Source organism: Panulirus ornatus, chromosome 41 (genome assembly GCF_036320965.1).
Source record: "Panulirus ornatus isolate Po-2019 chromosome 41, ASM3632096v1, whole genome shotgun sequence".
NCBI lineage: Eukaryota > Metazoa > Arthropoda > Malacostraca > Decapoda > Palinuridae > Panulirus > Panulirus ornatus.
The window spans coordinates 15,359,018-15,431,106 of NC_092264.1; the positions used below are offsets into that span (position 1 = coordinate 15,359,018).

A 72,089-nucleotide genomic window follows, 5' to 3' on the forward strand; every position below is an offset into this window, starting at 1 on the left:
TTTAGTGGCCGACCAAGCCCCTACGGGAGGCTGGTGTAAGGGACCCCGAGTCTAAAAAAAAAAAAATGGGATCACATACAAGGGACTTGATTGTATGCACCTGATCCGCCCAACGGTACTGGGAACCGGGATCATTATGATTAACAGTTAGACAGATGACGTAAGAGCAAGATTAATCTTCCTTGATAAAGATGGGAAGTATTTTGATTGTGATGATGTTTATATAGGTTAGTGATAATACACATTAGCCGTTCGGGGACGTATTGAAATTTAGATAGATGGCATAAGAGCAAGATTAATCCTCCTTGATAAAGATGGAAAGTATTTTGATTGTGGTGATGTTTATATAGGTAATATAGGGTTGTATCGTAGTGTTGGTTATGAGGGTAAAATTGTTGGTCTGGGTTGTATCATAGTGTTGGTTATGAGGGTAAAATTGGTCTGGGTTGTATCATAGTGTTGGTTATGAGGGTAGAATTGGTCTGGGTTGTATCATAGTGTTGGTTATGAGGGTAGAATTGTTGTTCGTCCATAGCACTACGGTCATAATGAGGGTCATGATGTCTGTGATTATCATCATTACTGTCATTAACAGCGTTATGATGACTGATCACAGTAATGTAGTTGTTATATGAGAACAGTAACAACACAACAGTGAAGCAGTCCGTTATTCTTCAGATCAACATTTCGTGAAGTTCACCGTCGTGGATTGCAACGTACGAACGCATCCTTGTCTTCGTGAGCTGGTGGTGAGAGCTCAGACTCTGGTATTAGAAGGTGGCTTAGATTTAGCCTCATAAAGATGTGTATGAGGCTGGAGGGCAGATGGTGAGCTGGGGAGGAGCATGTATCACTTTGGGGATTGAGGCTGGAGGGCAGATGGTGAGCTGGGGAGGAGCATGTATCACTTTGGGGATTGGAGAGGCACTGGCCCGAGGTGTGTAGGTACAGATGCTTCATACCCTACCACTACATGTGTCGCGGTTGTGGAACTCCCCCGCCACATGAATTGCTCTCTTCTGGTGCAGATACCTGGAAAATCGGCCCGGTAGTTTGCCAACAAGATGCCAAAATGTGAATGGATTATATGTTTATTTAGTAGAAGAAAAAGACATAGTTTCTTGACTGAATTTCGGATATAATGACCTTGTGTTTATGCTTTTAGAAGTCTTTTAACTGGGGTAGAACTTGCCCCAGATTTCAGTCACTGCGTCAGCCAGATTGGTCGAAGATATGCTGGTGGTGTTGGGTGCATGGCAACACACGACGCAGATAACCGTATTGACTGAGATGGTTTCGTGAGGGAGATGGTTGTCGTTCCCTCAGTGGCCTATGTATGTATAGCCGATGGAGGTCAGTGTAGGGGTATCTGCCGTCATCTTCCGTTCACTCCCAGAGACCTGACGAAGCGGAGATGCTGACGAGTTTGTCGGTGTTAGGTCCAGGTCTTCCACCTGGCTGTTGAGGGTGTGGTGTGTGGGAGGTGTTGAGTCGTGGCTCGAAGTGAAGCAGACGTCTCTCATCTTTCCTTCTCCTCAGGAGATGGTGGATCCAGTCGAAGGCGCTAATGCGCCTCTCTGCCGGGGAAGTCCTCCCCCTTGGCGCAGGTTACGGGAGATCATCAGGAGAGTTTCTGTAAATTTTTTTTCCTGGATGATGTGTCTCGTCCTAGCCTCATCTGTGTCTCCAGATCTTCCTGGAGGAGAAAGTGTCGCGTCCCAGCCTCATCTGTGTCTCCAGATCTTCCTGGAGGAGAAAGTGTCGCGTCCCAGCCTCATCTGTGTCTCCAGATCTTCCTGGAGGAGAAAGTGTCGCGCGCGAAGAGTGTGATCAGACATCCTGCCAGACTTCTTAAAGACGCGGTACAAGTGTAGCAACACCAGGGAATACTCCCATACACCCTCGCGTGGAAACGTGCGTTATTCGCAATCGCTCGTGTAGATTGATCTGCCGCATTGTGTACTGGTTATCGTAATGTGTTGATAACATCTAGTTTTCGAGATAGAATCCACAGGGGCCGTGGAAGCGACCTCAGACTGGAGGGGGGGGGGGGGGGGGGGGTACTCCCGTGAAGTGACACCGGTGGATAAACCGCTAACCTTTCCTCCACTCCTGTCTCGCTGGCATACACCATTTAGGACACAATAATCACCCATCCTCATCCGGACGGAGGTAACCGCACTCTTAGGAGACCTGGCAGGCTCTAAGTAGCCTCATAGCTTAAACAAGGATTGGAATGATCATAAGATCACTAGTCAGAGGGTAGGAAATATTACTTGTAAAACAGAGGAACATTCCTGCTGCATACGAGAGGTCCGTCCACCGTACACACAGTCAGCTATCACGAGCTGTACTTCTCCCATGTCATGTTGATGGTACTATTAATATGGCCAAATCAAAAGCCTATGACACAACGATTGGAACAAGCAATTAAGATTTGATTGATTAATTCAAGTAATTCTTGATGACACTTGGATCTTTCCCTCAGCACGGGTTCCGCACGCGAAAACCTTCGTGGAAATCCTTCTTATTCTTTTCTAATGTTAGTGACAACGTGTGAATGACCTGCTACTCCCCATCTGTTCGTCTGAATGTCAGAGACGAGCGACAGGGGGGGCCATGATGGTATCCGATCAGCCGACGAGGGAGGTATGAGCCGTAGCGAAGGATAAGGTGATACGGCACACTGCAATACTCACCTCTTCCTCACGATGGCACAGTCCCTTGAGGGAGTCGATACTGACCTTTGGCATGGGCCCTCACCCCTACAACACCCGCCTTGATCGCCAGCTCGCGGTATACCATCCTTGGCCAGCAACGTACCATCATGCACCATCCCCGCTCAGTTAAGTCTTGGTGAGACGTATGTGGCTGACCTTTCGAAGGTGGTGTCGTGACGTGCAGGAGGTCGGATGAAGGACACATGACATGGAATGGTGCAAGGAGAGGCTCTGGGACCCGCGCGCGAACCTCGCTCTGATTACTGGCTACCACTTGACCAGCGAGTGAACTTCGCTCTGATCACTGGCTACCACTTGACCAGCGAGTGAACCTCGCACTGATTACTGGCTACCACTTGACCAGCGAGTGAACCTCGCACTGGTCACTGGCTACTATATGACCAGCGAGTTAACCTCACTCTGATTGCTGGCTACCACTTGACCAGCGAGTGAACCTCGCTCTGATTGCTGGCTACCACTTGACCAGCGAGTGAACCTTGCTCTGGTCATTGGCTACTACATGACCAGCGAGCGAACCTCGCTCTGATTGCTGCTACCACTTGACCAGCGAGCGAACCTCGCTCTGATCGCTGGCTGCCACATGAACAGCGAGCGAACCTTGCACTGGTCACTGACTACTTCTAGACCCGCGCGAACCTCTGACTGGTCGCTGGTTCCTTCAAGACCTGTGCGAACCTCACACTGGATGTTGGCGCCTCTCAGAACCGCGCGAACCCCAAGTCGCTAACTGTCCTTTTGAATGTTAAGAATCCTGTTAAACCCCACCGGACCCACGTCCTCACTAGTTTGTATTTCCAACATCATCGTGACAACTGCCAACCTCACCATCAAACTTCGCCCGTCAACCTACTCTGCCAACATCACTTGTCAGCCTCATATGTCTTCCTCATCTCACAACCTCACCTGTCGACCTCACCAGGTGACTAATGTAATAATTATGTTCGTTAATCTTTTATTGCCAACATCACCCGGCTCGTCAATCTTTATACTGCCAACGTAGGTTTGACAGCCTCTCTCTCTCTCTCTCTCTCTCTCTCTCTCTCTCTCTCTCTCTCTCTCTCTCTCTCTCAGGTATTCCGGACCTTAACCCTCATGTTCTTATCATTAACATTTTGTCAGCAGACTTCTGTAGGTTGTGATATCTTTATAGTCAACCCAGCTAACACTGTGCAGGTTGTGATATCTTTATGGTTAACACCAGCTAACATTGTGCAGGTTGTGATATCTTTATGGTTACCACAGGCTAACATTGTTATCATGGCCCACTAACTACTTCTGATACTATTGATGTTTACTGCCAACCTCCTGCCAACGCAGGTGGTAACCCGTGACAACAGAGGTAACGTAGATGATGATATCTTCAGCCAACATTTATATCCCGGTCGATAACCTCTCCAGCTGCCGTTCATACACTGACTGAACGCTGGAATACCTCCCTCCCTGTCACTAGCCAACAGTTGTCACGTCCCTCTCCTGCTTCCATGAACACCATGTTCATCACAGAACTACCGAAATTGCCTTGGTTGTACCAGGCGCCTAATTGGTTGCAATGGCTACTTAGGTAGCACCATTGTAAACAAGGCAACCAGTAGGTACAATCTAATACCTGCTGGTTGCCTTGCTGGCACCGGCTGCTTTGGTTGTACCTGCTGGCTATTTTGGTTGTACCCCCTCCATTGGCTGCATCGGTCTATTGGTGAATGGTCTCAAGTGTCTAACTCCTTTCTGGTGATGGATTGAGAAACAGGAGTCGGGACGTGCAAGAAACATGACCTGGAATGATGTTAGGAGAGCTTCTGGGAACCCATACGGACCATGGATGTAGCTCGAGGTACAGCAAGTGGTGCAGGAGTAGATAAGCAGGAGCAGGTGAACCGTAGTGAGGAGAGATGGTGTGAGCTCTGTTCCCGTGGTGTTGGTGCAGGTGAAGGAGGGAGGTGTCCCAAAGTGCTGGCGCTGGAGAGGCTGTCTTGAGCCACAGGGGAAGATGTGTGGTGTTCCATGGGAGGGTTACCTGGATGCTGAGTCTCAAGGAGTCATTGCACAGAGGAGGAGGCGCTGCCGAAGTTGTTGGAGTTCTGCAGATGAGACTGCTGTAGGAGACGGGTCCTGGCGATGTCCCATTGGGACTCTGCTGGAGGAAGAAGCCACGGGAAATGAGGCACCACAGAGCCCCTGCTACTGAATGATGAGCCAGGAGTAAATGGTGGACGTGTCCGGAGAACTGGTGCCTCTAGTCACAGACTGAGTGATTGAGTAATGCGAAAATATTGATGAGCCGATAAGGTCATCCACGCTGATAGTGTTAATTGTATGAGTATGACTACCAGGTTAATTGACGCTAATCCCACTGGGGATTATGGAGAGGTCATATAAGATCAGGACCTGGGAGTATGATATCATTACGACCACATGGAATGAACTGGTTATGAGAAAACAGTTTTGTAAGTAAAGAAATTGGAGATGATAACGAGATTTGTAATATCGCTTGAGAAGGGATGATTCAGTTGTGGCAGCTGTTTTGGTTGTAACTGCTGTCTTAGTTGTACTTGTAGTCTTTGTTGTACCTGTTGCCTTGGTTGTACTTGTAGTCTTGGTTGTACCAGCTGTCATGGTTGTACTTGTTGCCAAGGTTGTACCAACTACTTTGTTGCTCTGGCTGCTAAGGTTGTATTCATGGCCTTAGCTGTATCCACTGGCTGCCATGGTTGTACCCGGTGCCTGTACAATAACCATTTGGTTGTACCCGTTTCCTTGGCTGTAATATCTAGTGTGGTTGGTACAGCTACCTGTAGGGACAAGGGAGAAGGACTATTACCCACGTACATACCTCCTGCCTGCGTGTAGCAGAAGGCGTTTAAGAGGAACGGATCTAAGGGGCTGGAAGTCCTCCCCTCCTAACTGAGTGGTCGTGGCTTTGCGAGCAGCAGCCCCTCGACGGCTCATCGCCACCACACTGGCTCATTCGCCCGTCCCGCCTCATTACTCACACCTCCGTACGAGGTAATGCAAGCACCCAGACCCATCCCTGGTACTCGCCAGTGAACAGAGGTGACGAGAGAGACTTGGGATGGGGAGTGTTGGGGCTGGCTCTAGGTAGCCCTCTGGTGAGGGACATCAGCAGTCTTGTGAAACCGATTCGCGAGAGAGTTTTCTTGACGTTCTTTGCATCCTGCAGTAGAAGCAGTTGATTCAGAGATAACTCTTATCCATATATCACATTACGTATGTTACTTTCTCGGCTATATTAAGGTTGGGCTTCGGTGTTCCTAATTTTGCCGACTGGATGTAGTTTCTTGGTTGGATAATTCAGTCACTGTGGTCCAGTTCAAAGACTTGGTGAGGTACATTCTGTATCCTCTTCCGCGCTACTACTACAACTAATACTACTACTACTACTGCTACTACTATTACTACTACGACTATTACTACTACTACTACTACTACTACTGATGATAATAACAGCAGTAATTATAATGATATTGATAACCTTTCCCGCCTGGGGAAAAGGAAGGTGGCGTCAGGAACAAATGAACAATGGCCTCACACACACACCCACACTCTTTAGCTGTCGTATAACGAAAACCAAAACCCACCATCCACAGCTCAAACTAATAATGATAGAATGATAATGATAATGATAATGATAATGATAATAATTATAATAATGACGATGATAACAGTTCCAGATCATGGACAGCTGAACTTTTGGGCTGGACTGTTATGATGAGCCACAGAAAACAGTAACAAGCGCCTTCTTCTTGTTGGTAGGAAGAGAGTGTGGTCGGGTTCAGCGCCAAGTGTTACTGTGGATGACACTTGGCCACGGTAGCAAGGTGGAGGAGGAGGAGGAGGAACAGGAGTCTCATAAACCAGTTTTTGAGTTAAACATTATTGGAGGAGGAACAGAAACAGGAGACTCATAAACCAGTTTTTGAGTTAAACTTTATTGGAGGAGGAGGGAGAACAGAAACAGGAGACTCATAAACCAGTTTTTGAGTTAAACATTATTGGAGGAGGAGGAGGAACAGAAACAGGAGACTCATAAACCAGTTTTTGAGTTAAACTTTATTGGAGGAGGAGGAGGAGGAACAGAAACAGGAGACTCATAAACCAGGTTTTGAGTTAACCTTTATTAAATTCTCACGAGACGTAACACAGTCAACTGGGAACGCCATGACGTTGGAGTATTTACAGAACACAGTCAGACAGGTGTACAGCAGGCAGGACAGGACCTAGAATACAGTACAGAAGCCAGTGCTCGACTGACTGTATCTTATAAAGCTGAGTCATAAGAGCAGAAGCACAAGCTTATTGAAGCAGCTGACACACACCCAACACTCACAACCGTGAGCCGGGGCTGTCCATCTACACTCCCTCTCACATCTTCACTACAGGACTGTACTAGAAAAGGAATTACACAGACACACACACACACACACACTCTCTTTCTCTCTCTCGTAAGGTACAGACAGATTATTACATACACAAAATTGATGGAGTACCTTATAAGAGGCGACCTTACTCCCTGCACTGTACATATAGGTAATTACAGATGGGTAATTGAACACACACACACACACACACACACACACACACACACACACACACACACACACACACACACACACACACATCATGACTCTTAACATATTAAAAATTCACTCCACACTAAAATAATAACCCACTTCATTTTATACATTTAAAAACACGTCATCACTCTGGAGACAGTCCATGATATATATGTATATATATATATATATATATATATATATATATATATATATATATATATATATATATATGGGAAAGGATCACAGTTTTGCGCGTGATCAAGATATTCCTACGAGTCCACGGGGAAATGAAACACGATAAGTCCCCAAGTGCACTTTCGTGTAATAATCACATCATCAGGGGAGACACAAGAGAGAAATATAAGTCAGTTAATATACATCGAAGAGACGAAGCTAGGACGCCATTTACCAAAAGGGCGTCCTAGCTTCGTCTCTTTGTTGTATATCAACTGACTGTTATATTTCTCTCTTGTGTCTCCCCTGATGATGTGATTATTACACGAAAGTGCACTTGGGGACTTATCGTGTTTCATTTCCCCGTGGACTCGTAGGAATATATATATATATATATATATATATATATATATATATATATATATATATAATTGACGGAGCAGCAACCTTGGTGTTTTTCTTCTTGGGTTTTGTCTACTTGACGTCAGTTCTGAGGTGCAGCGCTGCCAGCGGCCAACGTGTGCTTTAAGAGAGAGAGATGATGTCCTGACGTCACACGTAAGGCGCGGAGGAGTGGATTGTGACGCGTGTGTACGTTGGCAAGTAGCCGTGGTTGGAGCGCGAAAAGGGGGAGGGAAGGTGGCCTTTATGGCAGTGATCATCCACGAATCATGCGAACAGTCATGCATGATACTTCCGGAGTTCCCGTCTTACTATAATGCATGATACTTCATGCTTATGTCTCACTATAATGCTGTTCCTCATGCTTATGTCTCACTATAATGCATGATACTTCATGCTTATGTCTCACTATAATGCTGTTCCTCATGCTTATGTCTCACTATAATGCTGTTCATCATGCTTATGTCTCACTATAATGCTGTTCTTCATGCTTATGTCTCACTATAATGCTGTTCCTCATGCTTATGTCTCACTATAATGCTGTTCTTCATGCTTATGTCTCACTATAATGCTGTTCATCATGCTTATGTCTCACTATAATGCTGTTCTTCATGCTTATGTCTCACTATAATGCTGTTCTTCATGCTTATGTCTCACTATAATGCTGTTCATCATGCTTATGTCTCACTATAATGCTGTTCATCATGCTTATGTCTCACTATAATGCTGTTCTTCATGCTTATGTCTCACTATAATGCTGTTCTTCATGCTTATGTCTCACTATAATGCTGTTCTTCATGCTTATGTCTCACTATAATGCTGTTCTTCATGCTTATGTCTCACTATAATGCTGTTCATCATGCTTATGTCTCACTATAATGCTGTTCATCATGCTTATGTCTCACTATAATGCTGTTCATCATGCTTATGTCTCACTATAATGCTGTTCATCATGCTTATGTCTCACTATAATGCTGTTCATCATGCTTATGTCTCACTATAATGCTGTTCATCATGCTTATGTCTCACTATAATGCTGTTCATCATGTTTATGTCTCACTATAATGCTGTTCATCATGCTTATGTCTCACTATAATGCTGTTCCTCATGCTTATGTCTTACTATAATGCTGTTCATCATGTTTATGTTCACTATAATGCTGTTCATCATGTTTATGTCTCACTATAATGCTGTTCTTCATGCTTATGTCTCAATATAATGCTGTTCTTCATGCTTATGTCTCACTATAATGCTGTTCATCATGCTTATGTCTTACTATAATGCTGTTCATCATGCTTATGTCTCACTATAATGCTGTTCATCATGCTTATGTCTCACTATAATGCTGTTCATCATGCTTATGTCTCACTATAATGCTGTTCATCATGCTTATGTCTTACTATAATGCTGTTCATCATGTTCATACCATCACTAGTCTCACGTCCCGCATTATAGATCCCATTCTTCGTGTAATTCCTGTGGCCTCAGCCGTCAGCTCTCCACGCCAGCGTCACTGTCACCCATCCACGCCCGCGTCAGTGTCAAGGTGTCACTTTCCACAACCCATTTCAAAAGATGGTCACAATCTTTCTGCCTTTGAATTTATGGCCTTTGTGTCCAGCCTGACGCTTCTGCGTCGGTAGGGGATGCTGGCTGCTGGTGGCGTCGGCCTCCTTCTGCGTCTGTGTCTCCGTCGTATTATCTTCGTCTTCGGTTTTCATGTCTGAGTAGCCACTGTCCTTCCCAGCCTCCGCGGCGCTGGCCACCGTCTCCTGACGGAGGTCGTGTTTATTCCTGATGGTTTGGGAGGGTGATGATGGGTGGTGATGGTGATGGTGGGTCTTCTCTCTGTCCTCCTCCTCTCTTCTGATTCGTCTCCTTCGTCAATAGGAGCGATCGGATGGTCGCTATCCAGGTTGTCGGAATGATTACCCTCACTTCCTATGGCGCTGTCTTTTGCTTGAGAACCGTCCAAATCCTCTTCGTCGTCCTTCAGGGCTGGATCCTGGAGACTCGCTGGGACTGCCAGTGGGGGAGATGGCGTTGGCTCGGACGACTGCTGCAGGGCTGAAGGGCTTAGCGGCAGGCTGCTGCTGCTGCTGCCGCCGCACGTCAGATTTTGAGCCCGTCGGCGAAGACTCTCCGAGCGCATGGACCGAGTTCGACGACTCTTCTTTCCTTTCACCAGACGAAGTAAAAACTGCAGGAGACGAGGGATTAGTGGGACGAGAAGTGATGATAACGTTTCAGAATCACGGAATCGACAAATAATAGGAAGAGAACAAATTGATTACTTCAGGAAATCGTAGAATCAATAGATAACAGGAGGAGAATAGACTGATTATATCAGGAAATCGTAGAATCAATAGATAACAGGAGGAGAATAGACTGATTACATCAGGAAATCATAGAATCAATAGATAACAGGAGGAGAATAGACTGATTATATCAGGAAATCGTAGAATCAATAGATAACAGAGAAGACTGGACTACATTAGAAAATTACCAGATAATTCAAGCATTTGGTCAAATACAGTCAAGGACGTAGGAGGAGTTGTGTGGTATGTGTTGAGGTGATGATTGTGTCCTACACTATGTGTCCTACATAATGACACAAGTGTCCTATATTCCAATACAAGTGTCCTACATAATGACACAAGTGTCCTATATTCCAATCCAAGTGTCCAGCATAATGACACAAGTGTCCTATATTCCAATACAAGTGTCCAGCATAATGACACAAGTGTCCTATATTCCAATACAAGTGTCCTACATAATGACACAAGTGTCCTATATTCCAATACAAGTGTCCTACATAATGACACAAGTGTCCTATATTCCAATCCAAGTGTCCAGCATAATGACACAAGTGTCCTATATTCCAATACAAGTGTCCTACATAATGACACAAGTGTCCTATATTCCAATACAAGTGTCCTACATAATGACACAAGTGTCCTATATTCCAATCCAAGTGTCCAGCATAATGACACAAGTGTCCTATATTCCAATACAAGTGTCCTACATAATGACACAAGTGTCCTATATTCCAATACAAGTGTCCTGCACTCTGACCCAGGTGTCCTACACTCTGATACATCATGACCAAATGATGACCCGTGAGGATACATAACTCCACTGTACTTCATGATTCCATACACTGGAAATTCTTATTCCCAGAGTAACCAGTGCCAAGTCTGGGCAGAGTCCAGTGTCTCACGCTACCCCCTGACCGCCATAGCGAAGAGACGCGCGCTCCATCTGCTGACCTGGGAGTACACTGGAGTACATGGAGAGGACAGATAACTGGTGACCTGGGAGTACACTGGAGTACATAGAGAGGACAGATAACTGGTGACCTGGGGGTACACTGGAGTACATAGAGAGGACAGATAACTGGTGACCTGGGAGTACACTGGAGTACATGGAGAGGACAGATAACTGGTGACCTGGGAGTACACTGGAGTACATGGAGAGGACAGATAACTGGTGACCTGGGAGTACACTGGAGTACATAGAGAGGACAGATAACTGGTGACCTGGGGGTACACTGGAGTACATGGAGAGGACAGATAACTGGTGACCTGGGAGTACACTGGAGTACATGGAGAGGACAGATAACTGGTGACCTGGGAGTACACTGGAGTACATGGAGAGGACAGATAACTGGTGACCTGACGGTCCATGTCGAGGTTCTCTGCTTAATTGGCTTAGATTGTGGTAAAAATGGGATAGTAAAGCAGGAGTTACCAGGACGAAAGTTTAGATTTGCCCAGAACGAAGGGAGAAATGTGCCTAGAAGTAAAGTAGAATTCTGCCTAAAATGACGGTAGAAATCTACCTAGAGTGAAGGTAGAAATCTACCTAGAGTGAAGGTAGAAATCCATCTAGAGTGAAGGTAGAAATTTACCTACAGTGAAGGTTGAAATCTACCTAGAGTGAAGGTAGAAATCTACCTAGAGTGAAGGTAGAAATCCATCTAGAGTGAAGGTAGAAATTTACCTACAGTGAAGGTAGAAATTTACCTAGAGTGAAGGTAGAAATTTACCTAGAGTGAAGGTAGAAATCTACCTAGAGTGAAGGTAGAAATCTACCTAGAGTGAAGGTAGAAATCCATCTAGAGTGAAGGTAGAAATTTACCTACAGTGAAGGTAGAAATTTACCTAGAGTGAAGGTAGAAATTTACCTAGAGTGAAGGTAGAAATCTACCTAGAGTGAAGGTAGAAATCTACCCAGAGTGAGGTTAGAAATCTACCTAGAATGAAGGTAGAAATCTACCTAGAGTGAAGGTAGAAATCTTCCTAGAGCGAAGATAGAATTTTCCTAGAACGAAACGAAGGTTTGTAAAACTGGTTAGAGGCAAAAAACTGGTGGAGGTGGGTGGGGGTGGTATGAAATATGCAACACTGTGTGTATAGAAAACTGGAAACTAAGTGCAGGACGTCGGAGGCCGGAGGAGGAGGACGAGGAGGAGGTATGTAATGTGGTGGTGGGCAGACGAGACCACCTGGAGGAGGCGAGGGTGGTGTGTGGTGGGGATGTATGTGGTGAAGGAGGCCAGAGCAAACCACCTGTGGTAGGGCAGGTCGACGGGAAGTGGAGGCCAATGATCATGTACAAGTGGTTGACGGAGGTGGTCAAAACATGCGTCGTGGTTCATCAAAGACATTCACAAACAATGTTTATATTGTCACTCCGGTGGAGTACTTAGATCGCTCTGGGTAAGACGTAAGAAATGGATGATGTACGGGTTTACGTGGCCTTCGCTTCGGCAGGGGAACACGAAGATATTGGGAAATATAATTAAGTAATGTTATGGGTAATCAATTACTTCTCAATTATATTGCAGATTATTTCTCCAAATATCTATGTTGTTTTTCGTAGTGAAGAATATTTTTATATTTTTTTGAGGGGGGAAATTGAGCCAAGTTCTGTGGCCGTCCTTCGAGGCATCTGTTACAGTGGCTATGTTCAGCCAAGACGTCACATGACAGCGGCAGATGGTCAGGGAGTAACTGGTTCTTCCACATATCAACTCCTCTCCTCCACCCGTCCATTTCTCTCTCTGTCAGTCCCTCGTCCGTCTTTGTCCCTTCCTCTATTCGTCTCTCTGTCCGTCCGTCTCTCCGTCTGTCTCTTCGTCCGTCTCTCTGTCTGTCCTACCGCCCTTCGCCCCCTCCACCTCCACCCATTTACAATCTATCCACCGCAGGGACACTGTATATCTCAGTACCCGATTCTATCGCCATCTATCATGAAAATGATTTAAAAGCAAACGTTACTGATATTTTTGGGTCAAAAGCTAAATGTTAAGGTCACGTCATTTTGCAGATAATTTCGTCTCCACGAAATGAAATATGGACTTCTCTAGTGTAGCGGATAGCGTTCCTGACCATGACGCATTCACGGGCCGCCCAGGGTCGAGTGTATAGGTTCGAATCCTGGGTGCGGTAGTCGGTTCACAGTCGATCCAGCTGTTCATCCTCCGCTATGGATTAGTCGATAAATTGGGTACCTGGCAAAGACTAGGGTATATACTACTCACGTATCTCCTGCGTGTCGTAAAAGGTGACTTAGAGGGGCGGGAGCTGGGGGCTGGAAATCCTCCAAATGAGGACCTTTTTTCTTCCAAGGCTGTCATTTGTTCTGAACGCTACCTCGCTACCGCGGAAAGTTATACACATGTATGAAAGAAGGGATATATATATATTTTTTTTTTTTTTTTTTTTTTTGCTTTGTCGCTGTCTCCCGCGTTTGCGAGGTAGCGCAAGGAAACAGACGAAAGAAATGGCCCAACCCACCCCCCATACACAATGTATATACATACACGTCCACACACGCAAATATACATACCTATACATCTCAATGTACACATATATATACATACACACAGACACATACATATATACCATGCACACAATTCACACTGTCTGCCTTTATTCATTCCCATCGCCACCTCGCCACACATGGAATACCATCCCCCTCCCCCCTCATGTGTGCGAGGTAGCATTAGGAAAAGACAACAAAGGATCACAATTTTGCGCGTGATCAAGCATATTCCTGAGTCCATAGGGAAAATGAAACACGATAAGTTCCCAAGTGCACTTTCGTGTAATGATCACATCATCAGGGGAGATACAAGAAATATAACAGTCAGTTGATATACCAGTTGGCGTCCTAGCTACGTCTCTTTGTTGTATATCAACTGACTGTTATATTTCCTTCTTGTATCTCCCCTGATGATGTGATTATTACACGAAAGTGCACTTGGGAACTTATCGTGTTTCATTTTTCCCGTGGACTCACAGAAATATATATATATATATATATATATATATATATATATATATATATATATATATATATATATATATATACATATATATATATATATATATATATATATATATATATATATATATATATATATATATATATATATATATAAAGTAATTGCCCTGATTAGGGGGTTCAGTTGCCCGTACCGTCTCAAAATAATAATAATAATAATAATAATAATAATAATAATAATAATAAATTGTCAGCACTTATAACGATTGATTTCGCTTAGGACAAAAAAAGTAACTTATCGTTTTCTGAGGTCAAAAGGTCAAGGTCATTATCGCAATTGTAAATGTTTTTTCGTTTGTTTACACAAACACAAAAAAGAGAACAAAAAAAGGTCGATTATATGGAATAAATTTCACTAAGTCTTGACGCGTGTGTATGTTGCCCCTTTAGACAAGGAAGGATCTTAAAGGAAAATTATCATTAGTTATAAAGGGCAAAGGTCAAGGTCACTTCGCAGTTTGAAATAAGAAAATAGAAAATATGCAATAAACATGGCTTTTAATAGTGGCGGAATGATGGCTCCATCACTGAAAATTCTTAATTTCTCGAGACGGGAATTCTGTCTTCTTCTATCTTTCTCATCTTCGTACGTCACTGTTTACTACTGTCTACTTCGGTAAGGGTAAACAAAAATTGAGAATGTAGCCGAAAAGATAGAAAACGTATGGGAGAGAAGATAGAAAACGTAGGTAAGTGATGATAGGGGAGAGGGGGGGACGTTGGTAATTTGAAGGGAGGGTGATGGACGTGGCTGGTTCACCAAGTCAAGTAAGGGAGGTGATGGAGGCGCTAAGTGGGATGGACCCACACACTAAGTGACCAGGACAGAGGCGCGGGTCTACCAGAGGGAGGTGGTCGGAAGTCCCACCTGGAGGAGGATGTGCAACTATTCTATCCAGAATAACTCAACCTTCACTCTGCAACACGTAGTTTGTAAACTGAAATCCTTACCTTCACCCAGGGATTCCTTAGCTCACAGAGAGACACCGTCTTAGTGAAGGATTGAAGTCACGAATGAAAGAAAAGAGGTTTTACGGAAATTAGGATCGAGCCTAGAGGCAGTAGGGAGTCTAGCAAAAGGCAAGAGATAGACTAAACATATAGAACTAAGCGAAGGAGTATTTGATGGAGGATCAGGCTAAGGGTAGATACTGATTTTTGCCCCAAGAGCTGCTATTCTATCGTACGCATCCCGACCCATCCTGGGGTGCGGAGGCGTAAAAAAGGATGCTGAGTATACAGCAGGTCTAAGGACTGGAGCTTCAACGGTTGCAAAACATTATTCACTGAGGTCTACCAGTCCCTGAGCCTTTTGTGCTGCGCTCTGTAGCCTCGTTTGCACCGTCGACCCAGCGGGTGACATAAGGAACCAATAGAGGAAGACCAAACACACGTAGACCAAACACTGAACAGCCCAGAACAGCATCACTCAAGACAGGACACGGTAGAGACATCCAGCACAAAAGAGGATCCGATCCAAAATCTCAGTTAAGGATGATTCGGTCTGCAAGGAACCAACTTTGTAGCATCTATTGTGACCCCCTAGGGAGTGACTAAAGATATTTGGACCATTATGATCCTTTTGGGCTACTTCCTACAAGATGGGCATGGCCGCCACAATAGATAAGCTGGGAGATAGGCTATCTAACGAAAATATTCGGTGTGGAAAAGAACTCGAGAGAGATACCTTATTGAGGAACCCAAGACTGTGTGTCCTCAGTGTAGGAGAGGCAGAGTAACAGAAGACTGAACGAAGGACGTGACACCAAGAAAGTCAGCACGGAAGACCTCGATGTCATATCCACCAGAAGAAAGACCCAGTACAGAAGACCCCGTGTATACTGTCTTACAGAAAAAGTGTAGACCCTCAAGTAAAGACCTCATATAAGAAGACCTAGGTGAAGGGGGCACCTTGGTACTAAAGACTTATGCAGACCCTAACACAGGAGACCAGTAGAGGTGCCCTGAGGAGGGAGTATACTAACAGCGAGGTAAACGACGAAGAGAGCCCGAACGAGAGCTATAGCCTTCGCGAGGAAGCGTCTCTCGCTGTTCCACACCTCCTGAAGTGGCGTCATCCAGTCCGGAATTTCGTGCTCCTGAAACAGCACCAAAAAACCTGAAATTACACACACACACACACACACAAGACCTGATGCCTCATACGTCTCATGTACGGGCTGCAGACACTTCCTACTATTTGATAATGATAAACAAAAACTCTCGTATGACTTAGAATGAAGAGAAATCGTCCACGGTAAATAAGTCACTGCAGACGATTCAATATACCAAGTTTGCCTACGACAGAGTCTCATTAACTTAGGCAAATGTATGATATGGTCATGGACGGGTTAGTAACTTAGTAAACCTATGATATTATCATGGACGGGGATGAAGGAGTGTCTTACCCTTGCCCATTTTTGATAGTAAACCAGGAATGATTCTGCGTAGGGGCGCATGTACGGCTCCACCATTTGCCTGCCGTAGTTCACCTGACGAGAGGGAGAGCAAGTGGTAAGTCCATGATCAGCCAGTGGCTCACTACAACCACATCCACAACCACTAACCACACGTCTGGTTCATCACAACAACCAGGAGTACTGCAACAACCACATCCACAACCACTAACTACACTTCTGGTTCATTACAACCACCACAGGTACTGCAACAACCACATCCATAACCACTAACTACACTTCTAGTTCACTATAACAACCAGTTGGACTACTACAACTCACATCCACAACCACCACCTACACTTCTAGTTCACTATAACAACCAGTTGTAATACTACAACTCACATCCACAACCACCACCTACACTTCTAGTTCACTATAACAACCAGTTGGACTCCTACAACCACATCCACAACCACTACCTACACGTCTGGTTCTCTACAACAACCAGATGGACTGCTGTAACTACATATACAACCATTAGATATACATGTAGGTCGCTACGACAGGTGTACAACCACATTTACAATACGTAACACCTTTTATTGACTAGACCAATCAGAAGTGTCTCTGCAACAACACACACCACTGTCATAAATACATTAATACACAATACAGTTAATCATGATGAAAGAATACAATACATCGATACATAATACAAGCAGTGACTATGAAAGAATACATTACTACATCATACAATTAATCATGATGAAAGAATACATTACTACATCATACAATTAATCATGATGAAAGAATACAATACATTAATACATAATACAAGAAATCACAATGAAAGAATACATTAATACATCATACAAGTAATCACCATGAGAGAATACATGATACAAGAACTTATGATGACACAATACATTAATACATCATACAAGTAATCACGGTGAAGCAATACAATACATTCATACATGATACAAATAACCTGGTAAATTGAAGAGGATGAACAAGACACGAGAGTGGTCAGTTGGGAGGTTAGCCACGTTATTAAAGGTGAAGGGGTAACATAGTGAAGTGACTCTGGTCAACACAGGTGCCACAGACCAGTCAGGTCATGCAACCACACTGCGCCGCCCGTCTGAATAATGTGTCATATTAGCTCTCTCTCTCTCTCTCTCTCTCTCTCTCTCTCTCTCTCTCTCTCTCTCTCTCTCTCTCTCTCTCTCTCTCTCTCTCTCTGGAATGCTAAGATCGGCAGCTTTACCCCCAGAAGGTCGTGTTCTTCAACCTCTGTGTAAGACGGTACGACCCTTGAGCGCGTGACGGTACGACCCTTGAGCGCGTGACGGTACGACCCTTGAGCGCGTGACGGCACGACCCTTGTTGAGCGGAGCCATTAAGACTGTGGTCAAAAGCCGCCACGCCTTGGTACCCAACTCCTGCACCTTCGTACTCACGGGTCGTGCCATCGTGCTCAAGTATGGCACCGTCGTACTCAAGGTTCGTACTGTCGTACTGTCGTACTAAAATCACGTGCCTCAGGTGTTCATAACGACCACTCTAACAGGATAATAATTCATTCACATCCAGGCACTCCAAGAAGGAGGAGGGAGAGAGGATATCCATCCGCCAACGGAGGGTCGAGTTCGACAAGACCTCCAGCAGGTGGGTCCTGCAGGGCGGGGGAACTCACTATGCCGCAGGAGATCCTGATGGAGTTCTTCCTCATGATCTGTAGTTCCCTCTTCACCCGGTGGTACATGGCCTCCCGTAGCCTTCCCTCAGCTGTGCCCGTCGTGCGCAAGCGGTTGTAGGAGAGGCCTGGTGAAGGGTGATGGAATGCTGCAGAAGCATTAACATGCACAGGTAAGGCTTGCCTGGTGAGGGGGTAATGGCGTGTTGTAGAACCATTAGCAGGCATAGGGAAGGGTTGTATGGTGAGCGTAATGGAGTGCTGTACAGCCATTGGGTAATGGTTACCATGTGAGGGTAATGGACTAATGCAGAGGCATTATCATGCGCAGGTAAGGGTTGCGTGGTGAGGATAATGGCGTATTGTAGAGGCAGTAGTATGCGCAGGTAAGGGTCATCCAATATGGAGTGTTACAGAGGCATTAGCGTGCACATACAATAGTTGCTTGATAAGGGGAATGGAGTATTGTAAGGGCATTAAAATGTTGCACAGGTGAGGGGTACGTGGTGAGGGGAATGGAGTGTTGCGGAGGCATTAGCAACAGAAGGGTGCACTTAAGGAGTACTGGGGTGGGGGGGGGCCTCCAAGGGTTCAGACATATGATCATGATGTGAGTAAACCATGGGAGTAGGAGGGGCTGGTGATGATGTGAGAGCCATGGCAAGGCCCTCATGCAGGCGCTGCAGGAGGAAGATGTCAGGTGATTCGCCAAGTGGGGACAACAGGTGTTGTGAGGTGTTCACATTCCCATTCTGTCTTACAATCTTAAGTTCAACACAAAATATGATTTGAGCACTGTTCATCATATGTGTTCACGTATCGGTAAGATGTAAGAGACCTGGTCTACATATATCTAAAGGTTAAAAACCCTTGGTTTAATCAAAAAGAGAAAATACCTCAAGGCAAACTGTTGACCCAAATTGGAAGTAAGAATAAGAAAGGAAAGTATGATGTTTTGAAACACCTACTTCAAAGAAACATTTGAAGGCCGAATCCCATTCTTCGAGTACAGAGCGATGCTGTAACATATTTTGTGGAATCTATAACCATGGCGAAGAAAGGGATGCACCAACTGCATAGCGAAAAGCGGATGGAACAGAGAAACAAATGAAGGAATGATTTAGCAAGAGACACAGGACACCGTGAAAGAGATTTAAGGGACACAGAGTCCAGCTGCAGGTGAGAGATTAAAAGGAACCAGAAATAACATCAGAATGGAGGGAGGTACAAGCGGGCTGCAACCTTCGATATCCTAGCATTGCACACCCAGCCAACCTCCACACTCACAACCCGCCACCTCCAGCAGCCGACCTCGCCACACATCACCTTATGCCTACCAGCACTACACACACACACACACACACACACACGGACGGCCTGCTGCACGCTGCACGACCTGTCCTCTCACACGAAGCAGATGATAACTCAGAAAAACACGCAGAACCTTTTCACAAATGGAAAACGGACAAATTAACAATAGCGAAATGAAATACTAGATTACGGAGACTTCAAAAGGGATAGGTACTGATACATGTATCGACATACGAGAAAACCTCACTGCGTCTCCATTCCAAGACACTGGAGTATTACTATCGCCGAGATACGAGGGAAAAATAAATTAAAATGTATCAGAATAAATCTCTAGGATGTGAGGTGGCCAATTTAGGTTAAACCCTCACAAAGCCTGTGGTCCAAACGGCACCTCATCATTTGTACTTAGTGCGCAGAGTCCCTTATTAAACCATTAATGAAGGAAGTGTTTAAATATTATCTATATTTTCTTTCATACTTATTCGCTGTTTTCGCGATAGCGAGGTAGCGCCAGGAACGGACGAAAATAAGGCCTCAATCCACGCTCAGGCCCCCACAGACCTCTCCGTGGTTTCCCCCCGGCTGCCTCATATACCCTGGTTCAGTCCAATGGCAGGACGTCGCCCCTTGTATATCATATCACTCCAAATTCACTCTGTAGCGTGCACGCCTTATACCTTCCTGCTTATTGAGGCTCCAAGCACTCAAACTTTTATTCACTCAATCCTTTCCTCTCCAAATTGGTCTTCCCCTTCTTGTTAATTTCCATCTCTGACACATACTATATCCTTTTTGTCAACCTCAACTTACTCGATCAAACCACCACACACCACATATTGCCCATAAACATTATAATTCCAACACATTTAACCTCTAACCTGCCATGTATCTATACAGTATCGTTGGGATTGCTATACCTTCAAACATACCCATTTTCGTCGTAGTCGTAAGTGACTTCTTTTCACACATTCCTTAGTGCTCCAAGAACATTCGCCCCCCCTCACCCACCCTATGATTCGTCTTCGCTTTCATGGTTCCATGTCCATCCACTTCCAGGTATCTAAAACACTTTACTTCCTCCAAGTTCTCTCCATTCAACTTACACCACAAACCTGATATACTTGCTTTTATTCATATTCGCTCTCAACTTTCTCTTTTCACACACTTTCCCAAATTCATACATCAGCTTACGCTTATGCAACATCTCTGTCGAATCTGCCACCAATGTCAGGTCATCAGCAAACAACAACTGATTCACTTCCCAGGCCCCCCCTCACCGCTGCAGATTCTATACCTATCTCCAAGACCCTTACATTTACTTCCCTCACCACCCTATCAATAAACAAATTAAGCAACCATGATGAAGTCAAACACCTCTGCCGCAGACCCACCTTCAACTGGAACCACTCACCCTCCTCTCTACCTACTCGCAGACACGTAAATTTACGATTTATATCGTAAACATTAAGATGATTTTGTCTTTTTGCGGTATCGGGCAGGTAATAATATTTCCCCTCCAAACTCAAGAGTTGCACTCCCAAGAGAACCTGGACACCTTTGCATATCAAGACAAAAATTTTCTTTAGCTCCTAACTCAGCAACTGTTATCAAACACCTGTTATGACCTGGGCCTCAAAGCAGAAGGCAGGGTTTTTAGCAACTTTCAGTGACATGCGGATGAATCTGTGTCACAAAATGCAAAGAAAAACAAGTTGAATTGAGAGGGTGTGTGCGTGTGTGAACCGGTCCTGTGAAACAGTTCGGTATCATATACTATCCGACTTACCTTGTGAGTCGTTCTTCAGGAGCCGCTTCGAGTCGGTAGAGGATTCGGAGAGGTAGTCCTCGCCTCCGTCCTCGGTGTCCTCGTCCTCATAGACGTCACCCTCCAATGTCGCTCCCCTCCGCAGGCTGTCATCCTTACCCTCACCTCGAGGACGACTTGTGGCACGCTCCTGCTGATCAAGGAAGACTGCTATACTCCAACTCTGGTAGTCGTTCCTCGGACACATTCACATCCTACCATCATTTGCTCACATACTTTCCCAAGATAAAACTGTAACAATCCTTCATAGACTTACTCCCTTCCCATCACCGTCAATTTTACTATTTCTTCATTTCACTCATCCCTTACCCCATCACATGCCTCCCTTTCCTTTCCTCCTGAAGCATACTAGCTTAGATAATCCTCATATATATATATCATTCTTAATGGTACTTCGAGCACTCGGTAAGCTGCTGCGTCATATGATGACTATGTGGCCGTTGGCAACTCAAGGGTAGGCCGCTTTGATAAATGTTTCCATCCCTACGTCTCTAAGATTCGGAACTCTACCTTCTCATGTCTTTCCTAATAACTATGACGTGGCACATTTTAAGGGAAAGATATTCCACTTACTCCAAGGTTATTAAATGCTTTCCCCTCGTCTCTTCTCTTTCCCTTTCAGTAAAATCTTTATATTTCAGTTAAGGTCCGGCCTTGATACGGACTTTATCCGTGCCCGGAGCCTTCAACATAAGAAAAAGGTACAGTAGCTGCTGGTTTACATGTGGATTAGTTAAACCAACATGTACAGCACTGTAAGTCTGTTGAGCCTTTCTGCTATGACTTTACAGTGGGACTAGGCTGTGTCACTCCTGGTGTTGCCTGTGTGTTGACTAGGCTGTGTCACTCCTGGTGTTGCCTGATCTTGACTAGGCTGTGTCACTCCTGGTGTTGCCTGAGTCTTGACTAGGCTGTGTCACTCCTGGTGTTGCCTGTTGTTGACTAGGCTGTGTCACTCCTGGTGATTGTCTAATCACATGTTTACCAAATGGCGTCCTAGCTTCGTCTCTTCGATGTATATCAACTAACTTTTATTTCTCTCTTGTGTCTCCCCTGATGATGTGATTATTACACGAAAGTGCACTTGGGAATTTATCGTGTTTCATTTTCCCCGTGGACTCATAGGAATACGAATATATATATATATATATATATATATATATATATATATATATATATATATATATATATATATATTATACTTCGTCGCTGTCTCCTGCGTTAGCGAGGTAGCGCAAGGAAACAGACGAAAGAAGGCCCAACCCAACCACATACACATGTATATACATACACGACCACATACGCACATATACATACCTATACATCTCAACGTATACATATATATACACACAGAGACATATACATATATACACATGTACATAATTCATACTGTCTGCCCTTATTCATTCTCGTCGCCACCCCGCCATGCATGAAATGACAACCCCCTCCCCCCCGCATGTGCGCGATGTAGCGCTAAGAAAAGAACAAAGGCCACATTCGTTCACATTCAGTCCCTAGCTGTCATGTATAATGCATCAAAACCACAGCTCCCTTTCCACATCAGGCCCCACAAAACTTTCCATGGTTTACCCTAGACGCTTCACATGTCCTGGTTCAATCCACTGACAGCACGTCGACCCCAGTATACCACATCGTTCTAATTCACTCTATTCCTTGCACGCCTTTCACCCTCCTGCATGTTCAGGCCCCGATCACTCAAAATCTTTTTCACTTTATCTTTCCACCTCCAATTTGGTCTCCCACTTCTCGTTCCCTCCACCTCTGACACATATATTCTCCTTGTCAATCTTTCCTCACTCATTCTCTCCAAGTGACCAAACCATTTCAAAACACCCTCTGCTCTCTCAACCACACTCTTTTTATTACCACACATCTCTCTTGCCCTTTCATTACTTACTCGATCAAACCACCTCACACCACATATTGTCCTCAAACATCTCATTTCCAGCACATCCACCCTCCTCCGCACAACTCTATCTATAGCCCACACCTCGCAACCATATAACATTGTTGGAACCACTATTCCTTTAAACATACCCATTTTTGCTTTCCAAGATAACGTTCTCGATTTCCACACATTTTTCAACGCTCCCAGAACTTTCGCCCCCCTTCACTACCCTATGATTCACTTCCGCTTCCATGGTTCCATCCACTGCCAAATCCTCTCCCAGATATCTAAAACACTTCACTTCCTCCAGTTTTTCTCCATTCAAACTTACCTCCCAATTGACTTGTCCCTCAACCCTACTGTACCTAATAACCTTGCTCTTATTCACATTTACTCTCAGCTTTCTTCTTTCGCACACTTTACCAAACTCAGTCACCAGCTTCTGCAGTTTCTCACCCGAATTAGACACCAGCCATTTCCCGCGTTAGCGAGGTAGCGTTAAGAACAGAGGACTGAACCTTAAGAGGAAATATCCTCACTTGGTCCCATTCATGTTCTTTCTTTCGAAAAATTAAAAATGGGAGGGGAGGATTTCCAGCCCCTCGCTCCCTCCCCTTTAAGTCGACTTGTACGACACGCAGGGAATACGTGGGAAGTACTCTTTCTCCCCTATCCTCAGGGATATTAATCATGCTTAAGAAAACTGTTAAAAAATGAATACTGTATTAGTCGATCTTTCGCTCAATATTCGTCTTATGTGGTCCTCAAATGTTGAGATAATTTTCTAAGCAACACGTATTTGTAACCCGTATTCATGTAAGACTTTAGTGAAAGTTCAACTTTGCACCATTATCAGCCTTGAACTTAGACTGATTTTGTCTGCTGTGGTGAAGTAGTGTTCAGGAAAAGGAGTGAGAGTGGAGAAGCGTGATTTGGAGCAATACATTTTGTTCCATAATATTCAGTTAGGCGTTTCTGATTATCATTACGAAGATAAGAGAAAATATATGGTTTAGAAATGATAGATTTACATGGGATGCTTGTTTAAAATCAGCAAAACAGATAATAAACTTACATAATTTTGCCTAACAGCTGAAATTTATGAGATTGTAGCAAATTGAGTTTAGTACGTTGCAGGGGCTAGGCGGAGGGGCGAACAAAAGCTTGGTCTGTCATCTGTTTGCTTACACATTAGCGGGCAGTTGGTGCCCTGTGTTTGGTACCTTTTGATGAGAATACAGAAAAATTCCGATAGACATCGGCTGATAGGTCAAAGTGAGAAATTTCAAAGGTTTGGTTGTTTTCCTACAAGTGTTTCACTTACTTATACCTTGATTATACCCATATTTTCCGGAATTTTCACAACATTCATCGTTTCCGTCATATCAAAAACTGTGGGTTTCTACGGCGTATTGATTAGCATGACACGCAAGGGTATACTAGGGTCCTTTTTCTAGGCGCGTCCGTCGGCCCTCAGCCTAGCCACTTGTTCAACCTCCCTTGGGGCTTCGATATATATATATATATATATATATATATATATATATATATATATATATATATATATATATATATATATATATATATATATATATATATTCCTCGCGTGTCGTAGAAAGCGACTAGAGGGGACGGGAGCGGGGGGCCAGAAATCCTCCCCTCCCTGTATTAACTTTCTAAAATGGGAAACAGAAGAAGGAGTCTCGCGGGGAGTGCTCATCCTCCTCGAAGGCTCAGAGTGGGGTGCCTAAATGTGTGTGGATGTAACCAAGATGTGAAAAAAGGAGAGATAGGTAGTATGTTTGAGGAAAGGAACCTGGATGTTTTGGCTCTGAGTGAAACGAAGCTCAAGGGTAAAGGGGAAGAGTGGTTTGGGAATGTCTGGGGAGTAAAGTCAGGGGTTAGTGAGAGGACAAGAGCAAGGGAAGGAGTAGCAATACTCCTGAAACAGGAGTTGTGGGAGTATGTGATAGAGTGTAAGAAAGTAAATTCTCGATTGATATGGGTAAAACTGAAAGTTGATGGAGAGAGGTGGGTGATTATTGGTGCATATGCACCTGGGCATGAGAAGAAAGATCAAGAGAGGCAAGTGTTTTGGGAGCAGCTGAATGAGTGTGTTAGTGGTTTTGATGCACGAGACCGGGTTATAGTGATGGGTGATTTGAATGCAAAGGTGAGTAATGTGGCAGTTGAGGGAATAATTGGTATACATGGGGTGTTCAGTGTTGTAAATGGAAATGGTGAAGAGCTTGTAGATTTATGTGCTGAAAAAGGACTGATGATTGGGAATACTTGGTTTAAAAAGCGAGATATACATAAGTATACTTATGTAAGTAGGAGAGATGGCCAGAGAGCGTTATTGGATTACGTGTTAATTGACAGGCGTGCGAAAGAGAGACTTTTGGATGTTAATGTGCTGAGAGGTGTAACTGGAGGGATGTCTGATCATTATCTTGTGGAGGCTAAGGTGAAGATTTGTATGGGTTTTCAGAAAAGAGTGAATGTTGGGGTGAAGAGGGTGGTGAGAGTAAGTGAGCTTGAGAAGGAGACCTGTGTGAGGAAGTACCAGGAGAGACTGAGTACAGAATGGAAAAAGGTGAGAACAATGGAAGTAAGGGAGTGGGGGAGGAATGGGATGTATTTAGGGAATCAGTGATGGATTGCGCAAAAGATGCTTGTGGCATGAGAAGAGTGGGAGGTGGGTTGATTAGAAAGGGTAGTGAGTGGTGGGATGAAGAAGTAAGAGTATTAGTGAAAGAGAAGAGAGAGGCATTTGGACGATTTTTGCAGGGAAAAAATGCAATTGAGTGGGGAGATGTATAAAAGAAAGAGACAGGAGGTCAAGAGAAAGGTGCAAGAGGTGAAAAAAAGGGCAAATGAGAGTTGGGGTGAGAGAGTATCATTAAATTTTAGGGAGAATAAAAAGATGTTCTGGAAGGAGGTAAATAAAGTGCGTAAGACAAGGGAGCAAATGGGAACTTCAGTGAAGGGCGCAAATGGGGAGGTGATAACAAGTAGTGGTGATGTGAGAAGGAGATGGAGTAAGTATTTTGAAGGTTTGTTGAATGTGTTTGATGATAGAGTGGCAGATATAGGGTGTTTTGGTCGAGGTGGTGTGCAAAGTGAGAGGGTTAGGGAAAATGATTTGGTAAACAGAGAAGAGGTAGTGAAAGCTTTACGGAAGATGAAAGCCGGCAAGGCAGCAGGTTTGGATGGTATTGCAGTGGAATTTATTAAAAAAGGGGGTGACTGTATTGTTGACTGGTTGGTAAGGTTATTTAATGTATGTATGACTCATGGTGAGGTGCCTGAGGATTGGCGGAATGCGTGCATAGTGCCATTGTACAAAGGTAAAGGGGATAAGAGTGAGTGCTCAAATTACAGAGGTATAAGTTTGTTGAGTATTCCTGGTAAATTATATGGGAGGGTATTGATTGAGAGGGTGAAGGCATGTACAGAGCATCAGATCGGGGAAGAGCAGTGTGGTTTCAGAAGTGGTAGAGGATGTGTGGATCAGGTGTTTGCTTTGAAGAATGTATGTGAGAAATACTTAGAAAAGCAAATGGATTTGTATGTTAGCATTTATGGATCTGGAGAAGGCATATGATAGAGTTGATAGAGATGCTCTGTGGTAGGTATTAAGAATATATGGTGTGGGAGGAAAGTTGTTAGAAGCAGTGAAAAGTTTTTATCGAGGATGTAAGGCATGTGTACGTGTAGGAAGAGAGGAAAGTGATTGGTTCTCAGTGAATGTAGGTTTGCGGCAGGGGTGTGTGATGTCTCCATGGTTGTTTAATTTGTTTATGGATGGGGTTGTTAGGGAGGTAATTGCAAGAGTTTTGGAAAGAGGGGCAAGTATGAAGTCTGTTGGGGATGAGAGAGCTTGGGAAGTGAGTCAGTTGTTGTTCGCTGATGATACAGCGCTGGTGGCTGATTCATGTGAGAAACTGCAGAAGCTGGTGACTGAGTTTGGTAAAGTGTGTGGAAGAAGAAAGTTAAGAGTAAATGTGAATAAGAGCAAGGTTATTAGGTACAGTAGGGTTGAGGGTCAAGTCAATTGGGAGGTAAGTTTGAATGGAGAAAAACTGGTGGAAGTGAAGTGTTTTAGATATCTGGGAGTGGATCTGGCAGCGGATGGAACCATGGAAGCGGAAGTGGATCATAGGGTGGGGGAGGGGGCGAAAATTCTGGGGGCCTTGAAGAATGTGTGGAAGTCGAGAACATTATCTCGGAAAGCAAAAATGGGTATGTTTGAAGGAATAGTGGTTCCAACAATGTTGTATGGTTGCGAGGTGTGGGCTATGGATAGAGTTGTGCGCAGGAGGATGGATGTGCTGGAAATGAGATGTTTGAGGACAATGTGTGGTGTGAGGTGGTTTGATCGAGTGAGTAACGTAAGGGTAAGAGAGATGTGTGGAAATAAAAAGAGCGTGGTTGAGAGAGCAGAAGAGGGTGTTTTGAAGTGGTTTGGGCACATGGAGAGGATGAGTGAGGAAAGATTGACCAAGAGGATATATGTGTCGGAGGTGGAGGGAACAAGGAGAAGAGGGAGACCAAATTGGAGGTGGAAAGATGGAGTGAAAAAGATTTTGTGTGATCGGGGCCTGAACATGCAGGAGGGTGAAAGGAGGGCAAGGAATAGAGTGAATTGGAGCGATGTGGTATACCGGGGTTGACGTGCTGTCAGTGGATTGAATCAAGGCATGTGAAGCGTCTGGGGTAAGCCATGGAATGCTGTGTAGGTATGTATATTTGCGTGTGTGGACGTATGTATATACATGTGTATGGGGGGGGGTTGGGCCATTTCTTTCGTCTGTTTCCTTGCGCTACCTCGCAAACGCGGGAGACAGCGACAAAGTATAAAAATATATATATATATATATATATATATATATATATATATATATATATATATATATATTTTTTTTTTTTTTTTTTTTATACTTTGTCGCTGTCTCCCGCGTTTGCGAGGTAGCGCAAGGAAACAGACGAAAGAAATGGCCCAACCCCCCCCATACACATGTACATACACACGTCCACACACGCAAATATACATACCTACACAGCTTTCCATGGTTTACCCCAGACGCTTCACATGCCTTGATTCAATCCACTGACAGCACGTCAACCCCTGTATACCACATCGCTCCAATTCACTCTATTCCTTGCCCTCCTTTCACCCTCCTGCATGTTCAGGCCCCGATCACACAAAATCCTTTTCACTCCATCTTTCCACCTCCAATTTGGTCTCCCTCTTCTCCTCGTTCCCTCCACCTCCGACACATATATCCTCTTGGTCAATCTTTCCTCACTCATTCTCTCCATGTGCCCAAACCATTTCAAAACACCCTCTTCTGCTCTCTCAACCACGCTCTTTTTATTTCCACACATCTCTCTTACCCTTACGTTACTTACTCGATCAAACCACCTCACACCACACATTGTCCTCAAACATCTCATTTCCAGCACATCCATCCTCCTGCGCACAACTCTATCCATAGCCCACGCCTCGCAACCATACAACATTGTTGGAACTACTATTCCTTCAAACATACCCATTTTTGCTTTCCGGGATAATGTTCTCGACTTCCACACATTTTTCAAGGCTCCCAAAATTTTCGCCCCCTCCCCCACCCTATGATCCACTTCCGCTTCCATGGTTCCATCCGCTGACAGATCCACTCCCAGATATCTAAAACACTTCACTTCCTCCAGCCTCTCACCATTCAAACTCACCTCCCAATTGACTTGACCCTCAACCCTACTGTACCTAATAACCTTGCTCTTATTGACATTTACTCTTAACTTTCTTCTTCCACACACTTTACCAAACTCCGTCACCAGCTTCTGCAGTTTCTCACATGAATCCGCCACCAGCGCTGTATCATCAGCGAACAACAACTGACTCACTTCCCAAGCTCTCTCATCCCCAACAGACTTCATACTTGCCCCTCTTTCCAAAACTCTTGCATTTACCTCCCTAACAACCCCATCCATAAACAAATTAAACAACCATGGAGACATCACACACCCCTGCCGCAAACCTACATTCACTGAGAACCAATCACTTTCCTCTCTTCCTACACGTACACATGCCTTACATCCTCGATAAAAACTTTTCACTGCTTCTAACAACTTTCCTCCCACACCATATATTCTTAATACCTTCCACAGAGCATCTCTATCAACTCTATCATATGCCTTCTCCAGATCCATAAATGCTACATACAAATCCATTTGCTTTTCTAAGTATTTCTCACATACATTCTTCAAAGCAAACACCTGATCCACACATCCTCTACCACTTCTGAAACCACACTGCTCTTCCCCAATCTGATGCTCTGTACATGCCTTCACCCTCTCAATCAATACCCTCCCATATAATTTACCAGGAATACTCAACAAACTTATACCTCTGTAATTTGAGCACTCACTCTTATCCCCTTTGCCTTTGTACAATGGCACTATGCAAGCATTCCGCCAATCCTCAGGCACCTCACCATGAGTCATACATACATTAAATAACCTTACCAACCAGTCAACAATACAGTCACCCCCTTTTTTAATAAATTCCACTGCAATACCATCCAAACCTGCTGCCTTGCCGGCTTTCATCTTCCGCAAAGCTTTTACTACCTCTTCTCTGTTTACCAAATCATTTTCCCTAACCCTCTCACTTTGCACACCACCTCGACCCAAACACCCTATATCTGCCACTCTGTCATCAGACACATTCAACAAACCTTCAAAATACTCATTCCATCTCCTTCTCACATCACCACTACTTGTTATCACCTCCCCATTTACGCCCTTTACTGAAGTTCCCATTTGCTCCCTTGTCTTACGCACCCTATTTACCTCCTTCCAGAACATCTTTTTATTCTCCCTAAAATTTACTGATAGTCTCACCCCAACTCTCATTTGCCCTTTTTTTCACCTCTTGCACCTTTCTCTTGACCTCCTGTCTCTTTCTTTTATACTTCTCCCACTCAATTGCATTTTTTCCCTGCAAAAATCGTCCAAATGCCTCTCTCTTCTCTTTCACTAATACTCTTACTTCTTCATCCCACCACTCACTACCCTTTCTAAACAGCCCACCTCCCACTCTTCTCATGCCACAAGCATCATTTGCGCAATCCATCACTGATTCCCTAAATACATCCCATTCCTCCCCCACTCCCCTTACTTCCATTGTTCTCACCTTTTTCCATTCTGTACACAGTCTCTCCTGATACTTCTTCACACAGGTCTCCTTCCCAAGCTCACTTACTCTCACCACCTTCTTCACCCCAACATTCACTCTTCTTTTCTGAAAACCCATACTAATCTTCACCTTAGCCTCCACAAGATAATGATCAGACATCCCTCCAGTTGCACCTCTCAGCACATTGACATCCAAAAGTCTCTCTTTCGCACGCCTGTCCATTAACACGTAATCCAATAATGCTCTCTGGCCATCTCTCCTACTTACATAAGTATACTTATGTATATCTCGCTTTTTAAACCAGGTATTCCCAATCATCAGTCCTTTTTCAGCACATAAATCTACAAGCTCTTCACCATTTCCATTTACAACACTGTAAATATATATATATATATATATATATATATATATATATATATATATATATATATATATATATATATATATATATATATATATATATAACGGCTGTGATAAAGGCATTCAGCTGCCCATACCGTGTCATTTACGAGAAAATAAAAGATATAAACAATGCTCCATATCACTCCTCACCACTCTACTGTTCCCTCAACACCACACCGTCAGACAAAGCCACTTGCTATCCAACGCCAAGATGCGAAGCTAAACTTAAGACATTTTTTACCAGCTTATTCTACCGGCTTACCTTAGGATTCGCGTAAACAGATTCGTATATGATTCTGACGGGCGTAATGAGTAAGGTGAAGGCTGGCGCGAGGGCGTCCTGCACCCGCAGGAGGTACCCGTCGATGATAGTGATGTACTTGTCTAGCCCAGCTGTCAGGCCCTGCCGCAGCCACATGAGCCGCACGCCCCACGCGTCCCACCACTGAAAACGAAGGTTTTCAGTGGTACCTCAAGAAAGAGGAGGGGAAAAAAGGAGGGAGCGGGCCTAGGTAAAGACAAGAGACTTCTGCTAGGCTAAGGCCTGGCGAAACCTGAACATTTGACCTATTACATTTGACCTAAAAACATTGAATTTTGATCAAGTAGATTCATTCTCAATGACATTAGTGTCCTTTTGTTTTATATCTCGAATTCATTAAGAATTGAATTGCTCATGATCTTTACGAAATAAAAGTGTTAGTAACCCAGTATTACGGTGCTAAGAAGGCGCTTCATGAGAAATAAGGTGAGGAAGAGTTATAGACACATAGACACATCGAATCTATTCAAACTTTCATTGTTTGAATCGTTTATAGTTATGATGACACACGATGTACCCCGTAGTCGGTCAGTTTACGAATGAAAATCGATGGTGTAGTCCAAGTGTGCTAGCAACCTTGTCATTCGGGGACTGAGACCTGTTCACAGCTCCTTGATATAGAGTTTTGATTACATATTTCTCCGTTGTATAGAGGTATCTAGAGTATGATAGAGACTGTCTTTTTAAACACTATGTTGTCCCTCGGTTGTATCAATATATCTGAACGATAGCAAGGTCTGTTCTTGTCAAACTTTTAGAAATGAAAGATATTTGTCTAAAATGACACTCCTTCCGGCGATATTAGGTTTAGGCTTAGCATTGCCTCGGAAACGTAGATCATCTCCCTCCCCTGTGCGCTTGGAGTGGGCGAGTCAGTCAATCGACTCATGTATAGTAGGGTAAAGTACAAAGAAGCGAAGAGGGAGGGAAGGAAAATAGGTACTAGCATCCTTCCTTGTACAAGCCACAGCGGCGTTTGCTTGCTGACATACCAAGATACGGAGGCTACCAGGGTTCGTCCTAGGCTCTCCCATTATCATCATCTCCACCGTCCAGAACAGAGTCTGCCTCAGGCCTGATAACGTATCTGTATGAGACAACGCATTTACATTACCGATATATTCCTCATACACACACACACACACGTGGAGCCACGGCCATCAACAGCCTCGCTCCTCTACTTTACACACTGAAATTTCCTTATGTTGGCAACATGGATGTTTTCTTCTTTTAACATGGTACGTATGTGAGGAAGGAGGTTGGTCTAGGATGGGAAGGGGTGTGTATTGATCAGATTTCTGTACTGAGACAAGTTGTGGAAAAGTGTGTGTGTGTGTGTGTGTGTGTGTGTGTGTGTGTATGCAGCATAAGGCATTAAGGGATGACATATGATAACGTGTACAGCATAGCGCTATGGAAATATTTTTCTTTAGCTCTGTGTTTGTGCGTCTGGAAGGCTTCTGAATGTTGTTAAGAGATTTTACAATGAAGTTGTGGCTGTGTGGGAGGACGTGGTGGCATGAGTTGAATGGTCTAAGTGTAGGAGCTGATAAGGTCGCGTGATGTACCCCCAGGGTTACCTAATGCCTCTGTGGGAGGGGCATTAGTGAGGTGAGAGCAAGGTCGAGTCATATTCATTACTGATGGAGTGGTAATATCCCACAGCTGCCGTTTGCAGATGATGCTGTGTTGTAACCTAAATCAGAGGAAGGGTTGGATATGATGGTGGGGCATTTGGATGATGTATGTAGGAAGAGGAGGAGGAGGTGGATGCTGAGAGTGGATGTTAAACAAATTGAGAAGCTAGTCTATGAAAGGAAGGAAGGAAGGAAGGAGAGGGAAACTGTAAGAGGAAATGAGGAAATGGAAGTCATGGATGAGATTAGATATTTGAGGGTAGAATTCAGCAAGGATGTCTCTGAGGAGGCTGAAGATGTGTGTGATATCACATTATGGAGAAAAAAAACAACTGAAAGCTTTGATGAAAGAAGATAAAAAAAGAAAAGAATAAAGGGGAGCAGGTGCAGATGTTGGTCCCAAACCTGACATAGTGATGTGAACCCCGCGTTCCTGTAGGCCAAGGGAAGTAAGAACGGAACAGCAGTAGAGATGAGTAACATGAGTAATACGATTAGATTCAAGAAGGGTGAAGAATAAACATGTGTGAAGGTTATGTGGGATGTGGAAACCATTCATGTGGCGCGTGGGTCAAATTCTTTCAAGATGATAATGTTATGTAGGAAGAATGTGGCAGGTTGGTCGAGAATATATGTAGTAGACGAAGGTACACGGAGGATAGGAGAGGTAGAGATGGATAGATGTCGCGGGAGGATAGATAAGGGCTAGGGGTATGTCAGGTAAGGTTGCCAGAGGAATGGTATTGGATCCGATCAAATGGGATGATCGTGTGTGTACATAGAATCACTGGAGACTTCGATCTCACGTCATCCGTCAGATTAGTGTGCACAGTGAATGAAAAGTAACACAAGTGCTTTTATAAGTGCAGAAGTAACACAAGGTCTTTTATAAGTGTAATAGTAATACAAGTGCTTTTATAAGTGTAGAAGTAACACAAGTGCTTTTATAAGTGTAGAAGTTTATGTTACACTTTGACACGCCGGGTTGTGGGTTACATCTATGTGTATGGAAGTGATTCAAAGGTTTATATGTTCCTGATTCAGCTCACCGAATCGCGAATGGGTAGATGGATGGGTTTAACATCATCTTCAAACATTAAACTAATTCAACATCGTCTTCAAACACCTACAACTTTTAACATGATCCTCAAATATCTGCAAGGTTAACATCATTCTCAAAGATTGACCAGATCCCCAAACATCTATAAGTTTAACATCATCCTCAAACGTCTCCAGAATTAACATCCTCAAACATGTTTACGTTTAACATCATCCTCAAACAAGTACAAGTTTAACATCATCTTCAAACATGTATACGTTTAACATCATCCTCAAACGTCTACGAAATTAACATCATCCTCAAACATGTATACGTTTAACATCATCCTCAAACAAGTCTAAGTTTAACATCATCTTCGAACGTCTACGAAATCAACATCCTCCTCCAACATCCAGTGGTAGGACTGGCGTCCCCTGGTAAGTCATGTACACAGATAAGCAACAGCTGCTGCCCCCCCTCCCCCAAAGACTTAACCCTGACGAGACACCAACCAACCAGGTTCCTCAGTCACCTGTCACGCCTTCCCTCACACTAAGATGATGAGGGAGTTTTCCAACCATCGAGAGAGTCTTTCTCTTTATACCAGCCTCAGAATCAGTTTTCCATTCCCTAAGAAAATCACGAAGGGAGCTATGTCATGCCACCATCATCATCTGGGTTCCTCCAAGCCACCAACAACGTCTGGGTTCCTCCAAGCAACACATGTCCCTCATAGCAACACAATCAATGGACTTTTACGCTCCCGTCTCCATGATGATCTTTCTCCTCTTGGTGTGTGTGTGTGTGTGTTGTGTGTGTGTTGTGTGTTGTGTTGTGTGTAGGGTCAGGAGGCAATAATCTGATATTTCCTTCTTTCCCACAATTATTTCCATCTCGCCAGGAATATCACAATCTTTCCTCCTACGACTCACATCTACGTATTCTCTCCCTCACTGAGCACTAGCTGCAATAACCACCTCACCAATCAGAGCACCAATGCCAGTCAAGTACATATTCACTTGCACCTTATATTCACTTGCACCTGAGCATATTTAATGTGCGCCAGTTTTTAAGAAGCCGTACACGGCAGCCAATTAAGTCTGTTAGCATTCCTTAGGCATCAGGTGACGCAGCAGATGTGGATCGTGAGTCTGGTGTTTATGTAAAGCGTCGTGGTGTTCCACTGGGCACGTTCCCACACGCCCACAGATGAGGCGGTCGAAATGTGTGATCACCGATTGACTCAACATCTCTCAGAGGGCAGCTGAGGGAGGCTTCACCTCGATCCCAGGCCCAGGGGAGAGGTAGCAGATGGCAAGGAACATCAGGTAGCTCTGATGTTACCTTACAGGTCAGCCACGTAACCTCGGAGTCCGAAGGAACAGTAGCAGTCGTAGTGGTAGTCTGAGTAGTATTATCATCAACACCGGTAGCAGTAGCATAAGTAGCGGTAGCAGCAGCATTAGTAGCAGTGAGGGTGGTGGTGATAGTGGTGGAAACACCAACAACACAAGAAACGCGAAAGAAAAATGCTCAAAAAACTGATTTCATTATGTGCGTAAGAGAGGCAGTAATGGTCGTAATTGTAGAGGCAGTGATGGTCGTAGTTGTAGAGGCAGTGATGATCATAGGTGTCGTAGCTGTAGAGGCAGTGATGATCGTGGGTGGCTGTAGAGGCAGTGGTGGTCGTAGCTGTTGTAGCTATAGAGGCAATAATGGTTGTAGTTGTTGTAGCTGTAGAGGCAGCGATGGTCATACCTACTGTAGGTATTGAGGCAGTGATGGTTGTGGATGTTGTAACTGTAGAAGGCAGGATTGTTGTAGCTATTATAACTATACAGACAATGGAAGCAGTACTATAGAAAAATTTGTCATGACAAGATTCGCCACTGCACCTCTTCCTTTATTAGAACCAAACGCTCACGGAGCAACTGTAAACATCTATTTATAATAACCTCTTTGTTGTACTGTATGGCAAGGGTGTTCATCACTGTCGGAGCTGCGTTTGTTGATCTTTCCCTCCTGTCATACCACTTTTCAAACTCTGGTATACCGTCAGCATTCACAGTTTCGTCTCTCAGTTCACATTAATTACTTTTATGCAATAAAAGTAATTTTTTCTTTACATCTTGGTTGACAAGTCGTTCGCTCAGTTTAGTATAATGGCCTCTAGATTGTTTTGGTTGTGAATCTTTCAAATAATTAATCATTATAGACACCATCAAACTGGTTTAAAAACAAGGTTGTGATAAAGTCACCCCTTACTCCTCCCTCTTCCATGGTGGATAAATTCATGAACTCAAACTTCTCACATGTAGCTCGGTTATCTTGATTCTTGTACAGGTTTTTATTGCTCTCCTCAAGACCTTCTTTATTAGCTCTTCGCGCATCGTAAAGTGCGGAGCCCAAACTTGTGAAATATGTTAATGTCTTGGTCTACTGATTTAAGGTGTGAACAGTTTGAAGAATATTTTCTTATCCACGTACTTAAATGCAGTTCAATATTTGCAAATAGACAGTTTGCGTCCTTTACAATTCTCTTGAGATAGGGTTCCGGCGACAAGTGAGCACCATATCGACTCCAAAGTCCTCTTTAAGCACAGGTTCCTGCAGCTTATTTCTTCCTATTTAGAATTCGATCGAGAGCTTCTCGCACCGTGTCCCGTCCTCATTACATTAATTCGGGTTGAATTTTAAAGCCATATTATTAGTTCAAACTGTATGTAACTCAAGTTTATGTCGTTCCACAGTAAAAGCTGTGGTAGAATGATAACAATAGAAATCATAGTTATTATACAAAGAGCTGTGACTGTTGCGGTAAAAACATGTGTCAGTCATATATTTTTGTCTTGAGAATACCTGTAATGGGAATAGAATTAACTGTTAAAACATCAAGTCAGCGGAAAATAAAATATTTCAAGGAAGCAGAGGTAACATTTCAAATACTTACAGAAAAAAACTGGTGAATCTGGTAAGATACACAGCAAAACGAAAGCTGACAAATGAATTCAGAGGAGTAAGAGAAAATATTATGCATTACCAGAGCGCGAAGTGGTAACTTAGGCAGAGGGTTAAAGCAAGCCAAAAACATCTCGCATATACACGCAAACATTATTTACATGTTTGGTAGGAAACTCTTAAGGCGGGTAAAGCCAACACACACACACACACACACGCGTAGCCATCCCGTCCATCAGTCATTTCCTTACGATGAAAATCTTGAGAAAACCAATTAAATAAAGGATATATGATCAGCAGTCTTATAGCTGTTCAGGTGGATATCCGCATTTAATTTCTGATGAAACTGTTCTGATAAATAAATGACATTTTAAACAGAAAAGTTGAATATTTATGTTATACTTGAATAGTTTTATGTTTTTAATATTTCAATGGGAATTATGCATATTTCATAAAGATACGGTTGAAGGAAATATGACAAATTTACATGTTTCCAGGCTAATATCCGAATTAGCGAATTAAATCCAGTATTTTATGGAACGATAAGTCATTAAATGCAATGTTAAATCCCGTATGACTTCCAAGATCCTTATACGCACCTCTTCAATATTGTGGTGTCTTACGGCATATTACCACATTCTAACTCCATTTGGTTATGAAAAGACAGTAGATTATAAAAGCACATATAGTTTATTAGATATCTGAAATGTATCATACAAACCAAGCATGTAGTAAGCCTAGTCTAAAATGTGAAATGGATACGCTGTTATCAACCACCACAATATTACAGTATAAAATCATAACGTTCATTACCAACATATTTCATGATTACTTTCTCTTCTTATAGAATCTCGTAATCTCCATGACAATCATTATATCGAGTCATGAATATTCTGTAATACTTGGGACAGTTATAAAAGGATTGCATATCATGAAATGTATGAGACACCGTATTATATTGGAAAAACGACAGAAAAATTCGTTGACTGAAGCTGGAAAGAGAAAAAAAATGTATTTAACAAGAGTGAGCCACAATGAAACGAACAGGACTAAAAACATATCACTGGCAGACAGAAGAGTTGACTTTGTTGTTGGATGTACACAAAACAAGCTGAACTACGTATCTCACGTCAGCAAAAGAGCGACCAGCGTCATCTGGCGCAGAACAGGGAACAGACCAACAAAACATGACTGAGCCACACAAGCCATAGCAAGTGGGAGGCGGGCTGGCCAATCTCTCGCCCCACTAAGTAAGCCCCCACTACTTCGCCTTGCCATTACTAAACAGATGCGATGCTCCAGCCCGATTCAAATACGGTCTAAGGCGAAGCAGAACCTGCTTGCTTAGCTGGCCACTAACCCACTCCAATCTCTGCTGTGTGTAGTCCAGGAAGCGGAGGGTCATGGTGTCCGTCCAATCTAGCAAGGAGAGCGCTGGCTGCGGCCACGGCAGGTTGTGCAGGAACGTCCACCACCACACCAGGACCATCTGCAAACACACACAAACTGGTCGAGAGTCTGTATTTCAAACTGCTTCATATATTTTTCCCCATGCACTTGAATACTCAGTATTCATAAAGTGACAGCACTTCGAGGATAGTCTGACGATAAGTGACGAAGATGTTTTTAAGCAGTTATTCAATCATTAATATAGTATGAAAAAAAACCCGCAGGTAAATACACTAGGTCATTACTGTAACCTCTTGCTTCGTTCATTAATATTGCCCCAAGGACCCCGTGAAATGGCTCCTGCAGCTCCAAGACTGCGTTGCTTCCAGGAGCAGGGAAATTATGGACTCCCTTTGAGCTATAAATTCTCAGACGAGATTGTATTCCCGATCATAAAACCTCGCCTAAGGTAATTTTTCTCACGCCTGGCCTAACCTAATGCAAACGGACCCTGTCACATAGTAAAGTTGTCGTAAGAACATCTGACTTTGTTGCATACGTAAGTTTAAATGAACAACTATGTTTGAATCGCATAAATCTTAGGCCAATCCTCAACCAAAGTTTAAGTTCGTGCATGTTTTGGTGTCCTATAATTTCAATCTCTAATTGTCCCAAGGCCCTTCAGTCGACTTAGAAAGCAAGTTGCTAAACGAAAAAACTATTTCATTTTTTTCTAATTTGTAATGAGCAAAAGGAATATTCTGAAGTATACAGAATAAGAAAATGAAATATGTGAATCGAGTAACCCATGAAGTTAATTTTCTCAAGAGACTAATCAAATATCAAAAAAAAAAAAAATCAAGAAAGTTTCCAAACACGCAGTTAACTCGCATACACAATTGTAAACACTTCGAGGAAGTTACCAGTACACCTTTCTCCCATACACTGTCATTTATTCATCCATTTCCTTGGCAGGATATAAATTGCTTGCTGTAGAGTGATATAATTTTTGGGAATATATATCATTGATGAGAGGGAAGGTTGTGTTGGCAATATGATTAGCAAGTGGATATTGTCGTTGGAACAAACGAACAATGCAATTCCGCCATTCAGGGTGTAATGGCAAGGGTGGGAGAGGGTAGTGATGGTGAGGGAACGGAGGGCCTGAAGTGAATATGAGAACAAAGGAAGGGATAACTTTCTAAGAGTCTACGAAAAATATGCAGAGAATGGATCACAACAAAGTAGAGAACTAGTGTCCTTGCTAAGCGAGGACTGACCCTTAAAGTTAGATGCAAACCTAAGAGATGTGGCTAAGAAATACACCATCGTTCTTCCACCATCCAAAACTTTGATAAACTCTCCTACAATATTCATCATGGCTGAAAGGTCTTCTTCAAATGGCCAACAGTCGTTCCACACACATTAATATTCTCCAGGAAAAATTCCACCCCCGCGATTCCACCTTTACCGTCGTCCGAGTAACATTTATTAAGATCAACGAGAGCTTGCAAACCTTCGAGTCAATGCCATGAATAACTTTACCAGCCCAGCTACTAAAACCTTAATCCCTTCTTAACCAGATCTCGGTCAGATCACATCATCCGTAGATTTGTTTAGGTGGTTAAATATCAGCTGATGTTCTTGGAGCACGGAATTATACAAATTCGTCCTACATCATGAAACCTATTGGACTTTAGTGCAGACTTTATCTATCGTCGTTGAACACACTGTTCATCCTAGAAAAAAAGTGTTTGTTTCCTTTATATTTACCTCATTGATTACGATGAACCAGCCAACCATGGCGACCTGCTTCAGGGTGAGGTAGCGAGGCTTGGCAGCGTTGTAAACATCCTGGACGGGAGGTTGCGAGGCTACCCATCTCACGCTGCGCAGGTCGGCTAGGGCCAGCCTCTTGCCTTGCGGCTGCTGTGTCCTCGGCTGCGCCTCGCTCATCCTTCCACTGTAGGAAAATGAACAAACATGACATCAAGCGTGTGCGTGAAGGTTGCAATGCCCGGCCTTGAGATGTTAACCCCGTCGACCTACTATCACTTCTTACACAAGGGTCAGATAAGATACGGGTTTTAGAGCAGACAGCTTACATGAATTGCAATTATTTCAGTACCTTTATATACACATATGTATATCCGAGAACATATACGCAGGGATACACAGATGAATACATGCATGCGCAAACAGAAGCTTGGGAATGAAAGTGCGAATGCATACAACATACAGAAGTCCATGAAGATGTGAATCATCCCGAAAGCGATCGGATCGTGTTTTATTTTCCATCTGGCTACTCGCATTATGCAGGAATTTATTACATGAGTGGGAGTTAAATTTAAGAAATTGAGCTCGGCAAAAAGGGAACTTCCTCTCTTGTACGTACAAATAGGTTGCGATAGTAATAGGCATCGCAGACAAGGCAAAGGCATTGTCTTCTGAAGAGTTGATAACTTAATAGGTAGGTAGGAGGAGGTGGTAAGGCCTAGGTATCGGTACCTCCTATGGAAAGGGGAACTAATGATAATAATTTTGGCCGTAGGACCTCAAGATCTTGAATACAACACTGATTTATAGATAACAGCTAGAGAATGATATTAGCGAGTGAGGCCATTGGTTGTCTTTTCCTGATGTGGCCCCGCTCTGGCGGGAAATGGCGACACATATGAAAAAAGAAGAAAATGAAAGTGAATCAAAATAATGTCTGTCTGGCGTAGAGCAGGAACAGCGCCTCCCGTCTAGGAAGGCTGAGCGGTTTTCAGGACCAACCCCGCTTCCTTGACCACCATCAAACATGACCCACATCACTTCTACCGACACTCCCTCTTGACCTGGCTTTCTTTCCCGTTGCGGTCTCAGATCTAAACTTCCTCTCTGATGAACACCACTTGATCTCTCTGCTGCAGCTGTCCAATTATCAGCTGTCTTATCAAATATCGAAATATAATCTTTACAATCATCTCTGCACCAATGGAGGTGTTATTTTTGCATATTGTAGTATAAAAGGAACAATTGCTTGCCTCGTAGAGCTTGAGCTTCTTATATTAAGACTAATTTAGCTCATGATTGATTGGAGAAAAGATATAGGTTCGTTGGAAGCTCCTAAGAGGGGAAGAAACAGTGTGTATATATAGTGGAAATATTGGAAAAGAAAGGGCATCAACTTTCCGGGACCATCTTGCGTACAGCCAAGTCAATATTTGTGGTGTATATTGAAATAACCGTCACAGAGGATTTCACTGCATGGATGTGTGGAGTACATCGACTCGTAGCGTTAAGACAAAAGAATCGAAGTGTTCTGCATGGTGGATTTCAGGGGAAATCTCCATCCTAAAACACTGGGTATTATGGTAAGACGGTGATCAAAATAACATAAACGAGTTTCAAATATAATTTTAGAAAGAAGGCTGCCTAAGTGAGGAGCAGAGGATGTATAATGCTTTTCAAAAATTTGCCTCAAACTCCACGGATTAACAGTGGGCTGGACGTAAATTAGTGAACTGAATGGAAATTTGACTGCGAGGTTATTGTGTCAAGATTTTACCAAAATGAAATATAATTTCACGTATTATCTTTCCCCTCTGCAGGATAAGAGTATCATGGTGTTTTCTTCTGCTTCTTACTTTTGTATTTTCCTTTCCAGCCATCAGCACCCTAACCCTGGTATAGTGAAGATGCCATTAACCCGATCCCTAAGAGTCAGGTTAAAGAAGATCAACAGCGTCGAGGGTGTAGTGTAGAAGACGGTGTAGTGAAGAAAGCCTCCAACCTGACCCACAAAGGACAGGGTTTTAAGGTAAGTGGCGTTGTGGGTGTAGTGAAGATGCACTGGTCGAAGATGAAGCGAAGATGAATTTGTTGAGGGTGTAGTGAAGATGAAGGTGAGTAACAGTTCGGAAAGATGCATATTGTTTTCACTCACAAATGATGGCGCATCTAACTCCATTCTGATTTCGTAGAAGTTAACTGTGACTAAAGACATGTATTGGAAAATGACTCTTAAAGATCGCTGTGTTGTTAGGGAGATATATTGGGATTCGGAGATGGCCCCCCACGAAATCAATTCAGCGATGCCGATGATTTAGAGAGAGAGAGAGAGAGAGAGAGAGAGAGAGAGAGAGAGAGAGAGAGAGAGAGAGAGAGAGAGAGAGAGAGAGAGAGAGAGAGCACCTCTCTAATGGTGTTTTACTGTTATCAGAGTTTGAATGACATACTGGTTGCATATCAGTTTTGAGGGAAAACACTGAAAAAACAGAATTGGGTCATAAACTTCAAATAAAATCACAAGGTACAAACGAAAGCTTATTTCTAATACTATAAATCGAAGGTTTGGTAACATACGGTATTGTGTAACATATACGTATAAATTAGTTAGTATTAGAATTTCAGTGATGGGGAGTTATTGTAAGAACCATGCTTATTATACGAATTTTCTTTACCTAATTTCGTACAGTAACCTTTGACCTTCGACCCTTTGACATCACAATCGCTCGTGACCTTTCTTGGACTTAAAGGCAACATTTCAACCACAAGCTGTCGAAATCTGCCATGTTGAACTTGAATTACTACACAGAAACGAATTCATCGCCAGAATACGGTCATAGAATGCTGTACTGACCTGTATCCTTCAACACATCGACCACCAGATCAATAGCGCTCTTTGCCTCCCTCCAACGAATCTTTAAACCAAATATTAATAAAATCGGAGACTGGCTTTTGCACTTAATCGTGCGAAAACAAATTGTAGGTTGACAATCGGAGAGGCTGATTTAGTAATAAGTCAAAACTTCGTACCGTAGAACCGTAATTATCGTACAGAAACGATATCATCTCCAGAATCAGTTCAGAGCACAGCAGCGACCTTGACCTTCGATCTTTGACCCCTAAGTTCACCAGCTCTCTTTGTTTTCCTCCTAGGTATCTTCGAATTCAATTGAAACCAGACGATGGGTTTTCGGAGCTGCTATCCAAAGGAAATTATGTGGACGCACAGACAACGTATGGACGGAATGACAGACGGACGCAAAAGTCGATTACTTTTTGGGTTTTCGAAGCCATAATAACATTTCTTTTTTTTTTTTTTTACACAGTAGCCGAAATGACGTGGGTGAAAGCAGGCTCTATACGTGGCCATGTCGTAGGAATGGAAAAAGAAAGTATGGAGAAAAGGAATTAGAAAAATTGATATCAACTCTGGTGGGCGTAGACCTGATTTCTGAAAATGGAGAGGTTAGAAGAAGGAAGACGAAACAAAAGACAACAATTGCATGATACTCAACCCTCGGGTGCTTGGTCTCCACAGACGAACTATGGGAAGTCAGTGGCCAATCACATGCTCCGGGTCCAGGAGGTCGTGGCTGAAACACTTGCTCAAGACTCTCCGGGAGCGAGGCCGAAAAAAAGAAACCAGAGAAATGACCGCAACTTCAGCGCAGATAGACAGAGATGGTTGATGCAGAGTGACAGGGCGAAAATGGTAGGCTATCGATCCAGTGATGGTTAACAGAGTTTGAGAGTGAGCCATTATGCAAGGATTACTTCATATCGGGATTGATAAATCTCCCGTAGAAATAAGTACTTGCAAGAAGTCTCATTTCAGCACCTGTACAAACATGGTTGTCCCCAACACATAGCATTGCAAGGCTGAACTGCTGTGTTCTGAAATTCAGTAAACACGAGAAATTTATTAAGAGATACAGGTAGATACTGCATTTTATGACCGCTGAATTTAACCAGGTTATTGCTTTAGCATTCTACAATGCTGTACTGGTTCGAATTAAGATGGGAAATGTGTTTAGAGTGCATGGAAAAACGAGAGATTATTGGAGCAAGGGAGTGGAGGCGAAAGTGAATTGAAGTATGTGGAGTTGCGTCATCGGCATGAGTGTGTGTAGGATTATGGGATGAAGAAATATCATCCCTGGATAGAATAAAGAGGGTAGGTAATAGGAGAGAACCTTGAGGGACACCAATGGTGACAGAATAAGAAAAAAAAGTCACTATCAAAAACAAACACAATGGAAAACCAGAGAGAGGACAGACACACAAAAAAAAGCCATGGAAAGGAAGTTTATAAATGTGATACCAATGCTACACCCGGTGAAATTCTGGTTTATTCATCCCGTGCCGTTTTTCGACCCAGCAAACATATGGTCGCTGTAGAAGCAATATTATGGATTACCTTTGCGTGATAACTGATCGGGTTTTAAGGTAACTAGTGGCGGATTATTTGTTCCAGCGGGTCTATTGATAGCCTATCCAACACTGAAAGGAAACTGCTACTTGCCTTAATGGACAATACTAAATAGTTTTCTTTTTTTTCCCAGGGTAAGAGAAAGAAAATATAGGGCAATTGTTACTTTTTTCTCACCATGAAAGAAAAAAAATATCCATAAGGGAAGTCCTGCCTGATCTTAGAAGGCTAGAGCAACGCGCATCTTAGCTGAACGTGTGATCACATGCACGAACCTGAGTGTTGTGAAGCAGTGCATGCGAATGGATGAGAGGAATAGACTTGTACTCGCTCATTCGCTATCGCTTGAATGCATTAATTGTTATACATAAAATGTTCTTCGTGGTTTTGGAGATACACCCATCGTTGTCCTTCACATCTTTAATGAATCTGGAATGTCTGTTTATTCTTAAAAGATTTCGGTGGCCTGTAATACGAAGCCGAAAAAAACTATGCCAATTTCATTATAAAATCAATAAATCATGAACTTCCATTATATAGATGTGAGGGCTGCTCGCCTCTCATATGAGAAGGAAAAATTTACGACTTTCGGGTGGGATGAAAATAACTATAATTCATATTCAGTTCAGTCCAGTGGTAGAGCCATGATAACCTGCAATTTACCTCAAGGTCATGAATACTGAGAGGGAAGGTGAACTACTTATCATGTGTCACGCTTATTTGACAGCTTAAAGCAGGTCTTCCAGACCAGATGCCGACTGAGCTTGGGTCAGAAAAGAAGAAGAAGAAGAAGAAGAAGAAGAAGAAGAAGAAGAAGAAGAAGAAGTATTAGTAGTAGTAGTAGAAGTAGTAGTAGCAGTAGAAGGAGAAGAAGAAGAAAGAAGGCTCCAGTGTCTTTGTATCTGCCATGCCCTTCAGTCTTTATATCCTAGGGTCGAGCGCATAGGTTCCAATTCTGGTTACGACAGTCGGTGCACAGCCAACCCAGCTGTTCATCCATCGCTAGGGGTTGGTCGATAAAATGGGTTCCTGGCTGAGGTTAGGATATATACATATATATTTTTTTCATACTATTCGCCATTTCCCGCGTTAGCGAGGTAGCGTTAAGAACAGAGGAATGAGCCTTTGAGGGAATATCTTCACTTGGCCCCATTCTCTGTTCCTTCTTTTTGAAAATAAAAAACGAGAGGGGAGGATTTCCAGCCCCCCGCTCCATCCCCTTTTAGTCGCCTTCTACGACACTGGGAATACGTGGGATGCATTCTTTCTCCCCTATCCCCAGGGATATATATATATATATATATATATATATATATATATATATATATTTTATCTTAGGTAAATCTCCCATGAAGAGTCAAGAAGATATGTTATATCCCTGCCACTGTCATATGATTTACCTCACTATATCATAAGAGAAACGTCTAGTTGGCAATCTGGCGTAGCAACTGAGCAGACACACACACACACACACGCACTAAACCCAGAGTATTATCTCGATAACGCATACCACATACTCACATCAAACAAGATACAAGTCCAGGACGCTTTGTGAGTCAACTGTTATCATGAATTTCAAACTGATAATAAGGTATACAAAGATATCAAAACTCCGCTTGGCAACGACGACCACAGGCCCAGTGCATGAGAAGAGTAGCCCCGCCAGACATGGTTAAAATGCTTCAGTCATGCAGGACGGGGCTTGTAACTCACTCACTTTTGAGTAAGATAACGAAAAATCAGGCGCGGTCAGCCAGCCACCAATTACGTTCGTAAACATTAGCTGAGAATTTAGAAGTCTCGTCGCATTTTGGTTACGGCGCTTATTACGTCCTTCTCATCAATTTTCGCAACAGAAAAGGGGGCTCTTTTTTATTGAATTATTGGCTGATTAAAAAGCTAGATGTGGAACATATAAACCATTAAAAGTTTAGCGGCCCGGCAGACATCCCGCACATAGAAAGAATAATGTTTGTAATATTAATAGTTTTCATTACAGAAGTTATTAGCAGGAGCCAACACCATCCTAGTCTCTCCAAACGACTCGTCAAATTTCAACTATTATGACAGAAAATTTATTGATGTTTTTAAGGTAGAACAAGCAAGCGAACAGGGAATTAGTAAAATATTAGTAAGAGAAAAAAATAATTCTGGTTGTTTTAAAAGGTTTTTGACACCTTTAATCGTAAACGGAACTTCTGGTCGGGGAAAAAAAAAAAAGCGACGCCTATCCGAGTAACACTGTAAACAAGAGATGTGCAAGGCCGTTCGCATCTTTTTACTTCCGATACAACTTACGTTCCTTTTCATAGCAGAGCACGAGACAGTAAGCTATTGCATACGTTCCTTTCCTTTTGTTACTTGCCACCAAAGGGCAGGGAAATAATAGACTCCTTTAGAATTATGTCTTCGACAAGACTGTACTCATGTCCGTCTGCTGACGATGTTAAGTTACCTCAGAATTTCCCTCCTCCAGGGGCTCCTGCAGCTTTTTTAAGACTGCGCTGCAGTCAGTAGCACGGAGAGGTTGGAGTCCTTTAGAATTATAGACTATTAGACGAAATTGTATTTCCGATAATACAACGTTGCAGCAATAAACCTTCTACTCGTGGCGTAACCAAAAGCAGAGGAATAAAGCCTAAAACACACACACACACACACACACACATGATACGGCACTGGTGATAGATTCGAATGAAAATGCAGAAGTTGGTGTCTGAGTTCGAGAGAGCGTGTGAAAGAAGAAAGTTGAGAATGAATGTGAATAAAAGCAAGAATATGAATTTAGCAGTGCAAAGATACGGTTACATGGGGTGTGAGTTTGAATGGAGAAAACGTGGGGGAAGTAAAGTAGTTTAGATACCAGCGAATGGAACCATTCTAAGCGGTGAGGCATATTCTGTGCGAGGGCGCGAAGGTTCTGGAGCACTGAGGAATGTGTGGAAAGATGTCACTTTCTTACAAGCTGTAAATGGGTATGTTTCAAGGCATAGTAGTCACAACGATGGTTTATGGATGCAAAACAAGGACATGGATGAGATTGTACGGAAGAGGATGAATGCGATGGAAATGAAATGCTTAAGGACAATATGTAGCGTGAGGAGGTTGATAGCTTACGAAATAGGATAAGAGTGAGATGTGGATATAAGAAGAATGTGGTTTGAGAGCTGAAGAGCAACTTCCTTGGTGTAGCGTTTAGGGTTCCTGGCGATGACGCATTCACGGACCCGCCCAAGGTCGAGCGCACTGGTTCGAATCCTAGTCGCGGTTGTCGGTTCACAGTCAACCCATCTATTCATCCACCCCTAGGGGTTACTTGATAAAATGGGTACCTGGCTTAGACTGGGATATATATATATATATATATATATATATATATATATATATATATATATATATATATTATCCCTGGGGATAGGAGAGAAAGAATACTTCTCACGTATTCCGTGCGTGTTGTAAATGACTACTAAAAGGGGTGGGAGCGGATGGCTGGAAATCCTCCCCTCTCGTTCTTAATTTTCCAGAAGAAGGAACAGAGAAGGGGGCCAAGTGAGGTATTCCCTCTCAGGCTGTCCTCTGTTCTTAACGCTATCTAGTTTTAGCGAACATAAAAGAAAATTGGTTTGGGCAAATGAAGAGAAGTTGACAAAAATGTACGTGTCAGAGATAGAGGGAACATAGAGAAGGAGGAGACCAAGTTAAAGATGGAGTAAACAAGATTTTGAGTGCTCGGGTCCTGAATTTGCAGGAGGGTGAAAGGCTTGCACGGGATCACAACCAGTGGCATACAAGGGTCAATATGCTGTCAATGTACTCAACCAGGGCATATGAAGCAGCCGAAAAAGTCACGAAAAGTCTGTGGCACCTGGTGGTGGACTGATGGCTGCGGTTTCAATGCAATAGACATATAAGCGAATAAAACTTTTTCTTCGTCCCGGCGCTACCTCAATAAAATGAGAAACTGAAGAATATGTATTCCTTAGGCACAAGAAGAACGTTGAAACAAAATCGTTTAACTGGATATCAGTTGCAATACACTGACGATCCTCAACATCATATGCAATACTCTGTACAGTGGCAGAGTCGAACTGCCATGAAGCAATCATTGTTCCAGGTTCACACGGGCCACAGTGAGGGCGTATGTGGTAGCCTTAGAGCTATCCTCGACATCTGAAGAAGGTGCTGAAGATTTTTCGGTGGGTGAATGTAGCTTGTACCATGACGGCGTTAATGACCCTTGGCAGCGGATACGCCTACAGCCCAAAACCACCAGCCAACCAACCTGGTGGCCAGATCAATGCACCACACCAGGAATGGTCTTGTAAAGTTCGTACACAGTTACGTCTGCCCTGGACGTGAACACTGTGTGGAGAGGCCGTTAATCCACAGTAATATCTGCAGACACCACAAGCGGCGACTAGGCTATTACCGTTCACGCGTCCCAAACCTCTTCCGTCCATCATCACTTGGAAAATAGTTTGGGTGCAATGCGAGAATTCCCACACACACACACACAGGGTTTCCACACCATGATAACCAGACGTCAATCAAATTACATATGCAAGTAGGCGCGGGGTTGAGGAGGGGGGGAAAAGAGAAGCACTGAGGAAAGATGCGTGTGTTTACCTGCTGACGGACCTCCTGCGCACTGGCGTGGAGGCGGAGCGCCAAGACTTCATATTGGCTCCCTCGTCCCGACCTTCGTACCCCGACGACGAGATGGTCACTGACGGACGCCCCGACCCAGCTAATGTTGCCGGACTTCGCATACTTGCGCAACTCGATCTACGGTTATGGTTAGAGGGGCGTGACTCATGATGAGTATCGCTCTAGAAGGGAGAAATGATTATTCTGAAAGAGCAGTTACTGCTCCTTGATAGATGCAAGTCTGTGGCAAGATAAAGAAAAAAAAAGTCATTTACTGAGGCTGGTGAAACAACTTATACCTTGGTTGTAGAGATCCAAAGAAAAGAAAAAAAGATAATTATCTTGAAGAACGTCAAAAAGGCAATGACGAGAAGTAATGGTGACTAGATTTCATTCCCTTCCAACATGCGCATTTTTTTCTATTTTTTTGTAATGAAGACTTTGAAAAATGGCAAAGTCTTTCATGTTCACTACCGGATAATTCGATTGTGAAATCTTAGGGAAAATTTGTAGAAATATACGATGGAGGAGCAGTGATCAACAGAAAATAGGGTAAGGTGGGCAACATTTTTTTTTTTTCCATGGAGGATTGAGGTCACCATGCAACAGCTGTACAAGACATGATGTAAATACATCACTTCTGTATCTTGTCACATCTTCAGTGAGCGAATGTGGCCTTTCTTCGTGTTCTTGGCGCTACCTCGCTAGCACGGGAAAAGGGGGTCAGGTATGAAAATTATTAGTATTTGTTGTTGTTGTTGTTGTTGTTATTATTATTATTATTATTATTATTATTATTATTATTATTATTATTATTATTATTTGCGCGTGTGGACGTGTATGTATATACATGTGTATGTGGGTGGGTTGGGCCATTCTTTCGTCTGTTTCCTTGCGCTACCTCGCTAATGCGGGAGACAGCGACAAAGCAAAATAAATAGATAAATAATAATAATAATAATAATAATTATTATAATTATTATTATTATCATTATTATTATTATTATTATTATTATTATTATTATTATTATTATTATTATTGATTTTAATTGCTGCAGTAGGTGGAGATGTTCTAGAAAGACGGAGACCCACTGCAAGATCTGGACTGTGGTGGAATGTTATGTTCATCGTCATGTTGGTGGTGGTGGTGTATGGGTCATATATTGTGCGAGGATCATGCATGGGTGGATGACCAGAGCAGCAGCACTTCTTTGCATGGATGTTCGGTGCTCCATCGGGTCTGGAATTTGTCCAATTTGTTCCATCAAATGTAAAAGGATTTCTTTCTCAAAGATAACCAACATTTGACCTCTCAGTGGATCCTGCGCACCTGATTTGGTTGTATAAACTCCGTAAACACTGTAGTGTTCAGACTACCCGATACCAAGATGGAGTCAGTGAACAAATGAAGCTTACAAGTGACGCGACTCTGGATAATAACTGGATTCCATAACACTGAAATAAAAGGCTTTTAAAGCTGGCATTCAACAAGCGCCCTTGACACAGACGTCGGTTTTATTGCGCATGTCTGAGAAGGCGAGTCACAGAGGACGCGGGATATTGCACTTCCTTGTTGGCGATTGTGAGATAAGAGGGTTGGTATTCGATCTCTTTTAATTACTGGTGGTAACGTAATTTCTATTATATTACCGGTAATTTCAAGCGCTAAAAGTCGGGCTTGGGGCTGCGAAATTCTTATATCTACCGTGATGTAAACATGAGTAAACATATTTTGGGACCACGTAGATCTGTAATTATTTACTTGCATGATAAAGCCTTATCAGCAGAGACTTTGCCCAAGTAATACCTAAAAAAAAAAATATTATAAGAAAGTTCACATAGAGATAACCAATTGGGTGGAATTCATGTGTTTTTTCGCTATATATTAACCTGATGATTTTCGACGCGATCCAAGTCTGTCAACGGTAAATACAGTCTTTAACCGTCTCATGGCAACAATATCTTTCAGAGGTTTGATCACCTTTTTTGCTTTGCTTTTCTCGTTCTCTCATGACTCACGAACCACGACGCCTGATTGTCTTGATCCAACGTAAAAATACATACAAGTATTTCGGTATTACAACGGCAACTTTGCGCCGACGTATTCTTCCGAGCTGATCACTGGAATTACGTCACTTGTGAAAATAAATTCTTAAGGTTTGAACATTATTACTCATGGAGGAGTTACGATGCTGTTTTGTGCGGATTCCCTTACGTAATGGGTTCAGAATGGTGCGGATTCCCTTACATAATGGGTTCAGAATTGTGCGGATTCCCTTACATAATGGGTTCAGAATACACAATAGAACGGATGAATTGGCAGAACCTTAAGCCTTCAAGGATGTGATTGAATATAAATTGGTTTTACCTGCGAGTAGAAAGAAATTCAGAGAGAACTTGAACCAAATCTTTTAAACTCGACATGAACTCAACACAAGAAGATTCGTCTATTATCATGGCGTCATGCAAGCAAGACCTCACACTCTATACTTCCACTTATATGATCAATAAGCACGTTCATGTCGGGCAGCTCCAGCTACGCTATGGGTACTCATGGGCGTTTGCCCCACATGTAGATATTCAATAGGCTAAACGTAAACTTTCCAAAGAGAAATACTCTCACATCCTACACCATTATAAGCCTGTAGCAAAATCAGTGAATTCATAGGTGATTCTTACTGAACACTACAGTATATGTAGAAGCATTTCATCCATAACAATATTCTACTTCAGATATATGAAAAGTATCCAAACTTTGCCTGTTGTAAATAGTTTTTTTTTTTTTATCATATGTGCCTTGTTATACGAACCACATCATCGTCAGCACAAGAGCGCCTCGCTGCTCCGTCACTGCCGTAACTGACACTCACCACATGACCACATATGAGAGCTTCCTTCCTTGCTCTCCTATATCGTTCTTTTGCCCTAAAACTCAAACCTTCTCCCCCATCCCCTCCTTTCCTCCTGGAAGCATGCCTTGGTGCAGCCCATCCTAACCAAACGAGACTGCTCTAACCTTTCTAACTAATGTTGCCACACCACTTTCGCTTTTGCTCTCTCCGTAGTCTCTGGAACTTTCTTTCACTCTCCTTTTCTTCAGATACTTTGAATCTCACTGTCTTCTTTCAGATCACCAGTGGACGCAAAACTCATTGGCGATCTCTCCTGTGTGTCTCACTTTTGGTCCTTCTCCCTCTCGGGGGCATACCCCTGGACACCCGTCTGTCTCTCTGTTTTCTTAAGCATAGATTCCTTGCGCGTCTTCCCACCGCCGTGGTCGTTAAGGCATTACCGTCTCCCTCACATCCCATCCACAGTGGTGTCCTCTGGGATTTTGTCCTGTCGCCTACGCGGTTTCTGCTCTTCATAAATCATTTTTCTTGAGCCTGTAACTCTTCGGCTGATAATACCACCCGACGTACTTCAGCCCACTTTCCCTTCCCTCCTGACACCCCCAATTACCGTCCTTTTTTCCCCGTACTGAACATATTTCTGGTCTTTAATTCGGACCTGGGCAGCACCTCGGAATGAGGAAGGATGAACTTGGTTAAATCCAACGTTACATTGAACGCTGTTTCTGCCTATTCCGCTTTCTATTCTCTTCCCGTTCCCTACGATCGAATTTCAAAACAGTGCAGTTCAGCCGTACGGTTATAAACATGACGGGCAAGACAATAGTCGCTCCTCTGTCCTGGACACCCCAGATAATGAGACTTATTAATAGTCATCCCGTCCAATAAGGCTGGGACACATGGCTTGCAATCAACAGCTGCTTCCCATAGTTTGTGTGTGGAGCCCAGCCATATGAGGATGGACCGTTATAATACTTCCTCCTCCTCCTCCTCCTCCTCCTTCTTCCCTCGCACAGCTAAGGTGTGGCTTTCTCCTCCTTCTCCCGACTTTCCTTCATGCTATATAACCTTTCCAGCTCTAAGAGTCAGACCTAAATACACCTGAAGAACACACCTTCAGTATCCATAAGTCTTGGTCATGCATTCTTCATTTTCCCTGCCATCCAACATGGCCACGACTGGCTCGAGGTTTGATAACAGAAATAATGATAAACAAAAAAAAATTCCTCTTTGGTACTTGAGCATTACCATTGTTGCCACATCCTCGGCATAGGATCACCACCTCGTTCCACCACCATCACTGCTGCTGTGGTGCCTCATCGACCTCGTCCTTGTGTAACATGATTGTGGAGAGAGAGAGAGAGAGAGAGAGAGAGAGAGAGAGAGAGAGAGAGAGAGAGAGAGAGAGAGAGAGAGAGATTCCAATGCCCTAAGTTCGAACGGCAGACGAACCCTGGATGTATATATGAGTTGCATGATGAGGCGAGGGAGATTGCGTGTACCAAAGCTCTGTTACAAATGAGAGCCCTCATCCCATGAGTATGTGGTCTGGTGAGGAAGTTAATGAAATGGCCTTGATCATGGCCCTCAGTTGCCCGTGCTGTCTCAGCTAACATATATATATAAAAGGAAGAGAGATAAAGAGGATATTGTATGGTGAACGTAGCGGATAGGGAGTGGTTAGAGGCCAGAGCTGGGTTTCTCGTGAGCTACGTGGCTAGTGGAGTTGAACCCTCTCCAAGGAATGGAATTAAGGATTCGAACCCACTACCGTAAATGTGGGAGTAGTATTTACGTCAGTGCGGCCATGATGGGTGGAAGAGTGTGCAGGTGGGAGGAATGTGGGTAGGAATATATATTTATCTATTATACCTAATCGCCGTCTCCCGCATCAGCGAGGTAGCGCAAGGATACAGACGAAGAATAGCCCAACCCACCCACCCACATACACATGTATATACATAAACGCCCATACACGCACATGTACATACATATACAACTCAACGTATACATACATATGCATACACAGACATATACATATATACACTTGTACATATTCATACTTGCTGCCTTCATCTATTCCCGTCGCCACCCCGCCACACATGACATAGCATTCCCCCCCCCCCCCCTTCCTCCAGCGAGGTAACGGCAGGAAAAGAGAAAAAAAGGCCACATTCGTCCACACTCAGGCTCTAGCTGTCATGTATAATGCACCGAAAACCACAGCTCCCTTTTTACATCCAGGAACCACAAAACTTTCCATGATTTACCCCAGACGCTTCACATGCCTTGGTTCAATCCATTGACAGCACGTCGATATACCCGGTATACCACATCGTTGCTATTCACTCTATTCCTTGCACGCTTCTCACCCTCCTGTATGTTAAAGCTCCGATCGCTCAAAATCTTTTTCACTCCATCCTTCCACCTCCAATTTGGTCTCCCACTTCTTCTTCCCTCCACCTCCGACACATATATCCTCTTTGTCAATCTTTTCTCACTCATTCTGTCCTTGTGTTCAAACCATTTCAACACACCCTCTTCTGATCTCCCAACCACACCCTCTTTATTACCACACATCTCTCTTATCCTTTCATTACTCAGTCGATCAAACCACCTCACACCACATATTGTCTTCAAACATTTCATTTCCAACACATCCACCCTTCTCCGCACAACCCTATCTATAGCCCATGGCTCGCAACCATATAACATTGTTGGAACCACTATTACTTCAAACATACCCATTTTTGCTCTCCGAGATAACGTTCTTGTCTTCCACACATTCTTCAACGCTCCCAAAACCTCCGCCCCCTCCCCCACCTTGTGACTCACCATGTTTATTCTGAATGCATTTTTCTGGATATTTAAGACGTGCTGATTTCCAAGCGATGTTGGGTTTAGGACAGTCCAGTAATGCTGGTGGAGGAGAAGGAAGCACGAAAGGTCTTACTGAGGAAAAGTTATGAGTTCTGTATTTCTCAAGAACAGCGACGGGAGAAACTGTTTCAAATATTACGGCAGTTTGAATATGAGTCTGTATTCCTATTTTTCATGTGAAGGTTATTCCATATTATTGAAAGCTTGGAGGGGCGAGAAATGGGCCTTTTGAGCTGTAGCACTGATATGGAAGATAGTTCCATTGTGATCAATGTACCAACTTAAGTCATGTGGTTCGCTAGATAAGGTAAGACCCAGCGAGTGTGAGAGCTAGGAAGACAACAATGATGGAGGTGTGGCAAGACCAGCCTAACGTCGAGGAGAGACCCAGAGCAACGAGGATAGATGGGTCATCCCTGTGAATAACACTCAGATCCGTGAGGACAGAGAGAGTCACTGGCATGGTCATGACTGAGCCACCACACCACCACCTCTCTCGCTCTTGCCTTATCACCTTCGTCAGCTCTGCCCCCTGGGCGTGGTACCATGAACAGGCTGGTGGCGGTGTAGACAAGTGCCTCTGGTGGTGTGCCCTGTAACCTCCACCAGTTCACGTACATCCCAGACTCGTCAGGGTAAAGAAAATGAAGCAAGATAGAAGAATGGAGATAAAGGACGGTGAAATAGTGGTCTAAGATAATCCTCAGGTGGCAACAGAAAGTAAGACGAAATTTCCCTTGACTTTAATGTAAGTCTTCCAGGCCAGGGGTGGCAGGGGCTACGTGTGGCATGCTGGCCAGCCTCATGAAGCCCCCACATGTGAGTGTACTGTGAGGTGAGAGATGTCTGTCTTGTGAACGCAGTCGGAGAGAAAAGATTTCCTCTCGAATGTTTCGCTCGTGGAAGGCCTTCAGCGAAGGACCTCGTCGCATCAGCGTCCTGTGGCGTCTGGGATTCCATCCTATCACGTCCTGTTCACGCGAGGAGCTGGCACCATTGTGAGGCAGCCGAAGACGATGGGGATCGAAGAGGAGCATTGAGGGACATGCCTGGTTACACCGACCCACTCCTCTGGTCGCCCTACATCACCTCGTGATCCCACGCCCTCATTACGCCCTCTGACTCACCCTCCATTGACGCCTAATCCTCTGAGCTTCGGGTCGTGTGGATGATACGTAGAAGAAGGCGCTGGGGGAAAAAAAAAGACACCAATATTCCGTGGGTGACGTGTCTCTGCGAATCCTCTTGCAAACATGGAGGCAGCTGCCAAGCGTAATCTTGTAAGATAAAGCAACAGAATAAGTCATGGATCAGGCCGGGTCAGGGGGCGATGTAGATAACGAAACGACGCTGGTCTGGTTGTCTTGAGGAACCAGGAGAGGCCCAGGTAGCCAGTGGTGGACACATTAGGAGTCGAAGGGAGGAAACCGGCCGGGCCTCTGAGTAATCAGTTGAGGAACTGAAGAGGAAACGGATATGGATTTGAATTACGGGAGAGAAATGCTTTCAGACTGGCTAGAGTGAGTGTGTCAGCGAGAGGAAGAGAGAGAGAGAGAAGAACTGATAGAAATCGTGAGAGAAAAGATACCAAGACAGACTGGAGCTCTTTGAGAGAAGTGAATCAAGAATGAAGGAGAGAACGAACATCACAATCCACTTATTCTGGTCAAGCTGGAGTTGGTGTCGCGTTGACAACGACAAGAAGCTGAACTGATGATGTAAACAACATTGTGGACGAATCATTATGAACTCATCAGTAAATCTATGTAAATCACTTAGCCTTATACAGGCACAACTAGAACAAATCATGGTATTGAAGTAATCAGATTTATGATAATGTGTGATTTATAGAGAATATACGAGTGTGGTAGATCTAGAGAAAACGTAGCTCTAACAAGATATTGGAATGGCTGTGTGAGGACATGAGAGAGAGAGATGGCTTAGAAAGTGTAACTGTAGCATTCAGTGTCGAAAACAAATATGGGTCACAGAATTATTGATCTCTGCTGTGCTTTCAGCTTATCACCATGAATACTTCCCATAAACATAGAGAATTGTTGCGAACCATCGAAAACAAGTATGGGTCATAGAATTATTGATCTCTGCTGTGCTTTCAGCTCATCACCATGAATACTTCCTATAAACATAGAGAATTGTTGTGAGTCGTCTTAGTGTGGGTGGAACCATGGAAGACAAAGATGCGCTGAACATATTAGTTGTGGATTCAACTGTAAGGAATTAGAACGTATTAAGAGATTCTAAGATTATAGGACAAGAAACATTAAGATTGCAGAAGATGTGATCGTCGTGTCTGTAACAGAACTAACTGGAAGGAACACATTGAGGTGGTCCAGTTATGCACAAAGACTGGATGACACAAGGTATGTGCCAAGATGTTCTCATCTGGACCACTGAGGGAAGAAGTCCAGCAAAACGTCCTGGAATGAGATGGGTTGAGGGTACCAAGAACTGGCTGGGAGGAAGAGGGAAGACACTGGAAAGGAGTTGAGGAGAAGAGAGTCACGGGTACAGAGACGAGTAGGGGAAGACTGACTGGAATGCCAGTGGACTGACAGACGCTGAAAACTCGCTGGAATTTGGTGAGGGAGGTTAGACAAATTGTCTCCCCGTGTGTCTGCCAGACGCCTGCCTTGAGCAGCGTTTTATTGGTGGGATGGAGAGGTCATCCAACACTGGTCAGGTCAAGAGAATAATGCCTCCCATGGGTATGTATATAGATTCATAAGAAATATGGCCTGTGAACAGCGGCTTCTGTTATCCTGGACTTACCTCCGGGACCTGAGTCATAAGAATGGCCTTCCCACCAAGACTTCCCTCCAGGACCCAAGTCAGACCCTGGACTTCCCTCTAGGCCCCAAGTTACACCCTGGACTTCCCTCCAGGACCCAAGTCACACCCTGGACTTCCCTCTAGGCCCCAAGTTACACCCTGGACTTTCCTCCAGGACCCAAGTCACACCCTGGACTTCCCTCCAGGAGCCAAGTCACACCCTGGACTTCCCTTCAGGACCCAAGTCACACCCTGGACTTTCCTCCAGGACCTGAGTCATTTCGGGATGAAGAGAAGAGGGTCAAGGCCACCAGGAAAGTGACAAAACTTCGAGTTTTCTTTCTTTCTCTTCTCTCTCTCTCTCTCTCTTCTTCATCTCGTGCGTTTAAATTCGTGATTGGTTCGTAGGAGTCATGCATATAGCAATCACTCACTCATCATGACACTGTTAGAGGACATCGTGGCGCTCCTCAAGCTGTCATGACTGATTTTTTTAACATAAATCTGTTCAGGTGTATCATCCCTCTTTGGTATGTGTGTGTGTGTGTGTGTGTGTGTGTGTGTGTGTGTGTGTGTGTGTGTGTGTGTGTGGGTGTGTGTGTGCGGAGGGCCGGGGAGGAGGGAAGGAGGCCTTGCGAGACTCAGCCCAGTGAGGTGCGTCGTGCATACTTAGTGAGGATCAGGTGAATGTATACAAGATGAAAGCGTTTGACCCTTGTGAGGAAGTTCAGGGAAAATGACTGAGCCTAACTAATCACCTCTCCGTGATTCACACGTGCTTGATACATACATTGATATATATATATATATATATATATATATATATATATATATATATATATATATATATATATATATATATATATATATATATATATATTATTTATTTATTTTGCTTTGTCGCTGTCTCCCGCGCCTGCGAGGTAGCGCAAGGAAACAGACGAAAGAAATGGCCCTAACCCACCCCCACACACATGCACACACACACACACGTCCACACACGCAAACATACACACCCACACATCCCAACGTACACACATATATACACACACAGACACACACATATACACACTTGCACACAATTCACACTGTCTGCCCCTACTCACCCCCATCACCACCCCGCCACACACGGAATAACATCCCCCTCCCCCATCATGTGCGCGAGGCAGCGCCAGAAAAGACAACAAAGGCACCATTCGCTCACACTCAGTCTCCAGCTGTCATGAATAATGCCCAAAACCGCAGCTCCCTTTCCACATCCAGGCCCCACAGAACTTTCCATGGTTTACCCCAGACGCTTCACATGCCCTGATTCAATCCATTGACAACACGTCGACCCCGGTATACCACATCGATCCAATTCACTCTGTTCCTTGCCCGCCTTTCACCCTCCTGCATGTTCAGGCCCCGATCACTCAAAATCTTTTTCACTCCATCTTTCCACCTCCAATTTGATCTCCTACTTCTCCTCGTCCCCTCCACCTCCGACACATATATCCTCTTGGTCAATCTGTCCTCACTCATTCTCTCCATGTGCCCAAACTATTTCAAAACACCCTCTTCTGCTCTCTCAACCACGCTCTTTTTATTTCCACACATCTCTCTTACCCTTACATTACTTACTCGATCAAACCACCTCACACCACATATTGTCCTCAAACATCTCATTTCCAGCACATCCACCCTCCTGCGCACAACTCTATCCATAGCCCACGCCTCGCAACCATACAACATTGTTGGAACCATTATTCCTTCAAACATAGCCATTTTTGCTTTCCGAGATAATGTTCTCGACTTCCACACATTCTTCAAGGCTCCCAGGATTTTCGCCCCCTCCCCCACCCTATGATTTACTTCCGCTTCCATGGTTCCATCCGCTGCCAGATCCACTCCCAGATATCTAAAACACTTTACTTCCTCCAGTTTTTTCCATCCAAACTTACCTCCCAATTGACTTGACCCTCAACCCTAATGTACCTAATAACCTTGCTCTTATTCACATTTACTCTTAACTTTCTTCTTTCACACACTTTACCAAACTCAGTCACCAGCTTCTGAAGTTTCTCACATGAATCAGCCACCAGCGCTGTATCATCAGCGAACAACAACTGACTCACTTCCCAAGCTCTCCCATCCCCAACAGACCGCATACTTGCCCCTCTTTCCAAAACTCTTGCATTCACCTCCCTAACAACCAGTAGTTGGTTGTCCTTGTGACGCAGCGAACAAAATGGGTAAATAGCCAGCCAGCGAACGGGAAAATGAGTCGCCAGCTCTGGTGTTCGCCAGGAATGTTTGTGTGCACGAATTTTGTTGATATATGGGACTGCACTTGATATTTGTGTCTAGTGTTTGCCTCTTCATTGTTGCCTTAAGATAAAAATGATATTAATGTAGAAAAGGCTTTAGAATACTTTGGTAAAGTCTGAGCAAATCTCAATATGTAACTTTTCCTAAACGGAGAGTTAAGTATATAGAAAACGTATCTTGTCTCACACGAATCATAGAACACGGAATTCATGGAAAACATAGATAATTGTACGTAGATCATAAGACACAGATAATTGCATAGGAAAATCCACTCCTGAAAAAAAAAGCATCGAAGGAAGTAATACAGACGAACAAACACTTGGTTTATGATTCAGTAACGTTTGGTTCAATCCCGCTCGTTGCCTTCCTGAAATAGGTTTGAATACTTGAGATATGAACAATCGTCTCTCCACACCTGTTCCTGTGCATGGCCATGTCTCGAGTCATGCACGATAGAGCAGGTGTCACAGTACACACGTGAAAGTCACAGATGAACTTGGGTTGCCCTCCTGCAATACAAGCGCTATCGGAATGTTATCTACAGTTATCTTTTGAAGAGAGTTGACTATCTCTATCGCCTTTGCATCTATCGAGTGCCGTTGGTCGGCGTGGCTGTGTCGCTGTCGCTTCTCTCTCTCTCTCTCTCTCTCTCTCTCTCTCTCTCTCTCTCTCTCTCTCTCTCTCTCTCTCTCTCTCTCTCTCTCTCCAGCCTCCACAGCCAGCCAAGCACTCGACAGGCACAAGAGAGCGCGGAATAGTGTGTGTGTGTATCAATGACAAGGTCATGGAAGAAAGAGGAGCAGAGCCGCTCGAAAGATCCTGTGGACGAGGCAAGTGTCATACAAAAACTGTTCCATGATTCATCATGAGTAAACCTTTGGGTTAGCGAACACCTGATTAGAGGGAAGAGTTCACGAAGACCATGAGGAAATATGCAAGGAACTGACTGACCAAGTCAAAATGGTATTCACGTCAGCGGGAGACTGTGAACCCTAACACTAGGGAGATAAGAGGACTTGGAAAGCCTTTAGATTGTTAGAATCAACCAATGTAGGCGATTAAAGAGTCTTGATCCATGTGAAGTGTAACAGACCAATGAAATTTCTCCGTATGTGCACAAGAACTACTCAGAAACACTTGATAGGTTCCTTGAAACGTTGAAAAAACATATAGGTTTGAGGATGTGGTGCCAGGGGAATGGAAGAGAGCTTATGTCGTGCCTATTTACAAGGAAGGAGATTTAGAAATGGCACTGAAGCAGCGACCATCTCTCTGATGAGTGAGGTTTGCCTTAAAACACCAGAAAAGATAGTCAGAAAACAAATGGACGAGTACTCGTGAAGGAAGACCTACATAACTAGGAGAGAACATGAGTGCAGAGATGAGAAATGATGTGGAAGAATCCTTTTGAACTCTGTTCCAGACAAAAGAGACGTTTTGGTGGATTGTATGGTCTTAGAGTGCCGGAAAGCATTTGACCCTGTTCTACATTGGAGGGTTGGTAAATCTAAATTTTCAGGTAGGCGTGAGGGGCAGACTCCTTTGGATGGGTCGAAGATTTCTTAGAAAAAGACACCGGAGGACAGTTCAGAGTTCAACAGTTCAGAGGAACCGTGTTTCAGTGGGTTGGGGTTGGCTTTGGCGTGCCGCTGGGGCTCGCTCTTGGGGGCCGCTGCTGTTCTTGATCGATGCAACTATGACTTACCAGACGAACGGGACTGGAACCTACGTCTGTCTGCGTATGATTCGGAACTCACGAGATATATAAAGAAACTGGATAAAGAACTACTTACGCATGACTCAGAGACAAACAAGTACACATGACTATACACGTACCATGTCTTTCTGGTACCAGTTGGTGCTGATTGGAACTGACTTCCTCTATATTATCAAATCACGGGGTCCAACACCAACTACGTAATGGGAAGGCTTCCTCCGATAGCCCAACCTGTCATCAGATCGATAAGGAGGTCGAAAGGTTATCGGCGTAATTATTCTCAGAGAAAAGATTCGCTTTATCTCGCCCCTCCTGGATGAAAGTCGAAGGCTGTGGACCTACCTCATGTCGGAGATCATGAAGGAGGAAGAGAGAGAGAGAGAGAGAGAGAGAGAGAGAGAGAGAGAGAGAGAGAGAGAGAGAGAGAGAGAGAGAGGATGAGGCAATGAGATTAGGTAGATAAGGAGAGGCTGTGGTTTAGGTAGGGGGAAAGGCGCGCGCGAGACTGGTCGCGTCGGTCGACTTCGTTTCTTCCTTCAAACTTGCCCTTCCATTTTAAGAGAATCTTCGTGCTTGTTGATGCTCTCTCTCTCTCTCTCTCTCTCTCTCTCTCTCTCTCTCTCTCTCTCTCTCTCCTTTGACGCCTGACGTTTTCTTTTCGATAGTGAGGTCTGCTGACGTTTTTTTTCGATAGTGAGGTCTGCTGACGTTTTCTTTTCGATAGTGAGGCCTCCTGACGTTTTCTTTTCGATAGTGAGGTCTGCTGACGTTTTCTTTTCGATAGTGAGTTTTGCTGACGTTTTCTTTTCGACAGTGAGGCCTCCTGACGTTTTCTTTTCGATAGTGAGGTCTGCTGACGTTTTCTTTTCGATAGTGAGGTCTGCTGACGTTTTCTTTTCGATAGTGAGGTCTGCTGACGTTTTCTTTTTGATAGTGAGGTCTGCTGACGTTTTCTTTTCGATAGTGAGGTCTGCTGACGTTTTCTTTTCGATAATGAGGTCTGCTGACGTTTTCTTTTCGATAGTGAGGTCTGCTGACGTTTTCTTTTCGATAGTGAGGTCTGCTGACGTTTCCTTTTCGATAGTGAGGTCTGCTGACGTTTCTTTTTCGATAGTGAGGTCTGCTGACGTTTCCTTTTCGATAGTGAGGTCTGCTGACGTTTTCTTTTCGATAGTGAGGTCTGCTGACGTTTTCTTTTCGATAGTGAGGTCTCCTGACGTTTTCAAATTATTTTTGTCCATCTCAGCAGGACTGGCGAGGCAGACGAAGATGTGTAGAGTAATATAGAATCACTGCAAGAGACATGCGTACCTCACCTCAATAAGAATTATCTCTCGTGGGGTTCTTATCTCTGCTATCTGGCGATAACCTCCAATCTCTTTCGTGTCGCTTGGTCGCTCCCGTTGACGTCAGCAGAGAGACGAGGCCGCCCATTGGTGTCTGAACCTGCCAATCAACCAGCCAATAGGACTATATTTACTTTTTTCCTACGCCAATAGGCTGCCACATTCATCTCTCAGCCAATAGGAGACCGTATTGGATAACCATTGGTCAATGAGAGGTGTTGTGAGATCATCGCCAGCCAATAGGAGGTCGTGTCTTAGCTGGCAACGAAGAGGACGATATGTCACTGGTGTCAGGCGTTATGTGTCAAATGACCGTCTTTGGATACAGGACTTACGTCTTCCCTTCGTTTTACTGTACTGTGGATTGGCCTGTTTTCAGGTGGTTGTCTATTCCTGTCTCCATAACTAGTCTGTCTTCCTCTTGGGTCATCCAGATGTTTAATGGCCTCTTGATGAGGTTAAATATACCTGTCTACAGCACTGTTGACGGTACAATGCCAGTGAGAAGCGTTACAAAGGTGTATGATATTTGTGGACGGGATAGAATAAATTGGAGCGGTGTGGTATACGGAGGACGACGTGTTGTCAATAATTTGAGCCAAGGGATATGAAGCAGCTAGGGAACCACGGAAAGAATTGTGGGGACTGGTTGTGGATAGTGGAGCTGTGGTTTCGGTACATTGCACACATGATAGAGAACAGATATGAGCGAATACTGCCTCTCTACGTCTGTTCCTGGCGCTACCTCCCTACCAAGGGAAACGGTGAACAAGTATGGAAAAGAGTCTAATGTCTCCTCTGATCTCATGATATTTAACTGGACTTTACGCATATTTCTAGAAAGATTAGACACTTGAATACAGTTTGGTGTGAGCGGCACATGCTTTCAGAGCTTAGATGCCCCGGGGTCGCCACTATTTCGTATCAGGTGTTGTCGTAACTGGTGCTTTATAGATGTTAATCATCATCCTCAACCACGAATGTTCGGCGACAGGAATGTGCGTCAGCCGCTGCGCAGGACAACGTTGCCAGCGCACACGCGCGTGACGTGATGACCCGCCGCGCACCGTGGTGATGCTTCAGGCTAGGCTGGAGGCGGAGGGGCGTGACCTAAATATATCCTCGTCGCTGACCTGCATGAACGAAGGGTGAAACTACATGACCCCCCCACCCAACCCCCACCCTCGACGCCTTCGTCAGTAGCTGGTCGTCGACAACCTTCGTTCTGACGGGAGGGGGGAAAGCAACGAGTACCTTCCTGAAGAAGGCTAGGTTTGTCAACACTACATATGATGCAAGAAATAAGCCACAGGAAATTGATAATGCGCTCGTAATTTATATAAACCAACGTCTGAAATAACATACGATATATATAGGAAATGTGGATTACTTATTTTGCCACTCTGGCAGACGTAGAAACGATGCAATTGCACCGAAACAATTTGCTTGCAACCGAGCCAAATCTAGTAGTTAAGAAACTCTCAAGTGAATCTTGCAACTAAAAGTCCATTATGTAACACGTTTGATGAGAGGCGTTTGAGTAAAGTTTCCTCTCTGAGTATGTTTTTAGAGAACTCTCGTGACATCAGGCAGATCATGGTTGTCTGGAGACGAGTTTTAAAGTTTTCTACTGTAATTCATTGCTTCGAGTTTTGATGACTGTGGGTCGCTCTCCGTCATGTAGGAAGCTTCGAGTATTGACTTGTATTGTTCGTGGAGTATTAACTTGTATTGTTCGTGGAGTATTAACTTGTATTGTTCGTGGAGTATTAACTTGTATTGTTCGTCGAGTATTAACTTGTATTGTTCGTCGAGTATTAACTTGTATTGTTCGTGGAGTATTAACTTGTATTGTTCGTGGAGTATTAACTTGTATTGTTCGTGGAGTATTAACTTGTATTGTTCGTCGAGTATTAACTTGTATTGTTCGTGGAGTATTGACTTGTATTGTTCGTGGAGTATTAACTTGTATTGTTCGTGGAGTATTAACTTGTATTGTTCGTCGAGTATTGACTTGTATTGTTCGTGGAGTATTGACTTGTATTGTTCGTGGAGTATTAACTTGTATTGTTCGTGGAGTATTAACTTGTATTGTTCGTGGAGTATTAACTTGTATTGTTCGTGGAGTATTAACTTGTATTGTTCGTGGAGTATTGACTTGTATTGTTCGTGGAGTATTAACTTGTATTGTTCGTATTGTTCTGTTATCCTTGTGTTCTCGAATATGGTTTGTCGTATGAGAGGAGAGTTAGGGTTGTCCTTGTGCTCCCGTTCTTGTACGTGGGTGCTGAGTGAGGCGGAGTTCGGTAACACCTATAGATGAATAAATGAATAAATGAATAGATAGATAAATAAGTATATAGATATATTTTTCGTTATACATATTCGTCAGAGGAAATATCCTCACTTGGCCCCCTTCTCTGTTCCTTCTTTGGGAAAAGTAAAACAGAAGGGGAGGAATTCCAGCCCCCTCGCTTCCTCCCCTTTCAGTCGCCTTCTACGACACGCAGGGAATACGTGGGTAGAAGGGTGTGGGAGGGGGCTGGGAATCTACCTGTTTTACTTTTCCCAAAGAAGGAACAGAGAAGGGGGCCAAGTGAAGATTTCTTTCCCCTTCTGAGGCTCAATCATCTGTCCTTGACGCTACCTCGCTAACGCGGGAAACAACGAATATATATATATATATATATATATATATATATATATATATATATATATTGGAAAGGATCACAATATTGCGCGTGATCAAGGTATTCCTATTAGTTCACGGGGAAAATGAAACACGAAAAGTTCCCAAGTGCTCTTTCGTGTAATATTCACATCATCAGGGGAGACACAAGAGAGAAATGTAATAGTCAGTTGATATATATATATATATATATATATATATATATATATATATATATATATATATATATATATATATATATATATATATATATATATATATATGTATATATATATATATATATATATATATATATATATATATATATATATATATATATATATATATATATATATATATATATATATATATATTTATATATATATATATATATATATATATATATATATATATATATATATATATATATATATATATATATATATATGTATACATATATATATACATGACATATATGTGTGTGTGGAGGGTAAGACTGCTCACACACACACGCTGACGCAGACGTTGGCTGGAGGTTATGAAGACCTAAGCACAGCCCGTGTGCACCCGGGTCCACTGTTCTAAGGTCCAGGTGGCTAATTATCCACTTGAAGCCGAGTGGACGCCACTACCAACTCGCAGACCCCAGGCCTTTACCACCGCGGAAGACCTGTTGCAGACCCCAAGTCTTTACCATCATGGAAGACCATCATGTCGGGACCATTCTGCCTGTGTTGTTGCAGACCCCAGGCCTTTTAACCATCATGGAAGACCATCATGTCGGGACCATTCTACCTGTGTTGTTGCAGACCCCAGGCCTTTACCATCATGGAAGACCATCATGTCGGGACCATTCTGCCTGTGTTGTTGCAGACCCCAGGCCTTTACCATCATGGAAGACCATCATGTCGGGACCATTCTGCCTGTGTTGTTGCAGACCCCAGGCCTTTACCATCATGGAAGACCATCATGTCGGGACCATTCTACCTGTGTTGTTGCAGACCCCAAGCCTTTACCATAAGTAAGCAGTGGTTGTCATTGAAGAGACGAAGAGTCAACACCAGGAGAGTTATGAGGGAGGTGGTAATGAGTTATGAGGGTTTGGTTGTGAGTCTTGAGGAGGTCTGGTTGTGAGTCTTGAGGGGGGTCTGGTTGTGAGTCTTGAGGAGGTCTGGTTGTGAGTCTTGAGGGGTCTTGTTGTGAGTCTTGAGGAGGTCTGGTTGTGAGTCTTGAGGAGGTCTGGTTGTGAGTCTTGAGGGGTCTTGTTGTGAGTCTTGAGGGGGTCTGGTTGTGAGTCTTGAGGAGGTCTGGTTGTGAGTCTTGAGGGGTCTTGTTGTGAGTCTTGAGGAGGTCTGGTTGTGAGTCTTGAGGAGGTCTGGTTGTGAGTCTTGAGGGGGGTCTGGTTGTGAGTCTTGAGGAGGTCTGGTTGTGAGTCTTGAGGGGTCTTGTTGTGAGTCTTGAGGAGGTCTGGTTGTGAGTCTTGAGGAGGTCTGGTTGTGAGTCTTGAGGAGGTCTGGTTGTGAGTCTTGAGGAGGTCTGGTTGTGAGTCTTGAGGAGGTCTGGTTGTGAGTCTTGAGGAGGTCTGGTTGTGAGTCTTGAGGGGGTCTGGTTGTGAGTCTTGAGGGGGTCTGGTTGTGAGTCTTGAGGAGGTCTGGTTGTGAGTCTTGAGGGGTCTTGTTGTGAGTCTTGAGGAGGTCTGGTTGTGAGTCTTGAGGAGGTCTGGTTGTGAGTCTTGAGGAGGTCTGGTTGTGAGTCTTGAGGAGGTCTGGTTGTGAGTCTTGAGGGGGTCTGGTTGTGAGTCTTGAGGAGGTCTGGTTGTGAGTCTTGAGGAGGTCTGGTTGTGAGTCTTGAGGGGGTCTGGTTGTGAGTCTTGAGGGGGTCTGGTTGTGAGTCTTGAGGGGTCTTGTTGTGAGTCTTGAGGGGGGGGATCTGGTTGTGAGTCTTGAGGGGGGGTCTGGTTGAGTCATTAGGGCTCAACCAGGAGGACTCTGGGTGTGAGTCTTGAAGGCTCTGGTCGTGAGTCATGACGAGGTGGACTTGAGTCATGAGGCACTCTGGTTATGAGTCATGAGGCACTCTGGCCTTGAGTCATGAGGCACTCTGGTTATGAGTCATGAAGCCTCTGGTTTTGAGTCATGAAACCTCTGGTTATGAGTCATGAGGCACTCTGGTTGTGAGTCATGAGGGCGGCAACCACGAATCACGTGAGACATCAAAGCGTGTCAGCTTCGGACGCCAGTGATCAGCGAGACACGTGACGCACAAGGGTTTCGGAACATGGACTGACGGCCTCTCTCTCTCTCTCTCTCTCTCTCTCTCTCTCTCTCTCTCTCTCGTCCGGCAGTAGGCGGTGGGAAGCGGCCACCTAGAGGGGAGGGGCAGTCACCTTTTCCTCCTCTGTCCCGGTCATCAGCTGTGTCTGCCTCACCCACACGTGAGGTGCTGGACTCTCACCCCAACACAACACGACCAGATCTCCCTCCCCATCTAGCGCACAACACACGTAGCGCACACGATTCAATTTTCGCCACTTTAGATTTTGATGCGATGATCGCTCCCCACTTGCCTAGCCTGCTAGATGCGATGATCGCTCCCCACTAGCCCAGCCCACTAGCTACGGGGAACACTTCTCAATAGCCCTCCCCACTAGCCCTGTCTTTTGGCAAACTCTCGTCGTAAGTAAGCGCTCCTTCCCTCTCTCCCTCGCTTACATTTCCTTCATCCTGACGTAAGAACTGGGTCAAATGATCGTACGAAATAATGACTAGCCGCTGTGGCGCTCCGCAAGTATATGTGTACAAGGTACAAGTCCACCCCACCTTCGTCCACCTTACCTTCGTCCACCTCACCTTCGACCACCTCACCTCCGACCACCTCACCTTCGTCCACCTCACCTTCGTCCAACTCACCTTCGACCACCTCACCTTCGTCCACCTCACCTTCGTCCACCTCACCTTCGTCCAACTCACCTTCGACCACCTCACCTTCGTCCACCTCACCTTCGACCACCTCACCTTCGTCCAACTCAACCTTCGTCCGCCTCACCTTCGACCATCTCACCTTCGTGCACCTCACCTTCGACCACCTCACCTACGTCCACCTTACCTTCGTCCACCTTACCTTCAACCACCTCACCTTCGTCCACCTCATATTCATCCAACTCACCTTCATCCACCTCACCTTCGACCGCCCCACCTTCGTCCGCCTCAACCTTCGTTCGCCTCACCCTCGTCCACCTCAACCTTCGACCACCTCATCTTCGTCCACCTCACCTTCGTCCACCTCAACCTTCGACCACCTCACCTTCGACCACCTCACCTTCGACCACCTCACCTTCGTCCACCTCACCTTCGTCCAACTCACCTTCGACCACCTCACCTTCGACCACCTCACCTTCGTCCACCTCACCTTCGACCACCTCACCTTCGACCACCTCACCTTCGTCCACCTCACCTTCGTCCAACTCACCTTCGACCACCTCACCTTCGACCACCTCACCTTCGACCACCTGACCACCTCACCTTCGTCCAACTCACCTTCGTCCACCTCACCTTCGACCACCTTACCTTCGGAATATGAATGATGTACCCTCTTCACTTTCGAGACTATGGATGACATGTGACGGAGCGATTAAATCATCTCTCTCGCTGCGTCTCACGACCGAGGAGTATACGCCACAGCTACGCCGACATAACGCAAACCTGACGTACAACGCAAGATCAAAAAATCACGAGTCTCTCTCCCGCTCATATACGACGGAGGAGTGGCGGGGCGAGGGACGAGAACTCAATCAAAATAATGAAATGGATTTTCGCACGGGATAATGTGCCTTTCTGGCCATGCTAGAAAGAGGGGGGGACCTGTCGGCACTGGAACACATCACATAACTCGCAAAGACCCTAAACCTAACGTAGGCTAAGGATTTGTACAATTCACAAAATCTATAGACTAAAAAAGACTCAGAAGATCTACACTGACGTCTTTCATATCTCTGTCCCTTGGAAGGGCTGGGAGTATAGCCAATGCAACTTCACACCAATAGGAGGTACTGGGAAGGAATCCAAGACTCTATAATTGGGCGTGTATTCTATAAACGCTCTCTATACTCTTGGCTCTTGAGGAAACAAAAACTACTAGAGATAATTCCATTATCTATGACACTTTCTCCTCACTACTTACCCTAACTATCCAGAATGTATCCTGCTCGTCTCGGGAGTTACAAACAGCCACATATGCCACCATTACTGGTGCAGAGGTTCAGGCCATATCACATCTTACGTGAAACATGGACCTCACACTCATGTAGAAATGCTTCTTCTCAAGGTTTTTCATCTCGCACACCAAGTCGACAGACATGTAGAGTGGTGACGACACTACACCCAGGGGCGAAATGCCTCACCAGAGTGAGTGTAGCAGTACACACACACACACACACACACACACACACACACACACACACACAGGGAGATCATGCAAAGTTACACCCCAGACATCATATTTACCCAGGGAATTCATGATGTTCATCAGTTGCTGTGCAAGTTGTTGCTTTACTGTTGTTGAATCATAGAATACCTTAGTGGCAGCAGGATCATTTTTCTTAATCTTTCGCATATATAAGTTTCGTAAAGTTCACAATCCTTCCTTGATGAATGTCATGTCACCTACATAAACCTTTGCATATAACCGAAGGACAGTTCTGGTCAGTTCTGAATAATGGTTCGTCTTGTACGATTAATATCTAACAATTTTATTTTCTCGGGACGACGAGACTTCTCTGTGGACAAGTGAGATATCAAAATCGTCTTGTCACACTGATGTTCACCATGGCAGGGAGTGTCGTATGCCTGAACAAAGTTATAGTGGAAGCCTTAACCAAAGAGATCAACGGCCAGGTGAATGGCTTCTCACCTGTGTGGACTGTCATATGCTGGACTGAATAGCTCTTCCAGCTAAAAGTCTGTTGCTTATGTGAACATTGTTTTGGAATCTCTCATGTCTAACAGTAATGTGCTGCCTCCTGCAGTCAGAGGTCGCCATGCATTAATTAATATGGCTTCTCACCTTTATAAAGAGTCTTGTGTCGCAATGAATTACTCCGATAGGGGAACGTCTTTTGACGCGGTGAAAATTAATGTGGCTTCTCTCCAGTATTAATGATTGTGTGCTCTACTAAACTACTTATCTGGAAGGTCTTTGACGTTATGAACATTGATATAGCTTTTCTTAGATGGATACTCATAAGGTTTACTAAAGTACTTCATTGGGAGAGGGTCTTTTGGCACTGTATACGCTTATATGGCTTCTCTCCAATGTGAACGGAGCTATGAGTTGCACAATGCGATCCCTCTGGGAGAGATTTTTAGGCACTGTGAACTTCCATATGGTTTCTTTCCTGTATGAATAGTCGTCTGGTTCACTAAAGTACTTCTCTTGGAAAAGGATTTCTGACAATGTAAACATTTATATGGCTTTTCTCTTGTGTGAATATCCATGTGCTGCATTAAATGTATGTTTATGAAAATATATTTTGGCTCTGTAAAAATTCAAATGGCTTCTCTCTTTTATGACTTTTCATGTGCCTAACTTAATTAATCATCTGGGATAAATCCTTTTCGGTATTATGAACACTCACGTGGCATTTCTCCTGTATGAGTAGTCCAGAGCCGCACCAGACCATTGTATGAATAGCCGTGTGCCCCAACAGAGTAGTTCTCCAAAAAAAGGACTTTTGGTAGGGTGAATATGCGAATAGCTTCTCTCCTGTGCCGCATCAAATGGCTACTCAGGGAAAAAGTCTTTTGGCAAGATAAATGTTCATGAGGTTTACCTCCCGTATGAGTATTCACGTGCTTTACGAACTGAATTCTCTTGGAGGTTTTTTGTCATTGAGCTTCTCTCCTGTATGAAGAGTCGTGTGCTGCAGTAAATCACTCCTCTGGGAGAAGTCCTTTGGGCACTGTAAGTTTTCACAAGGCTTCTCTCCAGTATTAACCAAAATGCTCTTCACTGAAATACTCCTATACGTGTGTGTGTGTGTGTGTGTGTGTGTGTGTGTGTGTGTGTGTCTGTGTGTGTAGCAGGGACTAAATTCATCGCGGCCAAATGGTGTGTGACAAATATGTCGATGAACACAAACACACCACGGGTCGGATTCGAACCCTGGCCTAGCTGCCTCAGCCACACAAGGTTGAGATATAGACACTAGAAATCTGGTGTTTGATTCAGACATCAGTTGGTGTATCCTTTAACCTAAACGTGGTCGATTTAACAAGGCGCCCCTTCGTGCATATTCATTTGCTTGTCCATAGAAATATTCATCACACCCTCGGGGTCCATGACTG

General features: G+C 43.9%; 1 protein-coding gene and 1 long non-coding RNA gene across 7 annotated transcripts; both read right to left on the reverse strand.

Moving 5' to 3' along the window:
- Nucleotides 1-6,613: 6,613 nt before the first annotated feature.
- LOC139761702 (uncharacterized) lies at nt 6,614-7,744 on the reverse strand. Its single transcript, XR_011715596.1, has 2 exons — nt 6,872-7,744; nt 6,614-6,685 (listed from the first exon to the last, which is right to left on the reverse strand). It is a non-coding gene; the product is annotated as an uncharacterized lncRNA (long non-coding RNA).
- Nucleotides 7,745-7,957: 213 nt separating this feature from the next.
- Nucleotides 7,958-49,322, reverse strand: LOC139761701 (uncharacterized). Of its 6 annotated transcripts, none has more exons than XR_011715595.1 (10): nt 49,165-49,322; nt 40,110-40,299; nt 38,308-38,436; nt 31,254-31,436; nt 21,438-21,606; nt 18,341-18,468; nt 16,651-16,734; nt 16,228-16,341; nt 8,283-10,091; nt 7,958-8,249 (listed from the first exon to the last, which is right to left on the reverse strand). XR_011715595.1 is itself a non-coding variant. In XM_071686065.1 (10 exons), exons 1-10 carry the CDS (start codon nt 49,305-49,307, stop codon nt 9,460-9,462), a joined length of 1,731 nt encoding a protein of 576 aa, XP_071542166.1. In that variant the 5' UTR covers nt 49,308-49,322; the 3' UTR covers nt 7,958-9,459. The 6 variants fall into 6 exon arrangements, 5 of the variants coding, with proteins under 5 accessions (XP_071542166.1, XP_071542161.1, XP_071542163.1 ...); XM_071686065.1 differs by having other exon boundaries at nt 7,958-9,687; nt 9,732-10,091; nt 21,438-21,609; XM_071686060.1 differs by having other exon boundaries at nt 7,958-10,091.
- Nucleotides 49,323-72,089: the final 22,767 nt, after the last annotated feature.

Excerpts from the sequence above, each read along its gene's own strand:
- LOC139761701 (XM_071686065.1), bottom strand. The coding sequence starts at position 49,307 with ATGCGAAGTCCGGCAACATTAGCTGGGTCGGGGCGTCCGTCAGTGACC. Across the intron at positions 38,437-40,109 it reads GGTTCATCGTAATCAATGAG|ATGGTCCTGGTGTGGTGGTG; the intron begins GTAAATATAAAG and ends GTGTGTTTGCAG. Across the intron at positions 9,688-9,731 it reads GGAGGAGGACAGAGAGAAGA|AGGAATAAACACGACCTCCG; the intron begins CCCACCATCACC and ends TCCCAAACCATC.